Source organism: Papio anubis, chromosome 8 (genome assembly GCF_008728515.1).
Source record: "Papio anubis isolate 15944 chromosome 8, Panubis1.0, whole genome shotgun sequence".
NCBI lineage: Eukaryota > Metazoa > Chordata > Mammalia > Primates > Cercopithecidae > Papio > Papio anubis.
In genome coordinates, this window is record NC_044983.1 from 119,100,302 (window position 1) to 119,172,390 (window position 72,089).

Sequence of the window (72,089 nt, forward strand, 5' to 3'; positions counted from 1 at the left end):
CCGGCTTCACAATTTGAGGAAACTGGGTCATCAGCAACGGCAACGCAAACCCAAGCGACCATCTCCGTTCATTCAGACTGAAGCCGCGAGACGAAGCGCGCGGGCGTGACGCGAGGCGCCCACCCGCGCACCTCCGGGTACCTCATCGTCGCCCCGCCCGCAGCCTGTAGAGGGCGTGGATGGAGGGCGTGGCTAGAGGCCAGTCCGCGACCCGCCCCTCCGGCCGCGCGCCAGCGGACGGAAGTGACGTGTGCCCAGAGCCATTTCCGGCGGGCCGAAACTAGGAAGAAACTTGTAGCTGTTCAAGCGACCCAGCCTCCCCATCGCTGCTGCTGTTGTGTTCTGTTGGCCCGGGCTGCACAGAACGGTCGGGAGCCTAGGCCATGGGGCAGCCTGGGCCTTCTGCAGTGTGAGGCACGGGGCCTTCCGCGGCGCTCCGCTGACAGGCTGCGGGCGGGCAGGCGGGAGGCGTAGTGGGGGTCGCGGTCGCGGCCCCCGCCGCCGGCCCTGGCCGCGGCATCATGAACATAGACGTGGAGTTCCACATCCGGCACAACTACCCCTGGAACAAGTTGCCGGCCAACGTGAGACAGGTACGGCCGGAACCTGGGACTGGGCCCCTGACTGGTTCGGCCCGCCCAGCGGTCACCTGCTTGCCTTGCTCGTGGGGCCCGAGCGGGCTGCTCCCGGCTGACTCCCTCCCTTTACCCCTCCGTGGTCTTGGGGAGACAGACCCTCAGCCCAGGGCGAGGAGGGGACGGCTGTGGGACCACAGGGCCAGGACTGGGCCGTTGCTAAATGGGATAGCATGGTGTCCACAGGACTCGACTGGCGCCTTTGCCTGCAGCCTCCATTCAGCCGGGCACCTACGATAGTGATTTTAAACACGGTCCTTGACCTGCAGAATTTCAGGGTGGTGGAAAAGGGATGGGAAACAAACGAATACGATACAGGGTGATAGCAGCTCATACACACCTCCGTTGTAGTATATGTGAGAGCAAAGGGAGGGAGAAATTATCCTGGGAGAGTTGGAAGGATTTGTAAGGCAGACACTTAAATTGGGCCTTGGAGGACAAATAAGAGTTAAATAAGAGGGAATAAAGATTTTTCCAGTGGGGAGGGAAAGTCATTTTACAAAGTTTGGATGAGTGAAAGAACATGTCTCATGAGTAGCAAGTGACTGTATCACCAGAGTTTGGATTGATATGTTTGGAGTTGAAGTTTTTTGAGTGCGCGGGGTTGGTAGCAGATGAGCCTGGGAAAGTGGTCAGGGCCAGATTTTGAAGGGGCTCGTGTGCGTTGTTTTGTTGGACTTTATCCTCCAGACAAGATGGGTTTATCAGAGATGTTTCAACAAGAGTAACACGAGGTTTTTGAAAGTTAATGCTCGATTTTTTTAGTCTATTTTACTCAGTTGTTTAATAGATATTTGTTGAGCACCTTCTAGGTGCTGTGTGTTGCTCTAGGTGCAGGCAATTTGCAACAGTCAACAAGACAAAGACTGCCTTCATGGAGCTTACATTTTACTAAAGAAAGATAGACGTAAACAAATAAATGAATAAATACGTAACATAGCAGATGGTTTTAAGTCTTACAAAAGTAGTGATATGGGCTACAGATAAGGCACTGCTGCTCTGGTCATAGATTGACCTTCACATTATACGTGGTCGAGAGTGAAATTCAGTTTTCTGTTGGCGCTCGGCAGTGGCATTTTTGGGAAGTTTGGAATGGTGGTGGTGATGGTATATAAAGATTATTTATTTATTTATATTTATTATTATTATTTTTTTGAGACAGAGTCTCCTTCTGTTGCCCAGGCTGCAGTGCAGTGGTGTGATCTCCGCTCACTGCAAACTCTGCATCTCCGGTTCAAGCGATTCTCCTGCCTCAGCCTCCCGAGTAGCTGGTACTACAGGTGCGCGCCACCACGCCCAGCTAATTTTTGTATTTTTAGTGGAGACGGAGTTTCACCATGTTGGCCAGGCTGGTCTCAATATCTTGACCTCATGATCCGCCACGGCCTTCCAAAGTGCTGGGATTACAGGCGTGAGCCACGGTGCCAAGCTGGTATAAGGATTATTGTAGTTTAGTTTACTTTGCTCCCTTCCTCTCTTGGGGGTTTAGTGCCAGGAAGTGAATATTAAGGTTCTGGTCATGCATCATGTGGCCAAGAAAATGCTTTCACTTTAATATAGCAAAAAGCAAGAAAGATAAATTTAAAGAACTTGAATTCTTGGGTGTCAGTGGCTGCCCGTGTGGCTTTTATCTTTAACTGGGAGAACAAAGCTCTAAGCCTGAAGGAATAAATATCTTTTGTTAATCTTGAATAAAGGCTTTAAAGGACACTTTTGTACTTTAGGGTTTTGTGGCAAATCCAAAGACACAAGAAGAACAAACAATTCTTCTTTTCCTTGTTTCTGTTTTTTCTGTACTCTTTTCATCAGAATAAATGTAGCATACTGGAAGGAAGGTGAGTGATGAGGTTATATCCAACATGAATATTTGACTTTAATTAGTATTGGCAAAAGAGTTTCTAAAACGTAGTCATGACTATTTAAAAATAATCACAAGACAGTTAAAATTAGGTCTAAATGTGAAATTAAGTATGTTTTTGTTTTTAAGGTCACTTGAAACAGTGGCTATTTTAGCTTAGGATAAGATTGGCTGTTTGTAGATGTTGCAAAACCCGTCTGTACAAGTTTACTTCCAAGGACCTTCTCTAGCCTAATCACTGTTTCCCTAGGCTGAGCTCCATCTGAGATTACTTTATCAGCCTTCTCTTTGGTCTCTTGCTCTTAGAATAGGACTTTCTTCTGCATTCTTCATGCTATTCTAGGGTTGAGGCTTCTGAAATGCAAACCCAACCTTATTACTGCCTGTCTCCTTTATATTGCTTGTATTAATAGCTTATTTTGATTCTCAGATACTGCTCCTGGGAGGTTTCCCTGACCTAAATCTGTGGTGGTTGCCCCTAGGCTATCTTACCATTGCATTGTATTCCTCACCCATCATAGAGCTTACCCCACTGTGGTGCATTTTCTGGTTACAATACTGGCTTTGCTTTTGTACCTTGGGCACCTCTCACATACTTGGCTTTTAGTAAGTATTTGTGGCTGAGCACCTAAAGCTCAGTCTGTTTAAACTTGGGCAATATTCCTTGTATGGAAAGAATTTGTCTTTTGGCATTATAGATTTTTATAATGCCAAAGTATCTAAACTTTTGGCATTTTAGATACTTTGATGTCGTTTCCAGTAAGTTTTGATGGGTTTACTTTGGAAATGACTCATTTTCCAGTTCTGTAAGCTGGGGACAGGTGATTTAGATTTTTAAAAAATGTATTTTAAGCTAATTCATTTTTATGTGGATGAGAGGACATTTAAAAAAATGTGGTATGGGTCATGATAGACTTTTAAAAAATATAGTAAAAATTGTGGATGGGGCCATTATATCAGGATTTTTCTGTAGTTTACCAATGTCTTGTATTCTTTATTCAAAATAATTAATAGTCCTTTTATTTTAAGGGAAATCTTGTGATAAGATTCTGTATCATCCAAGAAGGGTCAGTTTAAAAAATTTTTTGATAGGGCTCGGGGGTGTACTTGGGGATGTATATGCTGGGATTGGAGTCTGTAGGAGCACAGGTTTCAGAAAATCTTTGTGCTTTTAGCATAATCTGTGATGGGCGCTTTAGAGCTAGTGTCTTATTCTTACATTGCAGTTTCATCTGATGTAGTTCCTTTTATATGCAGCCCAGCTTCATTTGTCAGACCTGGTCAGTATTTCTGCAGGGCTAGATTTGTCTCGGGGTAAGATGACTTTTTTTTTTTCCTTCCTTTTAAAAAGTTACCTTCTCTAGTGGCAACAGTGTTTTAAAATTTGAATGGGGGGAGATGTGGGGTAGGAGTAGGAGGGGAGCCCAAGAATCTCAGAATAAAGCAATTTATATTACATACTTGGCTAGTGAAGAATAAAGCCAACTTTTAATGTGGGTTTTAGAAATTTGTGTTCACTCGTGTATTAATTGATACGTTCAGGATCAGTCATTGCTTAATGCTGAGAGCCAAAGCTTACAAATTTGATAGGTAGTGTATTAAGAGACTTATTTTGAAACAGAAGAGCAAAACCTCCAGTTAGATTTTAGCAAAATTGTGTGCTTGTGTGAGTATGCATGTGCATTTGTGCTCCCTGAGAAAGAGATTTTCATTTAGCAGTAGAGACAGAGAAAACCTTTAAAAGTGTGCTATTTTGAATCCTCTAAATATTGTCAGTACAACGATCCTGGCATTGATGCTACAAAGAAGATGGTAGAGTGGTTTCTCTACAATGAGATCTACTCTTAACCCCTTATAATGTTAAGACAGATGAAAATAAGATAAGCACATACATTCTGGTTCTACTGTGAGTTCTGGCTTAGCCTGTGATAAACTAAGCTAGATGCAGGAAGAAAGCTCACCCTTGAACAACATGGGGTTAGGGGTGCTGCACCCCTGTGCAGTTGAAAATCCATGTATAACTTTTGACTTTCCCAAAACTTTACTACTAATAGCCTATACTGTTGACTGGAAGCCTCAGCCATAACACAGTTGATGAACACATATTTTGTATGTTGTATATATTGTTAATATATGCTCTATTGTAATAAAATACGCTAGAGAAAAGAAAAGGCTGTTATGAAAATCATAATATTTTCTAGTCATTAAGAGGAGATGGCTCATCATGGAGGTCTTCATCCTTGTCTTCACATCAAGTAGGCTGAGGAGGAGGAAATACAGGAAGTATTGGTCTTGCTGTTCAGGGTGGCAGAGGAGGAAGAAAATCCCAGTGTAAGTGGACCTATGCAGTTCAAACCCATGTTGTCCAAGGGCCAACCGCACATAATTGTACAGTTAAAATGTGACACATCGTGTTCCATTTTTCTTAAAATATTACCTACAAATGGGTCCAGTTATGGGTCAGTTTACTTAGATGTGAATTTCATCTGTCTTATTGTGAAGATTGCCTTAAGTGAAAGATGTAGGGACTTTTCTTTGGTTTTGGCTTACCTATGAGTAAGAAATATGACGAACTAAATCCTCTGATCTTTCTGTCATTACTTTTTACTAAGATGTCTAATTTCACTTTATAGCATGTTGGAAAGACCATACCTAGAAATTAGAAGGGTGATAGCAGTCATATATTAAATTAAGTTTATGGTCTCACAATGAATAGTACATATACACGGTGAATAATACACAGTGAATAATAATGTTAACTATAATCAGGCAAACTTGTTTGCTTTCATGAACACTGCAACAAAACACTAAGTGCATAACTAGAAAGACTTTAGCTTATTAAAAATAGATCAGAATTCTGAAATTGTCTGAATGCTTTCTAATGAGGCCAGAGGACGTTGCATTTTTAAGAAACAATCTTATGTACATTTAAATGTAAATTCTCCAGAAATCCTGATCTTTAATAATTATAACCCTCAGTTACAAACAATTAGCAAAGAGGGATGTATCTGTCCTTAGTTGCCATTCTTAAATTTAAATAAATGTAGGGGCAGGAAACCATCTATCTGTCCACTTAACGTAGCAGTCCGGAAGGAAATCTTTGTAAGCAGAACTTAGCTCTGTGTTAACTAAAGTGAAGTTATACTCACCTACTGGTTTTTATTTGATATTAAATACTTAGGATAATTTTAGTAAACTCTTGAAGGCAGACTGAAAATACGTTAAATTTTTGCTCTGAATACCGTAGCAGGAAAGGTAGTATAATAATATTTAAGAAAATATTTTTTATTTAATTCTGGAAATTAGAGATGCCAGGATAAAACTGGGGGTCCTGGTTTTAAAGTGCTATAGGAATAATAGTACTATTGTTCAGTTTGGAAGTTGTTTAAAATCTTTCTGAAATTTCTTCTAGAGTCTTGGAAATTCACAGAGAGAATATGAAAAGCAGGTTGTCCTGTACAGTATCCGCAATCAGTTACGATATAGAAATAACTTAGGTAAGTAGAGGCATGTTTATATTGGGATGGAACTGACCATTGCTTTATCACATTCGTAAATCTTTCTTTTCAATACACATTTTGTAATACTGAAATTATTCCATGTACGGACTTTAAGAAACTCTACACTGATCCATTCCACCTAACAACAATTTGTAATAGCAAGTAGATTTTTCATTCTAATTCTGATAAAAATTATTTTTAGAGTACTGTTTAAAGACTCATTTTATCTATAAAATAATCCTAATTCAAATGTCCTCTTTTTGCCTGAGGCAAGAAAATATGCCATAAAAGAAAAAGTATACTAGTTTTTAGTAATTTTTGACTTTGAGTTGTCTTCATAAATTTTCCAAATAATGTGAAAAACTCTTTCCATAATAATTGGGACACATTTTAAACATAGTTCATTCCATGGTTTTTTTTTCTTCTTTCTAAAAAAAAATTGTTTATCAGATTATTTTGGTTAGTCTATTCTATTGCCCTGGTAGTCTTTCACTCCTGTTTGTTACTCTTATTTTAAGCATAATATTTCTGACATTGTTTTTTTTTTCCTGAACATTTTCCATGAAAGTCAAGGGCTTTTTACATTTAAAAACTAAAAAAACAGCACATAATTTTAAAAAATAGATTTGACTTCATTGAAAACTAGCATTCAGTTTGGCTCTCTTGTAAAGTAATAGAATACAATTCAATAAACCTCTGTTTTGTACCTTTTTGGGGGAGCATGCTGGTAGTTCCCTGCTTGTTTTCTCGTTTGGCAAGAATTATTCTCTACTAATTGCCCTATTATACATTTGACTTCTATACTCTAAAATCTATTTCATGTGATATAATTGTTTCTTTGTTCCAACTTAGAATGTTTTGTTTGTTCTCTTGTAACTTACATACTTTTCTTTTAAATTACTGTTGGTTTGTAAAGTATTTATAGTTAATATATAACTGTAAGAAACCTGAAAAAAAACTGGACAATTTCCCCCTTTTGTGCAGTTAAACATGTCAAGAAAGATGAACGCAGATACTATGAGGAACTGCTAAAGTACAGCCGAGATCATCTCATGCTGTACCCTTACCATCTATCGGATATTATGGTGAAGGGCTTGAGGATAACACCATTTTCATATTATACTGGGATTATGGAGGTGAGTTTATAGTGTGGGTGAGCCATTGGGAATGGGATGGGACTACATGTCTGGGACTTTTTCAGGTGTTCATCAACTCTTCAGCTGTCATCTGCGGTGGACACTTTTTCTGAACTATAAGTGTAAAAAGGACTGTTGGTGGCAAGTTAACTGTTTGAGCCACACTGTACAAGTACTTATGCTTATTGATGTTTTTACATTGGGAAGGTGTCTATTTCTATTCTGGTTCTTGAAGGTGCTGTTGACCCTTTGTGCTGTTGTAGCACTGATCAGTCATTTATATTAGCAGAATCTGTAAATTTTACTGCTTTTTAAAACGTGATTAAGGTTGAAAATGTGGGTGACAGAATTGAACATTAGGCTCTGAGAAAATTAATGTATTTAGGCCGGGTGCAGTGGCTCAAGCCTGTAATCCCAGCACTTTGGGAGGCCAAGGTGGGTGGATTACAAGGTCAGGAGATCAAGACCACCTGGCCAACATGGTGAAACCTCATCTCTACTAAAAGTACAAAAATTAGCCAGCCGTGGTGGTGTGCACCTGTAATCCCAGCTACTTGGGAGGCTGAGGTGGGAGAATCGCTTGAACCTAGGAGATGGAGGTTGCAGTGAGCCGAGATAGCACCACTGCACTCCATCCTGGGCGACAGAGCGAGACTCTGTCTCAAAAAAAAAAAAAAAAGAAAAGAAAATTAATATATTTACATATTCACTAACTGTCTAACAAATAAATGATGACATAGATCCAACATTATATAATACAGGTATCAGAAAAGAGAAATATGTTAGTAGTCTTGGCTGTTAATCTCTTTCTATAATTATTAACACTTAGTTTTTAGCCTTTTTCCAAAGACAGCTTTTAGGCTTGTATTGGATAACTTTAATACTAGTTGTATACTGTTTTCAAGTGAGCTTTATGAAAGATTGGCAATATTTATTTAGTATTCATTTGCTCTTTATTTATGTTTGAGTGCTCCTGTTTGGGGCTCACTAGCCACTTGAAGAGCAGAGAGGAGCCTAGAACTAAAGGAGTTGGGAACCTATGGTAACATGAGGTTAGCCCCGCTTATGATGTGTCCTTTGCTGTTCGCTCCCTTCGCTTATCTACAAAAGCCCCTCCTTTGTGGGCTTCTTCTGCAGTCCCATGCATCCCTTGTTCCTCTTTTGGAGGAAATACCAGAGGAAAGCGAGAGGCCCGATAGCCCAGGTACCTTAGTGAAGAACCAGGGTAGCACAATGAAGGTGGCAGCTAATCAGGAAGTAGAATAGTTACTGCTGTCTCTGTATTTTTCTAGTGTAGTCCACACATTTGCGAGCTAAAATAGGTGGAGTTTTTGTTTCATTTGCCAGCTTTCATTTCAGTTACATCCACATGGTTGCTGCATTCTGGTTTCTGTTCTTACATCATTGGGTATAGTTCCTGGGTTGAAAATGGGCCTTGTGCCCCCAGGAAGCAGTGGGTTTGTTATTGGAAAAACAGATTGGGGTAGAAAAAGCTGGATACGAAGTTTAAGTCTTCTACGAATTGGGACTTATAGGATCAAAGGCCACTAAGTGGTTACAGTCTTTATTGGTAGTGCATGTTGACGGAGCTGTGGCACATTATTTGTTTCTCTCTCATGGTGTGGATCTAGGATCAGGTATGAAATGTGGAGAGGCTGGAACCCTGAGCTCTAGTAGAGGCATTACTTACATAGCTTCCACAGGGCAGAAGTTATGGGGCAGCTGTCTGGGATTCGTAGAGAGCCTCGTAAGAAACCCAGACCTGAAAATCTGCCCTTTAATTACCAGGTTGGGAACATGTGTGGGAAGTGCCACAGGGTGACATGTATGCTCTAGGTAGCCAAACTATGATCTCACTGCTTCCTGTAATAATCATTGTTATTGGCTGTAATAATATTGTAGTCATACACATTTTTATTTAAGGACATTTTAGATTTCAAATTAAAAATTTTTTTCTTTTTAAAAGGATATTATGAACAGTGAGAAAAGTTATGATTCATTGCCCAATTTTACTGCTGCTGACTGTAAGTATTTAATTGTGCTGAAGAAGGTAATGTTTAGATTGTGTCTGTGCATCCTGTCATCTGTTAATATTGTAATGTGTGTTTTTAACCTGAAATATGTGAAAAATGAAAACAGCAACATAATTAGTGGGAATTTTATCAGATGATACCAGACGCATGTATAAGATTTACTCTAAATGTCTAAGAGAGGAATATTTGAGAGGGGTGGAATCAGAAGAATAGGACTAATCTATATATTTCCAGAGAATGAAGTTCTTTCTGATACTTGGGCTGTGTGTGTATTAAATGTGGGAGGAAAACTTGTACACAGTATTTTTGCAGGTCAGTTTTTAGTAACTTGCTGCTGTTTTATTATGCTTACATTGGCAAAGTGTGTATTTTGAATGTGTCATAATTCTGTTGTTTCAGAAGCTTTCGCTGAGAATTACATTTTGACTTCCTAAAATTGGCAGGAGTTCTGCTTTTTAAAAATGTTTTTATTTGTTAGAAGTGTCAGCTTGATTTCATCTCTCCCAAAGTTTAGCTTTTATGTTTTGTTTGAAGACTTCCTTTTAATTTGATATTGATATTTGATTAGTAATTGAAAGATGAACATAAACTCAGGCTTTTCCTACAATCACTTGTGAGTGTATTGAGATTTCAAGATATATTAAATGTTTTTAAAGGAAAGACTTTTTTTCAGGTCTAAGACTTCTTGGCATAGGAAGAAACCAGTATATTGATCTTATGAATCAATGTAGATCATCAAAAGTAAGTTAGTACTTTCCCTTTCTTTTTCATTGTTTTGGCCTCATCACACAGTTTGATTAGTTTTTTTAAGCGGTAGAAATAATGAATTGTTTGTCTGTGACCAAATAAAATGTACTTAACACAGAAACAATACAAAAAGAACTCCTCGGTATTCTCTAGGTTATAGCTTAAATGATTATTTAAAATGTTTAATGCATAAAACATTTACTTTTAAAAATTATTTTTGTTCTCTTAGTCTTTTTATTTGCTCATTCTACTTGTAGAGTTCACTTAATGGGTGAAATAAGTGTTCGCATTTTCAAATGCAGTTTTTACTGCTTGGGTTTCACTTGAGTTTCTGGAAGTAAATCTGGATTTAACAATTAGTGTTTTGAAATAATTTATTTTGAAACAATTTAAGAATGACTTTCTTCATGCAATATGTTAATATCTAGAATAATTAAGATTTTAAAACATGAAGGTTTAAGAAGATACTTATTTAGTCCGTTACAAACAATCTTATGATATGATTGATGAAAGAAGAAAGTGATAATTTTAGATTGCAAATTCTCAAGTGTTTGTACCATTGCAGAAATTCTTCAGAAGGAAAACAGCCCGTGATCTTCTACCAATAAAGCCAGTGGAAATTGCCATAGAGGCGTGGTGGGTGGTGCAGGCTGGATATATCACAGAAGATGACATCAAGGTAGAAATCTTTAAAAGTGAAACATAGAATTTTTGTTTTTTAGTTTATTTTACAATTTTTAATTATAGCTTATACTTTTTAAAAAAGTAACATTATTTTGTTTTCCTGAAGAAAATGAAACTTAAACTTGAATTTTAAAATGATCTTAGTAGACTAGAATATTGGTGAGTTTCAGAGATACTTTTTAATGGTGAGGGAGACCTGACTTGGTTCAAGTACAGTTAGTTATCTGGGGATGTTAATTAGGTGGAAACTTCATGTAAAGTAACATATGATGCCACAGCTACCACTAACAATAATATTGGCTAACACTTTTGAACATCTGCTGTGTGCTAGATGTGCCAGGCTCTATTGCAAGTGCTTTTTATATTGTCTTACTTAATATGTATTATTTGCACCCCCATTTCACAGATAAGGAAAGTGAGCCCAGAACAATTAAGTAACACCTCAAATCTTAGCAGTAGTAAAGGTCCAGGATTTTTTGGCAGTTTGCCATGAAACTTGTACTCTTAATCACCGCGAAGAACTGTTGTACTGAGGCAGTAGGTGCTTTTATGGGGCGATAGTGTCAAGATCAAGAGAGTTGATATTCCCAGTGGTCAGACCACATCTTGGAAGGGATATTGATTTAGAGGAAAGGGGTGGAGTAATGAGGGCACCTAGAGACCAGGTTGTATTTATGTGTAGCTGAAGCAATGTAAATGAGTATGTAGGCTTCTTTTTAGTCTGCATTTAATTTTCTCCAGAGTACGTACTAAATCCAATGAGCGGAAGGCTTAGAAATTTTACTTCAGTCTAAAGTACCTCCTAATGGAGCTCTCAAATAAGCTAGTGAACTTTCCTTTTACTGACAATGTTGGCAGATGGATCTAATTCCAATTCAGTGACAAGGAACAAATATTACTCACCAGCAAATGTTGGTACTTACAGTAAGTTTGTTCTCTACATTCTGTTGGTATGTTGCATATTTTGGCACCTTAATTGATGGCTATGTGCATAGTTTTTTGTTTGAATTATAGAGTGATAAATATGTAGTTCATTGAGCTAATAACATGTAATCACTGGTTTCAACATAAATAAATTTCAGGAGACTTGTAAATTAGTTAATTTGGACAGAACTTAATTAAAAATATTTTGCTTTTCTTAGATATGCACTTTGCCTGAGAAATGCGCTATTGATAAGATCATCGATTCAGGCCCTCAACTCTCTGGATCACTAGATTACAATGTAGTACATAGTAAGTGGTTAGTAGAAATGGTCTTTTGTCAACATAAAAACTTGTTTTAAACCATCAATAATTACTAGCAATTACTTATCAAGTAGGTACAAATAGTGCTATTTTCTAAGGCATGTTATTGTTTGAAATGTGACCTTAGTCTTTTGTTTTCCAGTGTGGCTATAATTAGTCACATACACTAGAAATTTATGCAACTGAATGGTAAGAAAAATTTTGTACTTCTAAGCATATGCAGGAAACCGAGATTTAAAAACTTTAATTCTTTTTCTCTTCTATTTTACTTCTTCCTTCGTCACATAGCATTCATTTGTTAGAATCTTTACAGAAAGCCAGGAATCAGTTTTTTTTAAAAGAAAAATCACTGTTGTGTAGTGTTCCATCTAAAACAAGGTGCTTTTGTTTCTTTAGGTTTATATAACAAAGGATTTATTTATCTGGATGTACCAATATCTGATGACAGTTGTATAGCAGGTAAGTCTGTGCTAACATTTTTCACTGTGTTTTGAATGGATATCAGGTACTAAGCACTGCATATCATCCATTCTAGGATCTTAGATGTTAGGATATTTCAAGAAAAATATTTCTTCTTTGTTACATTTTAACACAGTACGATGGTTTTACTTAAATTCCTTATTCTCATTTTTGTATTTGGTGTACACACTGTACTAAAGTAATAGAAACCCAAGGTAAATTTCTAACAATCCCAAATCAAATCAATATTTTTATAAATTTGTGTTACCTTTTAATCCTTGTTCATTGTGTAGCTGTTTTTACATGTGTTCGGTAATCTCATAGAATTGTATGTTCTCACTTTCCCTTAACGTACTAGTGCATTATTTTTTCATGTTACTGTAGTCTTTTTGTCTATTTCCTTTTCCCTTCTTCCTTTACCTGCTTCTCCGAGTTAAACCAATATTAAGAGCCTTGTATATTTGTCATACACTTTATGGATGTATCAGTTTATTAAACCATTTTGTATTTCTGGTAATTTAGATTATTTCCAGTTTTTTGCCACTACAATACTGATATGTTCAATATCCTTGAACACAGAGTGGTGCTTTTTTTTCTATAGGTTATATTTCTTACCAATTTATAGAAGCACTTACTGTGTTCAGGTTAGATGTTACAAGTATGTCTTGTGGCATATCTTTTAACTATTGTTCTTGTGTTTTATCATACTTAGATGTTGAATATTTGTGTAATCAAATATAAAGTGTCACAAAAATTTCAGAGAATGACCCTAATATTAACAAAGTAGTGGTGATAGGGTTTATTGCAGAAATACTTCTTTATATCGGTGTTGAATCTTGACAAGATATCATGCTGTAGCATGTCCAGACCTTTGGGTTGGCATATGTTTGTGATTCTTTAATAACACATTTTAAACCTTGTGCATATGTGAATTCTTTTTTCTTTTTCTTTTTCTTTTTTTTTTTTTTTTTTTTTTGAGACGGAGTATAACTCTGTTACCCAGGCTGGAGTGCAGTGGCATGATTTTGGCTCATTGCAACCTCTGCCTCCTGGGTTCAAGCGATTCTCCTGCCTCAGTCTCCTGAGTAGCTGGGATTATAGGCACCCACCACCGCACCTGGCTAATTTACTCTACAGGTAAAACCCATAGAGACAGGGTTTCACCATTTTGGCCAGGCCAGTCTTGAACTCCTGACCTCCAGCGATCTGCCCACCTCGGCCTCCCAAAGTGCTGGGATTACAGGTGTGACCCACCATGCCCGGCCTGCATCCTATTTTAAGCTTGGAAAGACTCCTTAAAAAGTAAAGGAAATACTAATTTGGGTTTGTATAGTTGATTCTATAACAAAATACTAGTTTTAAAATGAGAAAGATTTTGACAAGGAAATGATTTCTGAAGACAGAGGTGGTCGTGGTTTCCTGTCACAGTTGGAAAATATGTAAGTATTACTCTAGTGCCTACTCTGATCAGATAAGCTGACGTTGATTCATTTGAGATCCACCTTTTAATAAAAAGATTAGTCTTTGACTAGTTCGTTTCAGTCCAGTTTGACTGTCAGTTTGAACACTGACTCACATTAGAGTAACTTTTAATATTACTTATGGCTAAACTAAATTCATTTGAAGAAAGCAGTCAGAGAAGGGCCAGATGGATGGTGCCCCATTACGTTGATGTGTTCTACCGTACTTCACTTAGTAGCTGCTGGCATTTGGTGGTACACACAGACCCATGGGATGCTAATTGCCAAACTTACCCTTGTCACCATGTTACCTCTTTGGCTATTCCGCACATTAGAATAAACACATAAAAGCAGTTTGACAATGTGGAAGGCATCAAATTCAGTACAAATAATACCTCAAGGTGATTTCAAAAGAGGCATTTCAGATACGTTTCAACGACAAAAGAAACAAGCACTATGGTTGGTGATACAAATATAAATGGAGGTTAGAAATACTTTTAAGGGAGTAATCATGAAAGGCTCTTTTATTAAATAAATTTATTCCATTATTCATCAGATTTTCTAACTGTATTTTGTGTGTCTTTTATAGCTTCCTAATTTCTGTTATGTTTGAATGGAATACCCGTAGAATATAGAAATAGTCTGAAAATCTTGAGAACTTTCGTTGTATATATTTAAATTTGTAGTTTGTTTGGAACTTATTTTCGTATTTGATGTGGAGTAAGGGTTCAACTTATTTTTCTTCTCTTTGAATAACCAATAGTATTTGGACAAATGCTAGCACTGTTTTTTCGATAACTCATTACTGCTGAATGGAGGCATAACTTTTGTTGTATACTAAATTCCACTGTATATTGGATCTAATTTTGGTACCCCTTTTTCTTCTGCTGATACAATATTGTTTTTTGTTTGTTTGTTTTTTCCTCTGAGACTGTGTCCTGCTTTGTCGCCCAAGCTGGAGTGCAGTGGTGCGATCTCGGCTCACTGCAACCTCCGCCTCCCGGGTTCAAGTGATTCTCCAGCCTCACCCTCCCGAGTAGCTGGGACTACAGGTGCCTGCCACTGTGCCCGGCTAATTTTTGTATTTTTTGTAGAAACAGGGTTTCTCCATGTTGGCTAGGTTGGTCTCGAACTCCTCACCTCAGGTGATCTGCCCACCTTGGCCTCCCAAAGTGCTGGGATTAACAGGTGTGAGCCACTGTGCCCAGCTTACAATATTGTTTTGATTATTGTAACTTAGAGTAACTTTTAATATTAGTTATGGCTAAACTTTCCTTGTAAGTCTTTTTTTAGTAACTTTCTTGGCTATTCCAAGACATTTATGTATGTGTGTGTGTGTATGTGTGTGTATATATACATATATATATTATTTATATTATGTATATTATACTTGTGTGCATTTATGGGATACAATGTGATGTTTTGATGTATGTGTATAATGTGACATGATTAAATCAAACTAATTGACATATTCATCACCTCACCTGTCTTTTTTTTTTTTTTTTTTTTTTTTTTGAGACGGAGTCTCACTCTGTCGCCCAGGCTGGAGTACAGTGGCCGGATCTCAGCTCACTGCAAGCTCCGCCTCCCGGGTTTATGCCATTCTCCTGCCTCAGTCTCCCGAGTAGCTGGGACTATAGGCGCCCGCCACCTCGCCCGGCTAGTTTTTTGTATTTTTTAGTAGAGACGGGGTTTCACCGTGTTAGCCACCTGTCATTTTTTTAATGGTGAGACAACTGAAATTTATTCTGAAATACTTAATACATTTTTATTGACTGTAGTCACTGTGGTGTGCAATAAATCTCAAAACTGATTCCATCTGTCTGAAACTTAATATGCTTAACAGCTGCCCATTCCTCTGTCTGAAACTGTACCCTTTTATCAATAACTCCCCATTCCCTCCTTCTCTACTCCCCCAGCCTTAGTCATCTTCCTACTCTGCTTCTGTGAGTTCAACTTTATTAGGTTCCACATATAAGGGAGGTCATGCAGTATTTGCCTTTCTGTGCCTGGCTTATTTCACTTAGCATAATTTCCTCCAGTATTATTCATGTCGTTGCAAATGACAGGATTTCTCTTTTTTTATGGCTGAATAGTATTCCATTGTGTATATATACCACATTTTAATCTATTTGTCTGTCGATGGACACTTAGGTTGTTTCCATGTCTTGGCTGTTGTGACTTATGCTGCAGTGAATGTGGAAATGCACATATCCCTTTGAGACGCTGATTTCAGTTCCTTTGGATATATACTCAGAAGTGGGATTACTGGGTCATACGATAGTTCTATTTTTAGTTTTTTTAGGAACCTTCAAATCATTTTTTTATAATTAATTTATTAATATATTTTTCAGTAGGCAATAATTATGATACAAAATTCTAAATTTACACAGGGGTATTAAAAAGTCTGCCTTCCACTTCTGTGCTTAGCTACCCAATTCTCTTTCAGCAGCCACTGTTAAGTTTCTTCTGTTTCCTTCTAGAAGTATCATATATGTATATATTCTTTTTTGTGTGTGGTTGTATTTTTACACAGATGGTGTACTCTAGACTTTTAAAAGAAATTTAATATGAATTAGAGACTATTTCAGATTTCTTCATGTAGAGTCACCTTACTCTTTTTGCTTAGATATAAATTTTGACCTAGGAAAATTTCTAATCGCATAGTGCCTTGGTTTCTTTATCTCTCCAAATGGGGTAACTGGCCAAGCACAGTGACTCACACCTGTAATCCCAGTACTTTGGGAAGCCAAGGCATGGGATCGCTTGAGCCCCGGAGTTGGAGACCAGCCTGGGCAATATAAAGGGACTCCTTCTCTACAAAAATAAAAATAAAAATAATTAGTCATGCATGCTGGCTTGTGACTGTAGTGCCAGCTACTTGGGGGATTGGGGCAAGAGGATTGCTTGAGCCTGGGAGATTAAAGCTGTTGTAAGCCACGATCCCCCCACTGCACTCCAGCCTGGGTGACAGAGTGAGACCCTGTCTCAATAAATAAATAAATAAGCAAATGAATGAATGAATAAATACATTTAGAAATAGGGGTAATTATACTACCGTATAACTCATGGAGTTAGGAGGATTAAATGAAAATGTATATATAAAGTACTTGGTAATAGCCTAGCACTTAGTAAGCATTCAATAAATGCTATTATTATTTACATAGCTGATAGTGTAGGGAAATAATTAATGTTGTCAAATATGGGATTTCTAAAATATTTCTAAAAAGAAACCATTGATCATTAAAAGTACCTAGATGACTAGAAATATAGGTAGTGCTAAATTAGAAAATGACATGAGCCAGATCTGTAAAGTGAATAACCTATCCTCCAATGTATGCACATTGTAGTTTTTCAGTGTCTTAATTTTGACCATTTGAATTTTGTCTTATTTTTCACTGTTAGGAATAATTTAAGTTTTCGGTTACAATTAGATGATATTAGGGCCAGGGGACATAAGGATACCCAAATGCTACTATGGCCAAGACATTCCTCCTTCTCAGGATATTTTCAGGGTAAATGTATCCACAGGGGAGAATGGCAAAGGAAAGCATAGAGCTTGTTTTTTATTGGCTGGGCAGAGCACTTTGGTAAATCAGATTAGAACATTTGGACCAAAGAGATAGAAGTGAGTATGAATGAACATTCGAGTGGAGAGTGATGGTTGGGCTGCCCACTGTGCTCGAGGGGATCTTGACCCTGTTCCCACTGAGGCCCACTGGGAAGGATACCAGAATAGAAAGCCCCAAAGAACAAGGTAGCCCAGTGACTCCTGGTAAACGTGACGGTCATGCAGATGAATTTCCCTTTTTCGGGTGGAGGAGGGATGATGGGCAGACAGAGCCAATACTTTGCATCCACCTGGTTTTCGTATAGCATAGCAACTCTTTCTTGGAGTCATTTGCTTTTCAGCTTTGGCCCACTCACCCCTGCTGCCTATGAGGCATCAAAAACAATGTATTAGAAACCCTTTGCAGGCTCCCCCTTTCTGAAGCAGCCCCTGTTCCCTTGCCCTTCTACCAAGTCCATGTCATCCAGCGTTTCTGAGTTACCTGTCTCAGTAACTCTGAGAGTTTCGTGGTGAATTAAATGAACTCTGTGGATTTTGTGTCTACCTTCAGAGTCTTCTCTGTGTAGGTATTGTTGTAGAGTTTCAGAAAACTGCTGTGGAGTGGATAAATAAATCAAAAGCTGCATTCAGTCCTTAAGTTAGAGGTTTCTTTTTTTAATTAGATATGTAAATTATACTTTCTTGTTTTATAAAATTGTATCACTGAGAAAAATCTCTTCTGTTTTAGTTCCACCTCTTGAAGGTTTTGTAATGAATCGAGTGCAAGGTGATTATTTTGAAACTCTACTCTATAAGATCTTTGTTTCAATAGATGAGCACACAAATGTTGCAGAGGTAAGTTTGACGACATCTCATGAAAATATAATCTCAAGATTGTAAGTTTGTGTAAAGCAAGTAAAATTATTTAATATGGTAATATGTTTTTAAAATCTCCAGGTGGGGAGATTATACCATTATTACACTTAAATGTCATTATTCTTATGTTAATTCTTATAAATGTATATTAAAATTTAAGTTAATAATTTATAATTTGGTTAACTTTCTATATGACTTTTTATACTTAAGTATTGTAGACTATATTGATCTATCCAGGAATTTTATTTTAAATGAGACAAAATTAAAGAGTAAGGAATCTTAAATTGTTATGGTCACTGCCTGGATTTGTACTATAAGGATCTTAGAGATAGGGAAAGAAGAAAGTTCTGAATTCAAAATTTATTCAGGTCTTCTAATTCATAATTTTAAAATTTTGCTAATTATGATTATATTGGTCTATTACAACTGTGTAATGTGCTGTTGATTCTAATAATGTAAAAATAAATTTTAATTTTATCTTCCAGCTTGCAAATGTCCTTGAGATTGATTTATCCCTGGTTAAGGTATATTATTTTTGTGCTGATTTATTTGTGATGTGATAACTGAGTGGATTTTACTAGTAGATTTTTATCTTGATAAGCTACTGAGAAACGAAGGCATTGAGATTGTTGTTAGCTGTCTGAGAGAGTGTGCACAGTAAAGGGGCACTTGTAAAGAGCAGGATAAGGGGCCCTGAATTGGGATTCAAACACATGGACTGAAAAGAGAGCACTCATGCAAGCAGCAGCCCAAACAGTATCTTGTAGTGAGGTCCATTAAAGCAACAACTCCTGCTTCATTAGGGGTAGATGTAGGGAGGGCAAGGCCAGAGAGGTGGAAACATTTCCTCCTATACATTTAGGAAGACCTTAAGGGAGGAGCAGGTCTACTGAAAATAGTTTCTAGTTACGGGCTGAAAATGTTTGAGAATCACTATTAGTCTATTACACTATTTTTTTCTCTACAAATATTCTGATGTCTAGTTTATTTTAAATGCTAATTAGTTTCCTTTGTATTCCTTTCAGAATGCTGTTTCAATGTATTGCCGATTGGGCTTTGCCCATAAGAAGGGACAAGTAATAAATTTGGATCAACTTCATTCATCATGGAAGAATGTTCCATCCGTAAACAGATTAAAGTAACTTATTTATTCAGTATGAGATATTAGAGTTTCCTTTTGAAAAGACATTTAATTTTACATACAGAAATTTGTTTATTTGTTTATTTATTTATTGAGAGAAAGTCTCGCTCTTGTCGCCCAGGCTGGAGTGCGATGGCGCGATCTTGGCTTACTGCAACTTGCACCTTCCCGTTTCATGCGATTTTTTTTTTTTTTTTTTTGAGACGGAGTCTCCCTCTGTGCCCAGGCTGGAGTGCAGTGGCCGGATCTCAGCTCACTGCAAGCTCCACCTCCGGGGTTTACGCCATTGTCCTGACTCAGCCTCCCGAGTAGCTGGGACTACAGGTACCCGCCACCTCGCCCGGCTAGTTTTTTGTATTTTTTAGTAGAGACGGGGTTTCACCGTGTTAGCCAGGATGGTCTCGATCTCCTGACCTCGTGATCCGCCCATCTCGGCCTCCCAAAGTGCTGGGATTACAGGTTTGAGCCACCGCGCCCGGCCTCAAGCGATATTCATGCCTCAGCCTCCTGAGTAGTTGGGACTATAGGCGTGCACCACCATGCCCATGTGATTTTTGTATTTCTGGTAGAGGTGGGGTTTCACCATGTTGGCCAGGCTGGTCTCGAACTCCTGGCCCCAACAGATCCACCGGCCTTGGCCTCCCAAAGTGTTGGGATTACAGGTGTGAGCCGCTGCGCCTGGCCCAGAAATTTTATTTATTCAACCTGTCAGTTGAGGTGAGCCCTATATATTAGTGATTTTTGATCTTGTGTGTATTATGGATCTTTTTTGGAATCTTATGAAAACTAAGAAGCCTTTTCCCAGAAAAAAAACAAATACATATTTTACATAAAATCTTGAAGGGTTCTTGAATTTTTTGAAGCCTATCTGTGGATCTTAGTTAGGAACACTTGTATGTAGGCAGAGCATTTTTGGGCTGTGTCTTAATTTTGGGCTTGAATATGAGACTGGATTTTGATGGATTGTTCATCATTTAAGTCTTCAGTAGATATTTTAATGTAAGGTCATTTATATGATTTTTAAAAACCAAATGCATTCTCCATTAATAGGAGTACCTTAGATCCACAGAAGATGCTCTTGTCATGGGATGGAGGGGAAAGTAGGAGTCCTGTACAAGAAGCTTCATCGGCAACTGACACCGATACAAATAGTCAAGAAGATCCAGGTTAGCAGTAACTCAGTTTAACATAGAGCCTGTCTGTAGGTACGGCACATGTCCGGGCATGTATTCTTATAGTTGTCTTCTAGTTTTGTTTTAGATTTTATTCAATACACAGTCTTCGAGTGTTTCACTGTGTTTTGGGCACTGTGCTAAGTCCTGGGTGTCTACAATTGACAAGAATATGGTACCTTTCTTCTAAGCATTAAATCTAAGGAGAGAGAAGAGAGTGTGACCAAACAAATTACAACAACACGGGCACCAATTGTGATGCTTGTAGGGTGCAAAGAGGAAGAGACCCTTAATTGGCTAGAGAGGTTTGGGAAGCCTTCACAGAGAAGATATTATTTGAGCTAAGAATGAAGAAGAGCCTGCCAGCTGGTCAGGGAAGGAAAGCCATTTCAGCCCGAGGGAATAGTGAGGCTAAGCCCAAAGGGAAACAGCATAGTGGACAAGGCCTAGGGTTAAATGCTTTTTAATATTCTTTGCACTTCAAAATAGGTATGGCTGGAACCTTTTATGACTATGCTAGTGCCTTTTTAAAATTACGTACTTTCTGGTTATGAAATAAAGCTGAAATTAAATACTTTCACTCCAAATGGTAAGCAAAGAGTAATTTCCATTTACTTGATTTTAAATTACGGTGTTTTTCAGCTGACACAGCCAGTGTAAGCAGCCTGAGTCTGTCTACAGGACACACGAAGCGCATCGCATTCCTGTTTGACTCCACTCTTACTGCCTTCTTAATGATGGGAAATCTTTCACCAGTAAGCCCAATTCTTGTTTAAATATGAAGGTGTTTAAAGTAAATATTAGATATAAAATAATTTAATGCTTTTATATCTTTTTTAAAGTACTACATTTATTCCTGAAGCACAACTGACTTAGAGGAGTATGATAACTTTCGGGAGGGTCCTTTTGTAATTGGAAGAATTAGCCCCTCACCCCACTGATCGTTAAGTTTAAATATATTTGAAAGGATAATATAAATATTATATATTATGATTAGCATAAAAATGGAGAGGTAAAGCTTTAATATTTTGTTTCTTTTTTTCAGAACTTGAAAAGTCATGCAGTCACAATGTTTGAAGTAGGCAAACTCTCAGATGAGTCTCTGGACAGCTTTCTCATAGAACTAGAGAAGGTAAATCTAGGTTGCATGTTAGGGGATGTTAGGGCATTTGGAATCTTGCTTGACAGAATGCCAGTTATGCAGTCTATTGATTTGAATGGGCTTTTGGTGTATTCTTGCTCGTTCCTACCTCATTCCCCAACTTAGTACTCTGACAGTCATTTAGACTTAAACATACTGAGTGGGTGAATTGATTTTGTGATTTTTAAAGTGATATGTCTACCTCATCTAATTCTTAACATAATTTGATATAATGAAGAAATGGGGTATGGAAATTTTAGTCTGTAATTTTTTAAATTGAATTTTTTCTAAAATAGCTTTTCAATTTTTTTTCTGGTATGACTCTCTAAGATCACCTCTTAAGCAGTTTGATTTGAAGTTTTTGTTCCATTTACCTTGAATCTGGAACAATGTCCCTGGGTATCATATTTATGTCCGCTCTCACTATCCCTTTTAGCATCTTGAAGACTTCAGCCATATTTGCTCTTAACCACCTTTTTCCCCGTGAGTACAGCCCTAGTTTTCCTTAGCTCTAAATAAATCTGATTGCCCTTTATTGGTGTTTTTCATTCTTTGGATATTTTATTCTGTCCTCTTTGTATTCAGATAGTTTGTGTGCCTAATCTGTTCCTTGACTAATAATTTTGGTGCCTTTTGTGCTTTAGTGATGAACTTTGTATATTAAATGTGCTGTTTAGAGAATTTGTGATGATTCTGTAACTCCTTTATATCTTACAAAAAAAAAACACAGTAACATTTTTCACTGCTCCTCCTCTGTAGGATTTTTACTTTTATAAGTGTAGAAATATGTGTGAGATAATCCTTTCCTATTAATTGGTCTCTTTTACTTTTACCTTTATACTGCCATTTATTTCTTCATGCTTCTTTATTTGTTAATCCCATTTCTTATTGTATATTATCTTTTACTAATAAATTTCTTACTATGTTACTGCACATTTCAAGTCCTGGTTTCCTGATTTTTATCTTTTTTTCACCTCAGCTAGTCTTTTATCAAATGTAGCAAATTGTAAGATCACTTCTGCTCTTATACTCACTCATAAATTTATGTTCTTTTTCATCACAAAGTCATTCTTGAGAAAGCCTTTCAGTCTGAGGCTTAGTTTTTAAAGTGGATTCTTGGCTATTTTTTAAGTAGTCTGATCTTGATTAAGATTGATTTTTTTAAATTTATGCAAATCTAATTTAGTTATTTTCCCATTGATAGACCTATTATTCCATTTTCTGTGTTGTTTCTGGGATATATGTGTCTCTACATATTAAAAGGTGACTTACTCAGAAAAGCATGCATTGAACTATAAGGCCAGCAAAGGCAGGGGTTTTGTCCATTACTCTATCCTTATCTCCTAGGGAGGTCATCGTCCATAGGAGGCACTAAGTAAATCTTTGTTGAGTGAATTTAAGCTGTGTGTTCAGCAATGGTGAACAGCTTTGTTGAATCACAGACTCCAGTGTCCCTAGTAACTGGTAATGCAGAATTGTGAACACAGTGATGAGAATTATAGGTAAAACTGGTGACCTTGGATTGGGGTACTTTCCTAGATGGAGTAGAATATGGGTTTTAGAGTTGTTCAAGCACTCTATTTGAATCCTACGTGGAACATGTAACATATAATGCTATAACTTAGCATTATTCAATTGCTAAAATTGTTAGTCTTAATTGAAGTAATTTCTATCCTCATAGATGCAGTAAAATTGGGAACTCAACCAAAACTGAGGTTAATAACTTGTTTCAGTATTGCCTGGGCAAATTTTTGATATACTACTTTTGAATAATGTCTTATATCTCTATTATATGATTATTAGAGTTAATGGCATAAAAGTGGTATTTTTGTTGCAGAATCTGTTTTCTCTTGGTTTAGGTTCAGAGCACTGGTGAAGGAGAAGCACAGAGATATTTTGATCATGCGCTTACTCTGAGAAACACAATACTGTTTCTGCGTCATAACAAAGACCTAGTTGCGCAAACTGCACAGCCAGACCAACCCAATTATGGTATGATAAATATATTTAATTTTGAAGACATGATCATATGAAACCTTTTTCTAAGAAATTAAACAGATCATGCTCACTTACATAATCATCACTTATATATCTTGTATAGATAACATATTGAATTTAAAACTAGAGACCTGTTTTGTGAATTTCTTGCGTGTTAACTATTTCTTAACCTTATTTTAGTTTTTCTTTTCTCATGTGCCACTAACATTTGTAGTATTTAAATCTGTTCAATACCTACAAAAGTGTTAGAATGTTAATTTATGTAAGTAGCTGGATGGAATTTAGAACAGGCATCAGCTCTGAGGGGTGAACAAGGGCACACATTTAGTTAATGTAGGAAGCATAAAATTTCAAGAATGAAAGATTCCATCATAGTGAAAAGAATAAAGAGGAGCCTTCTGCTCAAATGCTACTACAATACTTACCAAAAGATTTTACTTTTAAAAAGGAAATAGATAATTCTTTTTAAAGAGTAAAAGAAGTAGTGGCAATTTTAAGGTGTTGATGAACTTTAATGGAGCTGTTGCCTTACTGGGCACTCTCGGTTTTGTGATAGTTGGGGGTTCCCAAGCTTTACTTGAATTGATGGTGTCAGAATTTCCACCCAGATGGGGATTTGGATTCAGTCGGTTTTGAGATGTGGCGTGTCCCCCAGGAATTTGTGTTTTTGAAAGATGATTCCAGTGCTCAGCTAGGCTTGGGCACCACCGCATGAGCACTTGGCCCAAGTTCTTAGGAGTTCACAAGAGTTGTTGTGTCTTGGGGCTTCATGGGTCCTCAATACCACTGTAACATTTAATTTTGCTTAGTTTCATTTACCTAAAGGCTATTTTTCTAGCCAAGAACATCAGTTTCTTAATCATCTCCATTTTCATTTATTCTCTCACTAGCATCTGGCTTTCTTTTCAGCTCAGTTTTTAATATTGAGGGAGGATTCAGCTGTTACTTCACAAGCTGTCACATAGTTTTTGATTTACTACTTTTGAATAATGTCTTATATCTCTTATATGATTATTAGAGTGAATGGCATAAAAGTGGTATTTTTGTTGCAAAGTCTATTTTCTCTTGGTTTAGGTTCAGAGCACTGCTGAAGGAGAAGCACATGCTGGGTAGTTTACTTGAGTGAGGCTAGACTCACTTAGTACCAAGTGATACACTTCTGCAGCCTTAATATGCCTTATCTGAAGAATTACAAATTGTTGCATCCTGGGGCTCTTTTTGAGATCATTCATAAATAGTTTAAACTGAGAATATTAAATCACCAAATGCCAAGAGTCTGAAGCACTTACGAGTAGGCATTTGTTGGTGGATAACCATTTTTGTGTTAATAAATACTAAATAATGTGATGAAGCAGTGGTGAGTGGCACAGTCTTGAAGATGTCTTTGGATATAAAACTCCTGGAATTTCTGGGACTTTTTAGTGCTTTATGGAGGTAATGCGTTAGATGATTTGAAATATTCTGTTAAAGCTGTCTTGAAATACATTGTCCTTTCCTGCCTGTCCCAGAATCTGAGAATGTTAGAGAGTACTGGTGAGCCGTGAAGTGTAACTCCTATTATAGATAAAGAAATTGGAGTTTATATTAGCTAAATCTTCTGCTTGTTTTTAGTCATCAAAGCCCATATTATTAGTAAATGGAAGAGCCAGGAATGGAAGACTTGAATCCATGTCTGTTGAATTTTTTTCCATTGCCCTGTCCCTTGTATTACCTTCTCTTGAACGCTAAGCTTTGTATTGATTTACTCATAAACATTTGTTGCTTGGTAATCTGGGCTAAACTTTTTCCCCATGAATAGTCAGTGTACCATGAAGTAAGTTAAATGGTAAATCTAAACCTATTCTCTATGAAAATAGTCCCGTGCAATCCTAACCTTTAAGGTGAGTTTAATGTTAGACTGCTCCTGACACTAGTTGGAGATTTAATTGCTTAGAATAATTGCTGGGTCTCCAAAGTTAAATTTGATGAATGCCTCCCCTTAAGACCAAACCTGCAATTATTTATGAAATTTCATTTTTGCTACTAGCACTTCTTAGCTGAGCTCCTCATCTGAATTGCAGAACATGGAAACTGATTGGCATGACTGTTTCTCAGTTTTTCTCATGATGGTGTACATTAGTACCATTCTCAATGCATAGTTCCATATAGAGGTTATCTTAGGGCATTAAGGCTTCACGCTTGCCCTGTTGAGAAATGTTGCTTTCTGCAGGTACTAGGCTTGATAACTGAACCTTACTCTTTTTTTAGAAAAGAAATTCTCTGCCGGGCGTGGTGGTTCATGCCTGTAATACCAGCACTTCGGGAGCTCGAGGTGGGCAGATCACTTGAGGTTAGGAGTTTGAGACCAGACTGACCAACATGGTGAAACCCCTCTTTACTAAAGATACAAAAATTAGCCAAGTGTGGTGGCAGCCACCTGTAATCCCAGCTATTCGGGAGGCTGAGGCAGGAGAATTGCTTGAACCTGGGAGGCTGAGGTTGCAGTGAGCTGAGATGGCGCCACTGCACTCCAGCCTGGGCAACAGACTGAGACTCCGTCTCAGAAGAAAAAAAGAAATCCTCTAGTGTTGGTGTTTTAAGCATCTTGTTTGAGTAAAAAGAATTTTATTTTTATGTTACTAATAATTTATACTTTGAGTATATCATGTAATACTTGTTATCCATTATAAAACAAAAGCGTTGTGATATTATACAAGCAAACTCTGTTATACATGGAACTAGTTTCTTAGTCCTAAGAGTCCTTAATCCTTTGATTTCAAATAGCATGGGGCACTGCTTGTACATAAAAGTGATGTTTGGTCTATTTTTTTCTCATTTTATAAGCATGATTTTCCCCCCAGGTATCTTTGTCTTTAAAAAGACATTGTTTAACTGTGATTAGTATAAGTCAGACATAAAAACCACTGTTTATAATTTGGCAGCCTAGTACTGTGGAAATGTTTAGGAATTAAACGACGTTTGTAGGAAAGCAATCACAGTTGTAAAGCTATTAGAAATGTGTTCTAACCACCATGAAATCTTTGGACTTCTTACTTTCCCTGTTTTAGTATATATTAAGTATTATCTATACTTGACATTGATAATGTTGAATTTTGCCTGAAGGTTAAGACATCCCCTCACCCTTCTGTGTTTTGGGAAGGGGCTTAGTGCAAGGACACACTTTTTCTCCATATGACTTAAATGAGATTCAAAGGTGAATTCTCCGCTCCTTTCTGTTCACCTGTGACAAGGTCAGAAACAGATCCTCCACATTCCCTTGCTTTGCCTCATAAGCAGTGGGCCGAACTGCCTGTTCTGAATTATCAATCAGAACAAAATGCTTGTTAGCCAAAGCTTGTTTAAGCTTCTGTCCTTCTAGCTCCGTGAACTTTGTCTCACCCTCAACCTGAGCAAGGTGTATCCCTTGCTTTAGGACCCCTCCCAGAAAATATGCTGACCTTATGGTTAAACATTCTGTGATCTGCTATCCAGTACCTCACCCTGTCATCCCCCTTCCTCACACCCAGTGCTTTCCATCTACCCTTCATTGGTGATGTTAATTTTGATCACCCAGTTAATGGATTGTCTGATTTTTCCACTGTATAGTCAACTATTTTTTTTCCCTCACAACTGATAAGCAATCTGTGGGAAGATACTTTGAGGCCCTGCAGATATCCCACTCCTCATCAGTGTTTCCTCCTAGATTTAGAATCCATTGGTGGTTCTTGCCTGAACCATTCTGTATTTCGATGGTTGGAGATTGGTAATTTTTCCCCCACTTTAGCACTTCTGCCGTATTTAACAGTTGTGACCAGGCATTCTCTCGTATTCTCTGTATGAATTTAGGAATTCTTATTTTTTTAGTAGTCTGTGATTAGTCATTGTTGCCTCTCAATTATTTTTGTGCCCCAGTTTTCTCAGATTTTGCCGTGAGAATTTCCTTTGAGCTTGCTCCTGTCTCCTTTCTCCTTATGACATGCCTCCAGTTTTCTCCCCTAAGCAATTCTTTACTTTCTGGCCAAGCAATAAGATCTTATTGTGTGTTTATTCTGCCTCAGTCCTGGAATCAGCCGTTTTTCCTAGAAGCCTAATTTCTTTTACTGGGGATTGCTATTAGAGACCAAGATACTGGTGTTAGTTGTGCTCATTGCTTCTAGGCATTTTCAGGAGGCCATTATGTATATATATATATCTGTATTTTTAGATATATTCTTGCTTGAAGGAGGAGATAGCTACCTTGATCTTCGGAAGTTTCTTTTAACGTTAAATATCTCTTTTTAGAGAGCAATAGGATTTGGTATTTTTCAAAAGGATTAAGAATAAGAATGCTGAAAATCTGTTGTATGTTGAGTGAGTTCATGCTTTATGGACCGGAAATCTAGGATACACGTTTCCAAATGAGGAGCTCTTGCCCCTATACTAAAATGAGGACTTGGCCATGATTCTCTTTGTAGAGATCGGAAACTGGAGGAGAGAAGCACATAGCTTCTCCTGGGACTTAGGCTTTCGTAATACAGTTGACAAGTGAACAACATGGCTATGAATTGCACACATCCACTTATGGGCTGATTTTTATGAGTAAACGTATTAGAACATTTTTTGGAAATTTGTGATGATTTGAAAAAACTTGCAGGCAAACCAGATGTCGAAGAAGTTAAGGAAAAGTTAGATGTGTCATGTATGTATAAAATACATCTAGATACTAGTCTATTTTGTCATTTATTACCATAAAATATATACAGATCCATTATAAAACATTCAAACATATCAGAACTTAATGCACACATTTACAGATTGCACAGCGACATTGCAGTTGAGAGAAATGTAAATAAATGGAAACATATAGTATTAAGCCATAACTGCATAAAATTACCTGTAGTACATATTATACTACTGTAATAATTTTGTAGGTATCTCTTGTTGCTCTTGTGATGAGCTCAAGTGTTGTATCTACTTGAGTACCTGCTTAAAATACTCTGTGACACTGATTATCTTTGGGTGAGCAATGTGTCTTTACGTTAAATTGCCCATTACAGTTAAAAGTGATCTCTCGTGGTTCTCTCATATTTTTCATTGATTTAGTGCAGTACCATAAACCTTGAATAACACTAGGGGAGCCATACAGAGAGCCACTAGTGATGCTGGAAATTCTCCCAAGAAGCAGAGAAAAGTCGTAACATTACAAGAAAAAGTTGAATTGCATGGTATGTACTGCAGATTGAGCTCTGCAGCTGCAGTTGCCCATCATTTCAGGATAGGTAAATCAGTGTAAAAGACGATTGTTAAATAAGAGAAGGAAATTTATGAAGCTGTTTGTACCTCTATGCCAACAGGCATGAAAACATTGCACTTTTTGCAAAATACTTTCTTTTTCTCATATTGAAAATGCAGCTTTTATGTCAGTGCAGGATTGCTATAAGAAGGGCATACCTATAGACTCTAATATGATTCAAGAAAAAGCAAAGTCATTATGACAAAGCAAATGAAAGATAATTAATATTCTCTTAAGCTGGAGAATTTAATGCTAGCAAAGGATGGTTTAATAATTTCAAGAGGTTTGGCTTAAAAACTGTTAAGATAGCAGGAGAAGAAATTTCTGTTGACCGAGAGGCAGCAGATGAGTTCCCAGATGCTAGTATGTTTTGATGTGTGTCCCCACCCAAATCTCATGTCTAATTGTAATCCCCAGTGTTGGAGGTGGGGCTTGGTGGGAGGTTATTGGATCATGGGGGCAGTTTCTCATGGTTTAACACCCCCTCCTCTCCCCCGCCCACCAAAGCTGTCATCACAATAGTGAGTTCTCACGAGATCTGGTTGTTTAAAAGTGTGTGCACCCTCCCCATCTCTCTCTTCCTCCTGCTCTGGCCATGTTAAGATGTGCCTGCTTCCCTTTCACCTTCTGCCATGATTATCAGCTTCCTAAGGCCTCCTCAGAAGCAGAGGCCATTCCGCTTCCTGTACAGCCTGCTGAACTATGAACCAATTAAACCTATTTTCTTCATAAATTACCCAGTCTGAGGTATTTCTTTATAGCAATGCAAGAACGGAGTAATACAGATACCATTAAGAAAATCATTGAGGAGAAGGGATATCTGCCTGAAGAGGTCTTTAATGCATGCAAAAGTGTCCTGTTCTGGAAGAAAATGGCATAAAGGACATTTATTAATAAGGAAGAGAAATGAGCACCAGGATTTAAGGCAGGAAGGGACAGGCTGACTACTGTTTTGTGCAAATGTAGTCAGGTTTCTGGTCAGGACTGCCCTTATCTATAAAGCTGCTGAGCCTTGAAGGGAAAAGATAGATGCCAGCTGCCAGTCTTTTGGCTGTACAGCAGAAGGGCCTGGGCAATAAGAACCCTTTCTCTGGACTAGTTCCTTTGATGTTTTGTCCCTGAAATCAGGAAGTACCTTGCCAGTAAGGGACTGCCTTTAAAGTTCTTTTGGTACTGGACAGTGGTCCTGGTGAACCCACGCAGAACCCGCATGAGTTCAACACTGAAGACATTGAAGTGATCTACTTGCCCCAAACACAGTGTCTCTGATCTTTAAGGCTCTTTACCCACAGTACTCTATAGAAAGGATTGTCTGCACTATGGAAGAGAACTCTAATAGAACCTCATGAAAGTCTGGAAGAATTACACCCCTGAAGATGCCATCATTGTTTTAGAAAAAGCTGTGAAAGCCATCAAGCCTAAAATAATAAATTTCTGCTGGAGAAAACTGTCTAGATGTTGTACCTGACTTCACAGGGTTTCCAACAGAGCTAATCTAGGAAATAATGAAAGAGATTTTGGATATGGCTAAAAGGTGGGGAGTGAAGGACTTTTTTTTTTTTTTTTGGAGTTGGAGTCTCGCTCTGTTATCCAGGTTGGAGTGCAGTGGCACAATCTTGGCTCACTGCGACCTCTGCCTTCCGGGTCAACCTATTCCCCTGCCTCAGCCTCCCGAGTAGCTGGGACGACGGGTATGTGCTACCACACCCTGCTAATTTTTTGTATTTTAGTAAAGATAGGGTTTCACCATGCTGACCAGGATGGTCTCGATCTCCTGACCTCATGATGCGCCTGCCTCGGCCTCCCAGAGTGCTGGGATTACAGGCATGAGTCACTGCGCCCAGCCTGAAGCGTTTTAAGATACCGGTCTTGGCTGGGCATGGTGGCTCATGCCTGTAATCCCAACATTTTGGGAGGCCGAGGCGGGCAGATGGTGAGGTCAGGAGATAGAGACCATCCTGGCCAACATAGTAAAACCCTGTCTTTACTAAAAATACAAAAATTACCTGGGCGTGGTGGTGGTGCCTGTAGTCCCAGCTACTTGGGAGACTGAGGCAGGAGAATCACTTGAACCTGGGAGGCAGAGGTTGCAGTGAGCTGAAATGGTGCCACTGCACTCCAGCCTGGCGTCAGAGGGACTCCGTCTCAAAAAAAAAAAAAAAAAAAAAAAAAAAAGATATGGGTCTTGAAATTCAAGAGCTAATAGGTAGGCACCTTGATGGAGATGGGTGCTTCCAAATGAGTGCCAGACAGTGAGGAAACATAGAAAAAGCAGTGCCAGAAAACAAATCGACATTATAGCGTCTGGCAGGGTTCTGATTATTCAAGACTGCTTTTGACTTCTGTGCACTCTTCTATGATACAGACACTGAAACTAAAGCAGATAGCAGAAGAAGAATTGGTACTGTATAGAGACATTTTTAGATACATTAAGAAACAAGAAGGTTAGAGGGAACTTACAGTGTGTTTCCGTAAAGTTACGCCGAGCATGCCTGCGTCTCCTGCCTCCCCTTCCAGCTCTTCTGCCTCTGTCACCTCGGAGACAACAAGCCCAGCCCTTCCTCTTCTTCCTCCTCTTCAACCTATTTACTGTGAAGACGAGGATAAAGACCTTTATGATGATCCACTTCCACTTAATAGTAATATATTTTTTCTTCTTTATGATTTTTTTCTAGCTTCATTGTAAGAATATAGCATATAGTACATATAATATATAAAATATGTATTAATCAACTGTTCATGTTATTAGTAAGGCTTCCAGTCAGCAGTAGGCTATTAGTAGTTAAGTCATTGGGAAGCCTGAAGTTATATACAGATTTTTGACTGTGCCAGGGGTCAGCATCTGTAACTCCTCTGTTCGAGGGTCAGTGGTGTGCCGCTGTTGTAAAACAAGTACATCTTGTTGCAGTAAAAAGTAACCTGAAGTAGATGATTGTCTAGACCAAAGAATAAAACGTTTTAGCTTTGCATCTTAAAGTATCTTGGTGGTCTCCTAGGAAATTTGGTACTTCTTAACAGAGTTACTCTACCTTAAAAAGAAAATTTAAAATCTTAAGTCAGTTATCAATATTGCATCTTCAATATTTTTGTTTCACACTGTCAGTCTTTTATTCTCTGTGTGTGCTTGATCATAACTCAGGTTTTCCTCTGGATCTCTTACGCTGTGAAAGCCTTCTTGGTCTGGACCCTGCAACTTGCAGCAGAGTTCTAAACAAGAATTACACGCTGCTTGTTTCCATGGCTCCCCTCACCAATGAAATCCGGCCTGTCAGCAGCTGCACGCCTCAGGTAAAGACCTACTTGGAGGATCCACTTGGTAGTGTCATGGGTCCCGTCAGTTTTGTTTTCTTCTCTATCTGCAGATACCAACTATTAATAATCACTGAATCATAGAAAGCAATTTTGTATTTTATGCCTTTGTAAGATGATATGTTCAATTTGTGGAGTGTAATTGGTATATTTTATGTATGTATCACCTAGTGACTTGTGACACATTAGATTAAAATTGATTCATTTACAGAATATTTTAAAGAGAATGTTTTAGGATGCTCCAAAAAGGAAGCTGGCATCATTTTGAGGGATCAGATAAATTTAATTAGGAAAAGTTAAATGTCTTCGAAGTGGGGCTGTGATTCTGAATAAGCTGAAAAGAAAAGATGGTGCTTGAAAGCTAGAACTCTGGTTAACTGTATAATTTATATGTGAAAATTCCTTCTGGACTTTTACTTAAGAAAAAAAAAAATATATGTATCAGTTGCATTCATTTGTATACTTAACAAGGAAGTTGTGGCCTGTGCCATTTTCAGAGTGGAGATTATATTGCTGTTCTTCAGTGCTGCATCTTACCTGGTTTCCTAGATAATGCAGGGTTCAATGATGTAGCAGAAAGGAAGGGATTCTTGTACACAGTTAATTTGCCTATGTTCTAGCTGCCTCAGTGAGGATCCTGTCTTCACACCAATTTTGTCTTTAATATTCAACAAGAGATTTGCATCTAACCTTTTTAAAATATTTCTTTGTGCACACCCCCCAACCTCCTCCTATTCTTTAATACAACCTCCAGACATGGTAGGAATCCATGAACTGCTGAATAAATGGTAAAATGGATGGAAGGGTAGGTGATTCCTTTTGTGAAAATTGTATGTGATTAATGATAATAATAGCTAACACTTTAATATCAAGTTTATTATATTCCAGGTACTATTTTTAAGCTTTTTCAACAACCTTACAACATCCTCTTGAGGTAGATTCTTTATTGCTATTTTATAGATTGAGCAAAATGAGGCACAGAGAGCTTAAGTAATCTTCTTAAGGTGATACGGCTGGATGGATAAAACCAAGATTCCAAACTAGGCAGTCTTCTCCAGAGTCCGTTCTCTTAATTGAAGTGACAAGACATACTTTCTTAATTCCAGTATAAAATTGAAACTATTTTAATGAAACATTTAAAATTTATTTTCATGAGGATAATTACAGTTAACATTTATGTGAAGGAATTTGCTGTTTGTAAGACTATTCTCGGTCATTATGTAACACTTTATTATAACTTTATCTTAACTGTTCTATGATTGTAGCATATTGGACCAGCTATCCCAGAAGTCAGCTCTGTCTGGTTTAAACTGTACATTTATCATATCACTGGACAAGGACCACCATCCCTTTTATTGTCCAAAGGTACAAGACTTCGAAAACTGCCAGATATATTTCAGGTATGTGTGTGAGGTTTGGATGGTTTTTTTGTGTGTGTGTGTGAGCAGTACACTAGGTAACTTCTTAATATTTTCCTTATTTCTGAATGCCATTTTACCTGTTAATTTCTTTTCAATAGAGTTATGATCGATTGCTAATAACATCTTGGGGTCATGATCCTGGAGTAGTTCCTACCTCAAATGTGCTTACAATGTTGAATGATGCTTTAACACATTCTGCAGTTTTAATTCAGGTACATTTATCTTATTTGAAATAATCCATTTTGAGTTTTTATTATAAAGATGATAATTTTTCTAGCTTTCTATATTGAGTTGTAATAAAATGTTAGTCATTTGAAATTTATAAAGTTGAATGTAAAAAATCAGAGATGTGGATTTTAGTCCTGGCCCTTTGGCAGTGTGGGAGTGGCAGAAATAACATGAACTTTGAGGTTAGACCCAAGTTTGCATTGCAGCCTATCTTCTGCTAGCTGTGTGACAACAATTTTTTTTTTTTAATAATAGCTTTACAGTAGTTTCCCCATCTGTGGAGGATATGTTCCAGGACCCCCAGGGGATGCCTGAAACCACCAATAGTAACCCTATATATAGTATGTGTTTTCCTATACATGCATACCTATGATAAAGTTTCATTTATAAATCAGACACAGTAAGAGATTAACAATTACTAATAAGAAAATAGCATACTGTAATACAAGTTTTATGAATGTGGTCTCTCTCAAAATATCTTGTTATACTATACTCAACTATTTTCAGACCTTGGTTGACCACAGATAATAACTAAAACCATGGAAAGCAAAACCTCAGATAAAAGGGGACTACTGTATTGAATATATAATTCACATACTGCACAACTCACCAATTTAAATTGTGCAGTTTAGTGGGTTTTAGTGTGTTCACAGATATGTACAGCCATCACCACACTCAATTTTAGCACATTTCATTACCTTAAAAAGAAACCCTGCATCCTTTCGTGATCACTCTTCTATTTTCTCCCCGCTACTCCCCTCCTTCCCCCTAGTCTTAACACTAATCTACTTGTTGTCTCTACAGATTTTCCTAATCTGGGCATTTATATGCATGGAATCATATATAACATGTGGTCTTTTGTGACTGGCTTCCTTCATTTAACATAATGTTTTCAAGGTTCATCGTGTTGTTGTATCAATACTTCATTCCTTTTTATGGCCAAATAATGTTCCATTGTATGGATATGCCACGTTTTGTTTATTCCTCCATCAGTTGATGGACATGTGGGTTGTTTTCACCTTTTGGCCATTATGAAGAATGCTGTCATAAACATTTGTGTACAAGTTTTTCTGTGGACATACGTTTTCATTTCTCTTGGCTATATATATATAGGGATGGAATTACTGGGTCATATGGTAATTCTATGTTTAAGCATTTAAGGAGCTGCCAGACTGTCTTGCAAAGTGGCTGCATCATTTTACATTCCCACAGACACTTGATATTATGTGGCTTTTGGATGATAACCACCCTAGGGGGTGTAGAGTGGTATCTCATTATAGTTTTGATTTACATTTTCCCTATGGCTACTGATGTTGAGCCTCTGTGTGTGCTTATTGGGCTGTGTGGCATTTTTGTGATAAACCTTACAGTTTATTTCCCACCTATAACATGGAGATGCCAATATCTATTGTATAATAACAAACACTTATAATAATAGCCGCTAATGGTAAGGTAGGCAGTTTATGCTCATAGAATGAAATGAAAATGTACTTATCAAATGTGTAACACACTTTCTGGCACATAATAGGTTATCTGTAAAGATTTTGTCAGTTCATCCATCTTAACAATTGAATGTGCTTATTTTGTGCTAATTAATGTGAATATGCAAATAAGACAGGGCCCACCATCTTCAAGGAATTTAAGGATGGTGGGAAAAGGCGCATAAGCACTCAGTTTCAGTTTATCGAATAGAATTACATATAGTGGAAGACTTAAAAAGAAGTATCCAGTCCAGCCTTGGGGCAAGGAGAAGGGCTTAGGGGAGGTTCCTTAGAGAAAAGTGAGACCCAGGCTGAATACGAGAGGAGGGGTCAGGATGATTAAATCTCTGGGCAAGGATTTTTTTTTTTTTTTTTTAATTTGCTGCTATTTTTCTAGTGCCCAGCACAGTGCTCAGGTCATTAGTAGTTGTCCAGTTAGTGTTTGTGGAATAAATAAATAAGAATATGAAGTGACATAGCATGCCAGGGCCAATAGCTGTTCGGTGTTTTTGAGGTGTGAATTGGAGTGTGAGGGAGTTGTGGTCAGAGATGAGTCTGAAGAAGTAGGTGGGCCCTGCAGTGCCACGTGCCTTGAGTGTTCTGCTGTGGAGCTGAGACGTTGACCTGTAGATTCATGGTAGCAATTACAGGGGGGTAACTGGGATTAACATGGTCAAATGTGTTTCAGGAATCAACCTTGGGATGATATTGAGAATGGAAGGGAGTGGGGAGACACCTGCAACAAGAAGACCAGTTAGGACTGTGTGTAGTAGTTTAGATAAGAGATAAAGATAGCCTGGATCAAGGACATGGTAATAAGAATTGAAAGGAAAAATGGATTTAAGAACTACTACAAATATACAATTAATAGAATTGATCAGATATCTGAGAAAGAGATGGGAAGAGGGAAGAAAGATTCTGAGGTATTTGGCTTGTGAAGGTAGAAGGGTGGTGATACCACTACTCTAGGGAACACAGGAGGTGGTGATACCACTGCTCTAGGGAACACGGGAGGAGGTGATATCGCGGGAGGTGGTGATACCACTACTCTAGGGAACACGGGAGGAGGTGATATCGTGGGAGGTGGTGATACCACTACTCTAGGGAACACGGGAGGAGGTGATATCACGGGAGGTGGTGATACCATGATACCACTACTCTAGGGAACACGGGAGGAAGTGATATCACGGGAGGTGGTGATACCACTACTCTAGGGAACACGGGAGGAGGTGATATCGTGGGAGGTGGTGATACCACTACTCTAGGGAACACGGGAGGAGGAGCACATTTATGGGGCAGTTGATGCATTGTGTTTATGTGGTGCCTGTGGTAATTGGAAATATTCTGAAATTCAAATGAGAGGTTAGACAAGAGTGATTAAGTGTGTCAGCATCAGCTGGTAGATGGTAGTTGAAACCATGAGAGGATGAAATTAGCCAGGGAAAATATGTAGTATGGGGTAGTCATGGGAGATAGCATCGTAGAATGGGCTAGACATGGACTTCAGTCAGACTGCCTAAACTCAGATCTTGGTTCCATCATTTGCTAGTAATCTTGGGCAAGTTAAATACCTTTTGTGTCTTTACCTATAAACTGGAGATAAAGTTCCTATCTTTTTAAGGTTTTTGAAAAGAATGACTTGAGCACTGTGTTTAGCACATGGGAAGATCTCAGAAAATGTTACTGTGTTGGTAGTGGCAGTAGAAGTAGAGTAAAGGAACAATGGGTGATTCTATGAGCTTCAGTTTTCCTTACCTTTAAAATGAAGAGTGGCTGGGTGCAGTGGCTCACACCTGTAATTCCAGCACTTCGGAAGGCTGAGGTGAATTGCTTGAGTCCAAAAGTTGGAGACCAACTTGGTTAACATAGTGAAACCCTGTCTTAATTTATGGTAACAAATCTTTTTTTGAATAAAGTAAAATGAGAGTGGTGGTTGCCAAGGTCATTTCTGTAGGTGGTACTCTGTAGGTCAAGCTAAATTAGGTGTTTTTTTTTTTTTTTTTTTTGGGTGGGGGCTAATGCAAAATATGGATAGAAAAGCAACCAAATCAGCAGACAGTACCTGTTTTTATTTATTTATTTTTTTGAGACACGGTCTCACTTTGTCACCTAGGCTGAAGTCAGTGGCATGATCACAGCTCACTGCAGCCTTGACTTCCCCAGGCTCAAGAGATCCTCCTGCCTTAGCCTCTGTAACAGCTGGGACTGCAATCTCACGCCACCATGCCTGGCTAATTTTTTATAGAGACAGGGTTTCACCATGTTGCCCAGGCTGGTCTCGAGCTCCTGGGCTCAAGTGATCCACCTGCCTTGACCTCCAGAAGTGCTGGGCTTACAGGTGTGAGCCACCACACCAGGCTGACAGTACTGTTTTTAAAGTGTGTATTAAGGACTTTTGCTTTTGCTAAAGAAAAATGCCTTTTTAATTAAATTTGATGGAAATAAATTTACCTTATTAGAATTTTAAACGTGTTACAAATTAAGATTTTTAGTTAAAACCATAATTTATTGCAGCCATCTGGTTTAGGGAATCAAAGAGAGCTCTGAGAAATATATTTAAATTGTTATATGAAACAACGGAAAGAGTATGCTTTCCTTCAGATATATTAGGGTTTTTTGAACTTGAATAGTGTATGGGTCTCTCTTAAAGGGAAACATTTATAGATCCTCAGTATTAAATTTCTATTATAACAGTTCTAAATACATGTAGACATTAAGTTCAATTCTTCATGCTTGTTGTTTTTACACAACTACAAATTCAAATCAAATTTTGGAATTAAATATAAGCAAAGCTTTAAAACAAAACTCAAATGAACAATATTAATTGAATGTGATACGTGAAACTGAATTACCATTTGCAACATGAGAGTAAAGTGGGTAGACTCAGATTTTTTAAATTTAATTTTTGAACGAATAGTACATTCACATGATTCAAAAATAAAATATTATTAAAAGGTATAGAGCCTAGGTGCAGTGGCTCACACCTGTAATCCCAGTACTTTGGGAGGCTGAGACAGGTGGATCACCTGAAGTCAAGAGTTTGAGATCAGCCTGGTCAACATGAACAAACCCAGTCTCTACTAAAAATACAAAAAAAAAGTTAGCCGGGTGTGGTGGCGGGTGCCTGTAATCTTAGCTACTCAGGAGGCTGAGGCAGGATAATTGCTTGAACCTGGGAGGTGGAGGTTGCAGTGAGCCAAAATTGTGCCATTGCACTCCAGCCTGGGTAGCAGAGCAAGACTCTATCTTAAAAAAACAAACAAACAAAAATGTATATAGAGAAAAGTATTACTCCCCTGCTAACCCTGTCTACCAAGTTTCCACTCCCCATCTCTCTTCCAAATCAGATAATTTCATCTGTTCATTTCTCCTGTATCCTTCCAGAGTGTCTTTATGCATATGCAAGTATCTGCACACAGATATGCTCCTTACCTTTTCCATTTAGCAACTGGAGATCTTTCCATTGCAGGTCATAGCTTTCTTATGCACCTCCACTGAAGTTATGTCTCCTAATTTAATTAACCAGTCCCCTGTTGGTGGACATTTTGGTTGGTTCCAATTATATGTAATTACAATATTGTAGCAAGTAATTCTGAATATATTTTATTTCAGGGCAGGTTTTTGAGTTTTGCACTCTTAACCTGTGGTATGCTATGTGATTATGGGGATTCTTCTGCCACTTTTCCTTCTCAGAACTCTAGCTAACCTTTGTGTGAATAAACTTGGCCTCATTCACTCTTCATTTGGCTAACACCCGATTTACCTGTTAAATTAGCCTCCTTTTTTTGCATTGGCCTATACATTCAATTTGAGAAACATTGTGTTATAGGTTATTACACACGTAAGATTATCACTGCTTGCTGTAGAAAAATAGAAAATTGTTGAAAGAATTTTGATGAGGTATTAATATGGAATATACTATTATGTGACACAATCTTACTTACTTTTGAATATCAGTGATTGGAAGTGAAGGTTTCTTGTATACCTTTTGACTTCTGTTTATGTTTAGGGGCATGGTTTGCATGGGATAGGAGAAACTGTCCATGTCCCATTTCCATTTGATGAAACAGAACTACAAGGAGGTACCTTTTGAATTGTATCTATTGACTTTTTTTTTTTTTTTTTTTTTTTTTTTAATTATTACTCATGTCAACAGTTTGGTGGAAAACATGGCAGGGAATCTTAAAATTTTTAGGTTCTAGGTTCTTTGCTATTAAAGAGTGTTGGCAAAAGGTAGTTTTTTGTCGTGTGCTTTGCCATCCACAAAGAACTGTTAGAATAAGACCCATTTAGGATTTTTGAAAGACTACTAGTCTGTCTTGGGAATAAAGAGAGTAAGTGGGTATCTGCCTAGACGGAAGACTTTTCTCTATTTCTCCTTTTATCATTCACACAACTGGCTAATACTTCATAAAGTCTAAGGGAAAAAAAAATTGTTTACCTGGAGATGCAGATAGTGACAACAGGATCTAAAAATTTATAAAATCTCAAAAACTGCTTAGTAGATCCTTTGCCATGGGGGATTATTGTGTGAATTATACAAAAGAGGTTTCTTTATATTTGAATATAGAGCATTTTTCTTTTTTGTAAGTTCACATATTTATGAGAACTTGAGTTAAGATATAAATAATTTAGGCATGTGATTTCAAGTACATTGTTAGCTTTAGTTTCAGTAAGAATAACAACTTTATATACTTCTTTATTGGAATCAATTATGATGTATTAAAGTGTAAAAGTAGTTCTAAGAGTTGTTTAATAAAGTATGTTTAAGCTGTTGGCGTTGTGTTATTAGAAACTGTTCACTAATGTGATGTCCATTCTGTTTGTAGAGTTCACTCATGTCAATATGGGTGTTCATAAAGCATTGCAGATACTAAGGAACAGAGTGGACTTACAGCATCTCTGTGGATATGTCACCATGTTGAATGCTTCCAGCCAACTTGCAAATAGAAAACTCAGTGATGCTTCTGATGAGAGAGGTTAGCCAATAGTTGGATTCTTTGAATTAAGATAATTGGTTTTGAGTTTAACCCAGTGTTATATGAAAAGCTGCAGACCTTTGTGGGGATGCTGAGTTATTGAATACTCAATATTCTTTCACTGAAGCATGAGGAAACATTTTAGAACATCATTTGGACAAATATCAGTTGTTCAAATGAAGAAAATAGGATTGGGGTACAGAATGGTTTGGGGTTTTTGGGCGCTTTACTGTCATATCTGTGTTTATAAGGCTTTGCATTAAGTTAGCTTTATAGGGTGATGGTTTCAAAACTCTAGTCTCTTTATACAAATGTTTCCAAAATTGACTTAATAGTTTTTCCCTTTCAACTTTTTCTGTCAAAAGGCACCATTGTCTTAATTATCTAGGTCTAAAATCTTACTTTTGTCTCATTCTTTCCTTTTTTCCACTATGTTCAGTTAGTTTCCAAGTTCTGTGGATTAGGCTTTAGATAAGTCTGTCATGTCCATTTCTTCCCCTTTCTCTTCATTTTAAATTCTCTGTGACTGCTCTTCTTGTCTGGGTCTTGAAGTTTAAACCTTAAACGTTTGCTGTTGCAACCGTTCCCTGCTTAGCCTTTCTGGCCTCTCCTTTCTATCTCCAATCTGTCCTACATATTGACAATAGCTAATTTTTCTTAGATACCACTTACTTTTTTTTTTTTTTTTAATTTGAAAATCCATTTTCAAGTCACCTTCTCATGCTTACTGGTTGTTTCTGCTCTGGCATAATATTGGCATATAAGTGGTTCTGTTGCCATGGTGCCAGTTCTTGTCCATTGACTTTGGGAGATCTTTCATTATCTCCCATTGATTGACAGTATTTCATGAGCCTCTTAGTTTGAAATTCTGAGGAAATGTGATGGATTACTTGCCATCCAGTAGATTGGATTGGCTCCCATCGAGATAGGTACTTACCCCTATCTCACTTGTCTTTGGCCAAATAGTTGACTGCCAAATATTATAGGGGCATTTTCTAGAGAAGAGGGCTATTAATTAAGCAGTCATTTCAAAGTATGTCTACTACAGCTGTCCTTTTTTATGTCATTCATTCCACAAACATTTATGGAATACCTGCTTAGGTGCTGGAGCAATTTAATAAGACCAGGCCAGGTATGGCCAGGTACAGGCTCACGCCTGTAATCCCAGTCCTCTGGGAGGGCCAAAGCAGGAGTATTGCTTGAGTCTAGGAGTTTGAGACCAGCCCGAGCAATATAGCAAGACCCTGCCTCTACAAACACACACAAAAAAAGAAATAAAAAAGACAATGTTGTTCCAAGGATTAAAACCCTGGAGAGGAGATGCATGAGTCAGTATACAGTGTGGTGTTATTGACTATGATGGGGTCTGCATAAAGCGCTAACACAGCACAGAGGAGGCCTCTTAGAGAAGGTGAAGTTTGAGTTTTGAAAATTGAAGAGTTAGGTAGACAAAAGATAATGTGTTTTTAGAGGATGGCAGCCTTTCAGGCAGAGGGAATTAGGAAACAGTAGTTCATTGTGGCCAAAAGAAAGAATTTGTTGGACAGTAGTAGAAGATCAGAGTAGAGAAATAGGTAAGGTCTGAGGGGTCTTGGAGAATCTTCTGTGCTAAAGATAATGAGTCAGAAAAGAACTTTGAAGAGTAATAACATAATCAGGCTGTGTATTTCCACAGGGGTGCAAATGGCTTCAGTAACTTGTGTCCTTCTTTTGAATTTGGTTTCTTTAGGCTGGGGTTTCTCAACCTCAGCACTATGTGCAGTTTGAGCTGGATAATTTTTTGTGGAGGATTGTCCTGTATATGGTCAGATGTTTAGTGTTCATTGAATAGCATCCGTGTCTTCATTCATGTCCCTTGGGGATCAAAATTGCTCCCCTGTTTAAAACCACTTCTTTAAGCCAAGGATTATGCATTTTCTTTCTGTCATCATTACTATTGTCTGAAGTCTTTTCCATGTTAGGACTGATTTATTGGCAGCTTCTGCTAACTGCTAGAATCCTAATAGTGTGTGTGTACTTTAATTATAAGGAGAACCTGATTTGGCTTCTGGCTCAGATGTAAATGGGAGTACAGAGTCATTTGAAATGGTCATTGAGGAAGCAACTATAGAGTCAACAACAAAGCAAACCTCTGGTATGGTGCTAAAACTTTTTGCAATTTTATTAGACTAATTTCTGAGGTTTAACTTTTATGTTAAGATATTTGCATGCCATTTGTCTGTTCTTATTATTCATAATAGACTTTTATGTTTTTTTTTTTTTTTTTTTTGAGACGGAGTCTCGCTCTGTCGCCCGGGCTGGAGTGCAGTGGCCGGATCTCAGCTCACTGCAAGCTCCGCCTCCCGGGTTCCCGCCATTCTCCTGCCTCAGCCTCCCGAGTAGCTGGGACTACAGGCGCCCGCCACCTCGCCCAGCTAATTTTTTTTTATTTTTTAGTAGAGACGGGGTTTCACCGTGTTAGCCAGGATGGTCTCGATCTCCTGACCTCGTGATCCGCCCGTCTCGGCCTCCCAAAGTGCTGGGATTACAGGCTTGAGCCACCGCGCCCGGCCTATAATAGACTTTTAAATAAGAGTTTTCTAGGAAGCCTTTTTACATCCTTAGAAAAATAATTCAAGTATTATAAAATTATGACTTGAAAATAACTTATTAATAACCTTATTCCTGTGGTAAATGTTTTGATTCATTCTCTCATCTTACAAATGTCTTGCAATACTCTTTTTTTGGGCAAATGACTACTTTGAACATTGGATGAAAGCTGTGTACCTTCTCAGACACGTTTATACCCAAAATATGCCTGTCCTGTTTAGAGATTAACTGGCCCCCTCCAATTTCTTCCTCCCCTGTCAAGCCCACTGGTGGATATCAGTGGCACAGGAGTAATCTATGAACCTCAGGTTAAGAAACCCTTGTCAGTTATATATAATATATATAAGTAGATATATATGATAAAGTAAATTTATGTATCCTTTCTTAGGTGCCACAACGGAAGCAGATTGGGTTCCTCTTGAGCTGTGCTTTGGAATTCCACTGTTCAGTTCTGAATTAAACCAGAAAGTTTGTAGGAAAATTGCTACACATGGCCTTTGCAGAAAAGAGAGGTGAGGGTTTATATTCACTGTCATATTTTCATATCGATTTTTAAGTTGTCAGGGAATAGTCACTATATCTTACTTTCTTTTATTCCACACATGAACACAGTAATTGTTCTGTATATATTTGTTGATTGAATAGAGATCGCTAGTTTAAGGGTTTTGCTGTATTTTTCAAAATTAAATTTCACTAGATCAGAAATTAGTCACAGGCAAACATTTTGGGCACACGTTTTGATTATATTTATTTAGTAATCTAGGTGAGGTGAGGGTGTGGTGGAATGGGCATGCCAATATGGAGTATGAACCTAGGTTTTAAAAAATGTATGTCTGCAGAAAATGTCTGCATTTGTCTCACTCCTAACATACACACACTCATGTTATATTCTGTTAATAGTGATTGGTTTTTGTGGTGGAATTATGGTAACTTTACAAAATTTGCTTCACTTTCTACATTTTCTAAAATGAGTATGTATTCTTCCTTAAAGATGACATGTAGGTTTTATCTTACGTGCCAGCACAGATCCGTTGTGAGTAGCTGCTAAGAGGCAATGTTGTAAAAGTTCTGAGGCAAACTGGGTTAGCAGGAAAGAATATAATTGAATCTAATTGTCACGATAGGTGGCTTGGAGAGGTGAAATCCACAAGTCAAGATCTTCTTGACTTATTTCAGAAAGTGAAGTTGGACAATAATTCATTTAAGTGGCGTAATGTAGCTTTTACCAGAAAATGAAGAATACTCAGTTGACAATTTCAACATCTATTCTCTGAAAACAAAATAATATACATAAATAAAAAATGGAAATACTATAGAACTTTAAAGATTACCACTATAATTTTTACTGACTTACATATTTGAAAAAAGGTGGGTTGGTATGTGTTTAATCTGTTATCAGGTTATCTTTTGCAATTACTTTGGTTGTTTGAAGGTTATGTCGTAGTTGTCATTCCTCAGAGTGCCTAAGTCTTCATTTGAAAAGTTTTCTTTCATTTAGTAGTTAGGTTTACTAATAGTTGAATTTTTTTGAAACGATAACTTTGATTTTAGTTGCATTATGTATTTTATTTCAAATGGACTTTTTTTTTTTTGGGTCGGAGTGTCGCTGTCACCCAGGCTGGAGCGCAGTGGTGCAATCTCGGCTCACTGCAACCTCCGCCTCCCAGGTTCAAGCAATTCTGCTGCCTCAGCCTCCTGAGTAGCTGGGATTACAGGCGTGCACCCCCACACCCGGCTAATTTTTATATTTTTTTTAGTAGAGACGGGGTTTCACCATGTTGGTCAGGCTGGTCTCGAACTCCTGACCTCGTGATTCACCCACCTCGACCTCCCAGAGTGCTGGGATTAAAGGCATGAGCCACTGTGCCCGGCTCAAAATGGACTTTTGATGCATGACTACTCCCTATTGTTAAAACAAACAAAAATTTCATTGATAAGAAACATTGAAATTGTTTTTTAAAATGTTTTGTGATTGGCCCCGATGTATAGATGCATTTAAATTGCTAAAAATTAAACTCTTATGAGAAACTCATTCTTGCCTTTATGTTTAAACTTTTTCTTGTCTTTTTTTTTCCAGCCTTCAAAACCTCTTACATTCCAGTAGAAAACTCTCTCTGCAAGTCCTTAACTTTGTTCACTCATTCCAGGTAACAAAAACCAAAAAGTCCAAATGGTACTTGTACAGAGCTTTAAGTATGCACAACACTTATGTTTGTTTTTGATCACCACAGCAGCAAGATATGAAATAAACATTAATTTTATTGTACAAATGAAGACATTGAGATTCAAGAAGTTAATCTACTTGCACATTTCACTGGCCAGGTCTTTGGAGACCAAAGCTTGATCTGTTTGTTCTGTGCTGGTGCTTTATTCAACAGAAATGTGTTAAGTGTCTGTTATGGGCCGTGTACCGTGCTAGGTGCCAGTTTTTGGTTATAGTGCACTTCCCAATAACTAAAGCGATTCTCCGCTGCCAGGATGGGCTGTCTGTTGTGGCAGCAAAGGCCAATGCTCTGGACTTTTTGTCTTCCCCCGGCCCCAAGGAAAGAAAGAATATTCTAGATTTGATTTATAGGTAAACTTTTAGAATAGAATGTTTCTATTCAGAATATCTAATTCAACATTATGAAATCAATATTTTGGAGTTTTACTTCATTCATTCAGTTGCTAAATGCTTGACCCTGACCTATGCCAGACTCTTTGCTGAGTGCTGTGGAAACAGTGATGTGTAAAATACTAATGGAACTTAGAGTGTTGTGGAAGACAGTAATCAGATAAATATTAAGATACGTAAGTTCTAAAAGATTTTAATAAGTACTTTGAAGGAGCCAACTAAGATGAAATCTGCAGGTAGAACTAATTTCAGTAGGTGCAGGATAATATATAAGCTGAATGCAAAAAGTTGGAAAAGAATATTCCGGCAGAACTTAGGTCTGTATGTCCTGTGTCTGGGAAATGTCCAGTGAACAATGAAACAAATGAAGGCCAGTGTGGCAGAAACCTCATGAAAGAGGGGTAGAAGCAAGAGGTGAAGTTGAAGAAGAGGGCCAGGGCACGGTGTGCAGGGCCTTCTGGCATATGTTAGAGAACTTGTATTTTACACTGAGTGCAAAGAGAAGTGATTGAAGACTTTTAAACAGGGGAGAGATGTTATTTCTGATGGACTATTTTATAAAAATAGGCAAAAATGGAAATTTTATAAGGATGCAATAAATTGAAAAATTTCAAAATTCTGTCAATACTGGGCTGTCTGTTGTGGCAGTGAAGGCCTTGGCCATAGTGAATTAATAAAGTAAACTAATTTGGATATATTTTGGAGATAGGTTGATAAAACTTGATGATGAATTAAATGTGAGGAAAAGATGAGGGCTGTGAAGGGAAGGAAGGGGAGGGATCATGAATGATTCTTGTGTTTCTTGATTAGCTGGGTATGTGAATAGAGAAGACTGGGGAGGAAGAGGTGAGGGAAAATTTGAGAGTTCAATGATGGGCATGCTAAGTATAGAGTGCATGGGGAAGCATCTGAAACGAAATGTCAGATAGGTGGATGTTTGAGCCTGGAGTCCTAGGGAGAGATCTGTGCAGAGTATATGAATCTGAGAAGCGTGGAGTAGATGGATTATTCTGGTGCTTAGTGTCTTGTAAGGTTTTTTTGTTTGTTTGTTTTATTTTTTCCCCAAGATGACGTCTGACAGTGTTACCCAGGCTAGAGTGCAGTGGCACGATCTCGGCTCACTGCAACCTTTGCTTCCTGGGTTCAAGCCATTCTCCTGCCTCAGCCTCTCGAGTAACTGGTATCACAGGCATCTGCCACCACGCCCAGCTATTGTTTTTGTATTTTTAGTAGGAAGGGGTTCACTATGTTGGCCAGGCTGGTCTTGAACTCCTGACCTCAAGTGATTCACCCGCCTCAGCCTCCCAAAGTGCTGGGATTACAGGCACACAAGCCACTGCACCTGGCCTTTGTAAGTTTTTTTTTTTTTTTTTAAAGATTTTTCTCCTGTTAGGTAATACTTTGGGGTAGGTCAGGTCTTCTAAAAATGAACTTTTGCTTTTTCCACAGTCTCATAGCCTCTTATTTCTATTTAAAAAGACTTACTACGGTTTTACTTTGCTAGTCATTTTTGCACATATTCATACCCATCATTGATTGCTTTGGGCTCACAGTGTAGATCTTTGCATCTCCTGGACTGCTTTGCAATCCATTAACACTTCTCAGGTAATCAAGGTCTCTCTCATGAGTTAAGTGGTTTTGGTAAAGTATTAAATATCATTTCTCTTGTTTCTTGATCTTTTAGGAAGGTGCTTCAACACTGGATATTCACACAGAGCCCGGTTTTTCAAGTTTGCTTTCACAGTCATCGTATGCTGACATGGGTGTTCCACTTCCTGCGAAAAACTTAATATTTAAAGATGGTGTCTTATCAGAATGGAGTGGACGGTCACCTTCCTCACTTCTTATTGCTAATCTCCATTTGCAATAATTTGGTTACACCATTTGTTGCTCACACTTTCTGCCTTTTTTCTTTCTAACGTTAGCTTTATAGTGTCAGCCACTAAAAAGCATCCTGCTGCTGCAGTGCAATTCTTGCTTAACTAATATTAAAAAGTTTGGGGGACATATTCATGTTTTCTGAAGTTTTGCTCATTATTGCACATCTTATTGCAACAAAGTGCTTTTTAGCAGCCAGCACTATGTTTTTTACCTTGAGACAATCTGCATTTCTTTTATAAAACTAAGTATATTCTTTATAGGCTTTATGATGACTGTTATGTTTATAAGCAGTCACTATGAAAATTGCAATGGTAATTTTATATGTTAGTTTATCAAACATAAATCTTGTTTAATTTTATATTTTGTTACCTATACATTGGGGGATCAAGGGAAGAGATGGAACTCTTCCTCTGAAAAGGCTTCTTAGTACTTAAAGTAGTAAAACTATAAAACAATAAACATCCAGTATTGAGAGATGATATGATAGGGCATTATGAATTCCTGTGGGTGTCTGTAAATTATGTATGTCAGTTGGACATTGTAGAAGGTATGTAAATCAGCATAGTTAGGTATAACTTCACCTTGATTTTTAAGGTCTTAACTCAGATTATGACTATTCATTGACATCTCATGAGACGCTTTAGAAAACTTTCTATTTTTAAACACCATTTATATGTGGGCTTCTGTTGTCACTGACTTTGGGCTTTATATTTTCATAGAGTCTTTATGGAAAAAATAGAGTTTATTTTCCACTCTTGTAGCTATAGCTGCTGCACATTTTCACCCTGATTTATTTTTTCGTTTCTTAGCTTCGATGTTTTCAAACCAAGGATTGTGATTTTAGGTTAGAATGACATATTGGAAGCATTAAGACTATGTCTTTGGATCAGAATGCTTTAGTGATAAACCTACTTTGAAGACATACTCTTAAGCAATCTGGATCTTAAATTTATGTGAGTACTTTTTTAGAAAATGATAAAGAAAAATGGAATTATTTCAAAGTGTTTCTTGAGTCACTGATTCTTTTAGCATCTCAAATGTTAGTTAGAATAATTGGAATCACTTTTTAGACTTTTCAAGTTACCTTCCTTGGGAAGTTTGTGCAGTGTTATAGTTTAGTTTAGCTCCTCTTATAGGGTAATGGTTTGCTAGTTTAAAACTGTAACCAAACGAACTGGTCAGACAACATATATCTAAAACACTTAAAATGTTAGGAAGTTTGGGAATGTTATAACCTAAACATTTTTGCTGATAACTTTTTGTTATTTATAGATATTTGTGTATTTAACATACTTACTTCTGGAAATATATGCCTTTCCTAAAACTTAACCATGCATTCAATACCATGGCCTATCTATAGAATTGAATATTTTGGACCATGTTATCTGTGGCACAGTCAGTGCTGTGTTTGAGGTAAATGCAGTAACGGTTTTTCTACTTTGTCTTATAGAAGGTAGAAACCATGTGTATGTTATGTTTGTCTATAAAAGAAAAAATACTAATATTAAATAATTTCTTATGACTCTGAGTCACTCACTTATTTTTCCAATAATTGATATTGTACATTCCTAGTGCCATTAGGTATGTATGTATGTAACCTTTACAGTTTTTCAGCTGAAAGTTGTAAGTATTTTTTTTTTTTGATCAGGGCTCTTTAATCTCATTTTAATTTCCTTTGTTTGAATGAACTGTAGTTATTTTATTTATTCCTATATTAACCATCTAAACCAACTGTAATGACATGTACACTAATAAACAATTGAACATTTGTAGTTGTTGGCAGTGAACCCAGTTGTTTGTGAATTTAAAGCTTAAAATATGGGAGTGTTTTGCTGCTATATTTCCTTTGAGAGATAAAGGAGGAAGAAATAGAACCTAATAGTGATCATGAATTTTAGGGAAAGTACTGAAAAACCATGGGGTCCCCTCTGGTTTCTTGTGTTGAATGAGGCAAGAGCAGTCATCTGATTCCGAGCTGAAGACCTCTCGTACTCTTAAGGAGGGAGAGTGCATTTTTAGAGCTTTTAGCAAAATGTGAAAAACTGAAGTTTGCGCTTTGCTTTGTGAATTTGGCTTTGTTTTACTTATACATTAACTCATGTAATCTCTTAAATCTTACAAGTGTTGATCCATTTCAACAAAAAGGTAAATTGAAAATGCAGATTTTGTTATTTACCAAAGAAATTTCATGAAAAATTTATATCCAATTATTTAAATAGTTAATTTCATTTGACTTTTTATCACGTTCCTTCCTTTCTTTCCCCACTTCTTTAATGTAATTCAAACCCTGGCAAACATTCTTTAGAAACCAAGAGAAAAAAAAGAACAAATATAAAAAAAGACATATAATTTAATATGGTACAATTTCACGTCTAAAATGGGTTTGAAGAAATGCAACTTTATATCATTAAAAAATATCTGATTTCCTTTTATTTCTTTTTTAAATTGTGTAATCAGATGATTTTATATTTTTTGCGGGGGGACGGAATCTTGGTTTCTTTTACTTGATGTTTTCAGTTTTCTCTGCCATTCATGTTTCTTTTTTGTGTTCAGTGTTTCAAATACAATTTGTATTTAAGGATTTTAAAATACCAAACTGTAACTTGAGTACAGTGGATCATTTTCTGTTAGGATGTTAATATTATACAATGAAATCTATAAAGTGTTGTCAATTTGATTATTGACACATATAACATGTTTACAAATAAACTGTGGTGTTGATCAAGTTACTATGAAAATGTGTTTAATTTTCTGAAAGTTCCTGTCTTAATTTTAAATACAACCATGGTTTGGTGCTGTGGCTTTCCTGTACTTAAAAAAACCCAAAACAAACAACCCACAAAAAACTTAATTATTTTGTAGTAATTTCAGATTTACAGAAAGTGGTAAAGATAGATGTTCCCTGTACCCGTCACTGAGCTTCGCCTAATGTGGACACCTTCTGTAAACTGTGGCAGGTCTGTGAAAACTCAGAAATTAACACTGGTACTAGTATTTTTCTAAACTGTATACTTGATTTGGCTTTTACTAGTTTTCCCGCTGATGTCTTTTTGTTGTCAAGACCCAGTCCAGGATACCACATCGCATGAATTTAGTCATCAGTGCCTCATTAATCTTCTCCAATATATGCAACAGTTTCTCAGTCTTTCATGACCTTGACGTTAGAAACGGTACTGGTCAGTTATTTTGTAAGATGTCCTTCAGTGCGGGTTTGTCTGATGTTTCCGTGTGATCAGATTGAGGCTATGTTTTATCAGAAAGGATACTACAAAGGTGATGTGCCCTTCCCACCAGTACAACATATCATAGGGTACATGATGTCAATATCACTGGTGATGTTTCTTTATTGGGTAAGATGGTGTTTACTAGGTTTTTCCACTGTAAGATCCTCCCATTTCTATTGCTGAGCCTGTGTATTGCGGCTATGGAGAATACCTGGAGAGGCAGCACCATTTGCCGGTCACTGATTCAAAGCATATACCGTATAATAGCTCTAAGATAGATCCCCAGATATACACATGTGTGAGACTTGGAGCTGAGAGAGCTATAAGTTGTTATTGCTGGTGAGTTATAAGTTGGTTCAAGCTCTATAGAAAACAGTTTGGCACAATCTTGTAAAGTTGAGCATTTGCATATCATGAGGTCCAGCAGTTCTAATCCTAAGAAAGTCTTAAGAGGCAAGTAGCAGCATCATGTGTAATTGTAGCAAAACGTTGGAAACAATCCAAAAGTCAATAGAAAGGAGACCGGGTATGATGGCATGCACCTGTAGTCCCAGCTACTCAGGAGGCTGAAGATAGAACTCCTTTGTGCCCAGGAGTTTGAGGTTACCCTGGGCAATATAGCGAGACCTCAGCTCTAAAAAATCAATTAAAAATTTAGAACATAAAATAGAAGAATGAACAAATGATTGTGTTACATTTATATGTAGATATTTAGATACACTTCAGAAGTGAAAACATTGAAGCTATACCTGTGTTCTTTTTAAATTATAACTTCAATTTAATGGATGGTTACAGTATTTTCTAGTTTCTGGTGCTTCCAGCTGTTATGATCTGCAGGTGTTACATGGGTCCAGGCAATGTCTGTAATAACAGTATAATGCGGGATATTTGTGCTGTTCCTAGGCTAAGGGAGACATCAAGGAGGAAGCCTTTGACTTCCTTTTCCAGGCATTCTAAGTACAGCTACAAAATTCTGGGATCCGGGGAGGGAAATGAAGTCTCCGCAGTCTGTACCCAAGCCTACATGTCAGTAAGGAGCACTCCCAGCACAGCTGGGAGCACTAGAAACTAGAAAATACTGTAACCATCCATTAAATGGATGTTATAATTTAAATTTAACATGTTATATTTTAATTATATATATATTTTAAACATTATATACATATGTATATATATAAAACATGTTACAATTTAAAAAGAACACAGGTATAGCTTCAGTGTTTTCACTTTCCAGTCCTGTGCCTCACTCCATTTCAGCCTCCCTGGTTCAGCTTTCCCTTAGTATCCTAGCTGGATGAGGAAGAGGTGGGATTTAGGGAATTAAATGCTCTTAATAATGAACTCTTATTTTCTGCTAAATTCCTCTTCCTCTGCTCTGCAAAGCCATCTTCCAGTTCCAGGTATCTGCTTTCCGTCTTCATGTCCTGTGGTTTGGGTTACAAACCCCTCGTAGTTTTATCAGTGATTGTTTCTGTTTATCATTCTCCTTGTGGTTTTAGTGGGTGGTTGCCAAGAGGAGAAGAGCAGAAAGTTCTTAAACATTTTCAAAGCAGAAATCCTCCCAGCCTCATTATGTTTTTATTTCCTTTTATTAAGGAACAAATGAAGGGAGAATAGTGAAGCTTCATGCATCCATCACGCAGTTTCCACAGTGATTCATGTTTAGCCCCTCATTTCATATATACAAAACAGAGACTACTTATATGTGTATCTATGTTTGTGTATAAACATACACACAAACAATACTATTTCCCCAACCACTAGATGATTTTAAGGCAAAATTTGGATACCACATAGTTTATTCTATAAACAATTCAGAATCATTTAAAACTCTGAATTTCTGGAAGCAGTAGTCTCCCAGGACATAAAAGCACAAGTATCCCCACCAAACCATTACTAAGCATGTAACATTGGAATTAGTAGCTGATGAAATTAGGCAAAAGAATAAAATAAGAGGTAGTCACATTTAAAAGGTTGGGGAAAAATTACAATTTTATGCAAAAGTTATCTGAAACATTAGAAACAGAGACTTCAGTAAGTAGCTTTCTTATCTGTAATCCACAACCAGTTATATTGTTGATATAATGAAAGAAAAGAGCTACCTTAATAGCAAAAATTATGTATTTAAAGAAAGAAAAAGATCTTAATAGTAAGAACAAAAATCTCAATAAATATGTACCCATGCATAAATATAAAATAAAGTGAAATACTGGATGTCTTAGTTTGTTCAGTTTAGTTCAGGTAGACAAAAGTCCACAGTTGCTTAGAAGCAACAAACATTTCTCTCTCACAGTTCTGGAGGCTAGGAAGTCCCTGGTCAAGGCTCTGGCAGAGTCAGGGTCTGGTGAGGGTCCTCTTTCCCAGTTCATAGATGGCCATCTCCTCAATGTGTCCTCACGCGGTGGAAGGGTCAAATGAGCTCCCTCAAGCCTCTTTCGTAAGAGCACCAATCTCACTCATTAGAGCTCTGCCCTCATGACCTAATCACCTTCTGAAGGCCCCACCTCGTAATACCATCAAGTTGAGGGTTATGATTTCAATGTATGAATTTTGGGGGGGCACATTCAGATCACAGCACCTGACAAGAAGCTTAGTGAGAAATTTGCAAGATATCCTTGAGGAACACTTTAAAGCACTCCTGAAGGACAAAAAAGAAAACCTGAATGTATAGAAAATCATAACTGTTCTTGGAGAGGCAGCCTCAATATTGTCAAGTTATCAATGCCCCCTAAATATATTACGAATTAAGCACAATTTCCTTCAGAATACCAGTGGGTGGTTTTTTGTTTGTTTATTTTTGTCTTTCAACTTTGGAACTTGGCAAAGTGATTCTAAAGCTCAACCTGGAAGAAGAAACAGTGGAGACTTAAAAGAGAAATCTAAAAATATCTATCCCAGTAGGTGTAAGCCTAAAGTGATTAAACGGTATGGTACTAATTCAGATACAGACAGATTATTCAGATACAGGCAGAAAACTAAAAAACAGAACTAAATACACAAGAACCCGAATGTGGCATTTCAGATTAGTATCCAGGAATGTCTGGATCATTTAGTAACTGAGTTGGGGATAACTGGCAGATATTTGGAGAAAATATAGGGGGAATTCTGCCTCAATCCTTACACCAAAAACTTCAGAGGGATCAAGGTTTAAATATTTTAAAATGTTAACATAAAAGTGGAAACAGGTGTTTTTTTTTTTTCCATACATTTGGCATACAAAAAGACTTGTTAAAGGATGACACCAACCCCAGAAGATTTAAAAAGAAAACTGGTAATGACTACTAAATAAAAATGAAATCTCCTGCCTGCCAGAACTCTATAAATTGAGTCAGAAGAAAATCTTCAACCTGAGATAAAATATTTTCTGGATACGACATGGACTAATTTTCTTCCTGTCACAGGTCGAGTTCTCCAGGAAGCAGATGTTGAGACACAGTTAAGAGTGCGGGAGGTTTGCTGGGGAGTAGCACCTGGGAAGGGAGAGGGAAGGAGCAGAGTCTGCATGGAGAGCCGTGGGACCAGGATGTGGACCTCCCACACCAATAAACTTCCTACTAGGACGGCCTGTGAGGGCAGTCCTGTCCTGGACACTCAGGGCTCCCTAAGGAAAGCACAGGCTTGCCACCTTCCCTGTTTCCTCGGGGGACAGCAGTTCCACTCTCAGAGGAAGCCACTGGCACTGGGGTGGTGGATGTGCTGGATGGAGCCTCGGGAATCAGAGGGTTGGCATGCCTGTGGGATGGCATGCCTGTGGGCTGTCTCTACCTTCCACTTGGCCATCTCTGCCTTCTGCTTGGACGTAGAGTGCCCATCTCATTCCTACTCTCTTTGGATCCTTTTTCCTCTGGCTCAGTCACTGGCTGGGAACTACCCTGAGAAGACTGGCCCAGGCTGGAAAGCTGAGGCCAATCCTGAAGGAATGAACAGTGGGAGGTTGCCAGATAACCACCCTTGTTGCTGCTGGATGGTGAATCTGGTCTTGAATAGAGTAAGTACTGAGAGATTTCATGGACACTAGCGTTGTTATCTCTGGGGAGGGTGTTTGATTCAGTTGGGAGGGCAAAGGATGTGGCTTTAATTTTATCAGATCACTTCGGTTTGGGTACCTTTTCCAACAATTAATTGTTATATATATGTATATACACATACATAATTATGAAAATTCGTTTGAAACACAGCTGTGATGGCCATTAGGACTAGTTGCCAACTATTTCCAGTTGTTGCCCTTCCTGAGCCATGGCAGGAGGTCCAGTCTTGTGTAGTTAGATGTGGCCAAGTAACTCCTGTGGTCATTGGTGAGTAGAAGTAATGGTGTCATTTCTGCACAAAATATTTAATTACCAATATGAGATCCTCTAGAACTCTCCTCTCCCTCTAGGGACGTGACTGGCAACATTTAAGATGATGGGTGCCTCATCAGCCTGGGTGCCCTGTGACTGCAGTGAGCAGACTTCCCTTCCACCCCACCTTTGGCCTGGGACAGACATGAATGTGTAGTGAACCTACAGTGGTGTAGTAAAAAAAGAATATCCGGCTGGGCGTGGTGGCTCACGCCTGTAATCTCAACACTTTGGGAGGCCAAAGTGGGTGGATCACCTGAGGCCATGAGTTCGAGACCACCCTGGCCAACGTGGTGAAACCCTGTCTCTACTAAAAATACAAAATTACTGAGAATGATGGTTTCCAGCTTCATCCGTGTCCCTGCAAAGGACATGAACTCATTCTTTTTCATGACTGTATAGTATACCATGTTGTATACATGCCACATTTTCTTTATCCAGCAAACTAACACAAGAACAGAAACCCAAACACCGCATGTTCAACTCATAAGTGGGAGTTGAACAATGAGGACACATGGACACAGGGAGGGGAACATCACACACCAGGACCTGTTGGAGGGTAGGTGACTCGGGGAGGGAGAGCATTAGGAGAAATACCTAATGTGGGTGACAGGTTGATGGGTACAGCAAACCACCGTGGCATGTGTATACCTATGTAACAAAACTGCATGTTCTGCACATGTACCCCAGAACTTAAAGTATAATTTTAAAAAATTCCAAAATTAGCTGGATGTGGTGGCACATGCCTGTAATCCCAGCTACTTGGGAGGCTGAGGCAGGGGAATCGCTGTAACCCAGGAGGCAGAGGTTGCAGTGAGCCGGGATTGCACCATTGCACTGCAGCCTGGGCAACAGGAGCAAAACTCAGAAAAAAAAAAGAGAGAGAGAGGAAGGAAAGAAAGAGGAAGGAAGGAAGGAAGGGAGGAAGGAAGGAAGGAAGGAAGGAAAGAAGGGAGGGAGGGAGGGAGGGAGGAAGGAAGGAAGGAAGGAAGGAAGGAAGGAAGGAAGGAAGGAAGGTCCAGAGTTATCTGAAAGGGTTACTGAATTATTCCTCCCTTTTCCAAATACATATTTGTTATGAAGTCAGGTATTCTTCATATATGTCAATCAAAATCACATATCCCAACAGATGAAATGCAGAAGTGGATGAGAATCCCCCGTCTTCTAGTAAACCAAACATTAAAGAGATTTGCAAAGATGTAGAACAACGCTGTTCTTCTCGTGAAGTTACTTTTGCTTTGGAAAATATGGTTATTTTTCATAAAATATGTTGTTTAGGTAACGTGATGTAATGGGTTTATTGTAATTTTTAACTAAATTAAATATTTTAACACATTTTCTCAGTTTTAATTTCTAGTGCAGTAAATAACAATGGTTATAACTCACTCAAACAGAAGCTCTTTGGGATAATCAATAATTCGGAAGCTGGTAAAGGAATCCTGAGACCAAAATGTTTGAGAACTGCTTACCTTCAATTCTGGCTGTTTCAGCAATTAGGATTGTGCAAATACTTAAAAACTGCCATCAGCCATGGCCTATACAATTTAAGTTTTTTATTTTTAGAAAGCTTGTTAAGTTATAGAGTTCTTTTGACTGTGAAATAATTAGCATTCAGTATAGACAAATTGCAAAATGAAAAAAAAGGAAGAAAATATCAACCATAATTTTGCTACTCAGAGATAAACATTTTGGTACATTTCTATGCAGCACTTTTCACCCAGTGATCCCTACCCACACACAAACACAGAAATGCACAGGCACATGTCAACACCTGAAACAATTTAGAATACTCTATGTGAAGCTTGATCTCGGGCCTTTTCCACTTTACAGAAATAAAGTTAGAATTTAGTCAGGAAAATTAAGTTAGTTTTTAAAAATGTATCAAGTATTTTGTACTTTAAATGTTGGCAAATTTTTTTTTTATTAATATACCTTGTATTCTATGAGCTCCAGCCAAGTAAATTGTCTTAAAAGATCTTGAAGATTAGTGGCATCCTAATCCCAACAGAATAAAATAAAAGTTGTTCTATTTTAAAATAAAGTCTATGAATGAGTCACTCATTTTCTTAATACAAAAGTCTCCAGATTAAAGTATAATGAACTTTGGTCTGGATAAATCTTACGAGGCTCATTGTTTAGGCCTAAATCATCAAATGTGTGATTTTTCTTAGTGTCTGAGAAAAGGGACAAAGCTCTGTAAATTCTAAGTCTCTTTAAAGTGTTTTGTTGTTTTTGTCTGTTTTACCTAAGAGATAAACCAATGCACAGTTTTAGTTTTCCAAAAGGGCATCCACTTAATTCTAGGCAGAAATTTGAAATAGAAATGTATCTTTACATTATTGCTGCTCTCTGTTCTTCAAGCAACACCGTTGATTTACAATGGTGTTGTTAATCAACCAAGAGAAGTACCAAGACAGCACAATTACCCAATTAAACTTTTTAAAAAAATTTTATCTCTTATCGCTGGTTTAAAACATGTCACCGTCCAACTCCCTGGCCTGGTGGGGTGAGGACTCTGGCAAGGTGCCAATGTTTCTGTCGACAGCTTAGGATCTGGGGGTCATAGCAGCTTGGAAAGCCCTCATCTCTGTCCCTCCTTCCGTTTGCAGCCTTTTCTCTTCCAGTGGGTGGCAGTATTTCACTTTTTCTTTTCTTTTTTTTTTTTTGAGACAGTCTCACTCTGTTTCCAGGCTGGAGTGCAGTGGCGTGATCTCAGCTCACTGCAACCTCCACTTCCCGGATTCAAGCAATTCTCCTGCCTCAGCCTCCTGAGTAGCTGGGACTACAGGTGCCTGCCACCATGCCTGGCTAATTTTTTATATTTTTAATAGAGATGGGGTGTCACCGTGTTAGCCAGGATGGTCTCGATCTCCTGACCTTGTGATCTGCCCGCCTCGGCCTTCCAAAGTGCTGGGATTTACAGGTATGAACCCAGCCAGTATTTCACTTTTTAACCCTCATTTCTATCAGGGACTTCTCAATTTGCATGAGCCTAGCATAGATTTTTCTTAAGCAGAATTCATTTATATTCCCACTCCCTTCGCCTCCCTACCACTCCTTCCCTAGTCTTGTTAACCCATTGATGAGTTCACCTGGAAACTTGGAGAACATCAGGACTTAACAGGACAGGTTGATGGTGAACACACTTCCAGGGGAAAGTGCCCTATCCCAGGAGTATCTGTGTGTAGGATACCATGGGAACATTCTCGGAAAGTGACTTGAATGGATTTGGGTGGCATGATTAAGGTGGGCCATTTTGTTGGTCTACTCAGCATCCTCTGCCTCTTCTTTCTACCTGATTTATTCTGAAAATTATTTCTAATTTCAGATGGATGGAAGGTGTAGAGTCTTCCTTCTCCCTCGAATCCCCACAACTCTGCACAGCGTAACCCAGAGGAGTCTCTATTTTATTCACTTCCTTTCCAAAGGGATTGCCAGGCACCCACTCACTCAGAGTCTTGGCATTCCCTCTTCTCCCTGTCTAGAATACTCCCTCCCAGCTGATGCCATGATTGTTTCCTCACTTTGGGTCTTTACAAAATAAAATGTTGCAGTATTGGGGTAGAGTCATGTAACCCACCAGCCTGCCTCCACCTCCAGTTCATGCCCATCTGGAACCTCAGAATGTGACCTTATTTGGAAATAGGGTTTTTGCAGATGTCATTAGTTAAGACTGGAGTCGAGTGAGCTCTACATCCAATGACTGTGTTCTTATAGGAAAAGGAGAGGACTCGCAGGGACACAGGGAAGAAGGCTGTATACGACAGAGGCAGAGAGTGGAGTTGTGCTGCCAAGAGCCAAGGAACGCCAGGGATTTATGGGAACCTCGGAAGCTGCGAGAAAGGCTGATATGGTTAGGTGTTGCGTCCCCAGCCAAATCTCATCTTGAATTATAATCCCCATTACCCCTACGTGTCAAGGGAGAGACCAGGTGGAGGTAATTGAATTATGGGGGCAGTTTCCCCCATGCTGTTCTCGTGATAGTTAGTGAGTTCTCATGAGATCTGATAGTCTCATAAGAAGCTCTTCCCCCTTCATTTGGCACGTCTCCTTCTTGCTGCCTTGTGAAGAAGGTGTCTTGCTTCCCATGCCATGCTCGTAAGTTTTCTGAGGCCTCCTCAGCCATGCAGAACTGTGAGTCTGTTAAATCTCTTGTTTATAAATTACCGAGTCTTGGGCAGTTCTTTTTAGCAGTATGAAAATGGACTAACACAGAGGCATAGAGCAAATGGACTCTCCCCAGAGCCTCCAGAGGGAACCGACCCTGTTGACACCTTGATTTTAGTCTTTCGGCTTTCTGAACTCTTAGAGGACCAATTTCTGTTTGTGGCTCTTGGTTCCAGCAGCCCTAGGAAACTAGACAGCCGCTGACTGAAACCTCCCCTTGCAACTGCCCTGCCACTCCTGCTTAGCACTTGTCCCCGCCTGGCATGGCATGTGTTTCACGTCTGTGTCTTGCTGATTGTTAGCCTCCCCGCTTAGAATGTAAGCTCCAGAAGGTCAGCAGTTTCAATCGCTTTTCTCTCTGCTGCATCTTCACCATCTAGAACAGTATGTGGAAGTGGATGAATGAGTGATTTCAGTTGCTAATTTATTCCCTTTCCTTGAGAATACATGGAGTCCCTTTTTATGGGATTATTGGAATCTGCAGAAACCATCTTAGCACTCTGTCACTCAAACAGTAGTGATTTAAACTAAATAAGGCACTTGTTAAACCAGGGATATAATGTGCACCAGTAGAGATCTCCCTTTGCTTCCAGTGACATTGGCTGACTGCCAAGCTTTTATCCCTTCTTGCCAGTGTTTGATGGTCTCAGTCTCCAAAATGCAGCCAGGAAAGAAAACTCAGAGGCTGGTTCTTTGGCGGTCAAACCATAGATCCTGACCCTTTGGGTCCTACCAGCTTCTTTATTTAAGTTGCTCTTTCTTGTGACTTCCGCAGAACTGGATGGCAGTCACTAAAAATGGCCCTAGTCACTTATTCTTTGGAGAAGCACACGATACACAATTGCTTTGCCAAATGCCAACAATCTAGAAAAGGGCAGTCATTTCAGCTATGGTCTGGGCTTCAGGGAGCCATAAGGGCTCGGCATTGAAACAATAACTGGCATCTCAAACAAGCCCAATAGGGATGGCTGGTACCAGCGGAGGGAGGCCTGTGCCAGCCACCAGTGAGAAAAGCCAGCAGTAATGAGGACAGTCTCATTAACAAATGGCAGCGACCTACTCCAAAGGCCAGCTATGTCCAGTAGGGCAGCCATGAAGGCTGCGTGTGACAGGTAGAAAGGGGACTGGGAGAGAACTCCGGCTGACACAGGGCACGTTGAGTGTCTTAGGATCACTGATTGGGGACCGTCCCTCAAAACTTACAGGTGAGGGGCTGGAGGCCCAGAGAGTGAATGTGAAGCCAAGCAGAGCAGGGTCAGGGAAGGGAGAGAAGAGGAGGGGAGAGGGGAGAAGGAAGAGGAGGAGAGAGTGCATCGTGACATCCTGGCCATGATTTTTGTTACCAGTTCTTGTCCCTGAGGTCACTGGACTTGCCCTCCTGGTTCCTGCAGCTCTTCTCCAATTCTCTGAGATAATCCAGCATCCTTCTGATGAAGCCCCATTTTGACTTAAGCTTTTGAATTGAGTGGAAATCTCCGGGAACTGAGAGGGTCCTGGTGAATACTCTAGCAGTGTGGAGAGAAAAGGAAAAGAGAAAACACACTCTCCTAGGCTACCAGCATCCTGCCCCTAGCACCACCCTAGTTCAGCAGACGTTCCTTTGAACCCAGATGCGTTTCATCAGAATCCTTCTTAATACAGTGCTCCAGACGTTGGAATCAGCAATAACGGAAACATGTTTGTCATCCCTGAGGTAGAGTCCATACTTAGGTTACCAAATTAATCCTTGAAACAACCCTATGAAGGTGACGCCCTCATTCCAATAAAGAGAAAACTGTTGCCAAAGTGGGTCAGTGGCTCAGCTGGTACATGCTTAAAACTAGTCCATGTGATCACTAAACCCAAGCTGTTGCCACTAGGCCCCATGAAGTCATGTGGAGCAGCCGGGAGCCAGGGCTTCAGTGAGACTTCAGAGCCACAACCAGAGTGGAACTCTACTTCCGCCTCAGTGAATGTGGTTATTCTGAAGAAAGTAGCTCTACAATCCAACTGTTAAAAAATCCCAGTCTGATGATGGTTGAGAAAGACAATCTGAGATTGGTCCACAAAAAGCTGTACGGTGGGTATATCTGTCGTAGAAACCTTGGCCACAAATGCAATCTGCCTGTTTGCAATATCTTTGTAGAAAGAAGGTTACTAAAGAATTCTCAATTCCCTAGAGGTACATGGTGAGATACCTGTGAGATGTGTATATCCCTGGCATTATTTATCTCATATATCTTTAACTACATTTGGTTACTTTTATTGTTAAAATTAAGGTGTTCTTTTTCATTTTGCCTTGAAACAGAACTACCTTGTAAGATTTAAACAGATGATTGAATTTTGCTTGGAAAATGCAAGCATGTCAAATAAATGTATTCTGAGCAGCCAATGTTGCTTTTTAAAATAGTAGTGAAAATTCAATCAAATGAATAGCTACAAAGTATAAATGACCTAAAATGACTTTGTATGACTTTGTATGGTTTGGTGGACGCGGGAGAAGTCAATTTTTTTTAAAGACTTATGCAACATATCCCTAATGGGCTGCTTTTAGAAAATAAGATGCATTAAAATCAGAGTTTGAGTGATGGTTAGACATTTGCGGCAATACATTAATGATTGTCACATCAGTCTAAGAACAAATGTGCGAGTCATTTAGTTAGGCCAATTTACATGTGGTGTGGCATGAAGGACCCAAATAATAGAATCTTCTTTATTCTGTATTTCTTTTGTCTCTAGAGGGTTAATTGACAATGAAAAGGAGAGAGCTGGGGAGAGAAGGAGAGAAAGGGAGAGTGGAGTCACGGGCAGTGGAGTAAAATTGTGGCTGGGTTCAAATTGTGGCTCCACCAAGTGGTAGTCATTAGGGCTGCCCACTAAGAGTTCTCCTCTTCTGGCACATGGTGGACTCTACTTCCCATCTCCTTGCAGTTAGACCTGGTCATGTGACTTGCTTTGGCCAATGAGATGTTAGTGAAAGTGATGATGTCATTTCCAGGGAGAAGTCTCTTAAAAGCCAGTACACAATTTGCTCATTCCCTTCATCTGTCACTCCCACAGATGAGGCTGCAATGGCAGAGGATCTATCAACCTGGGTCCCTGGTGAGGATGCTGTGGAGCAGAGCCCCCTGGCAACTTGCGATGAATGGAGGGTAGCATGAGTGAGAAAACTTTGTTGTTTTAATCACTGAGTGATATGGTTTGGCTGTGTCCCTTCCCAAATCTCATCTTGAATTCTCACATGTGGGAGGGATCTGGTGGGAGGTAATTGAATCATATTGACAGGTCTTTCCCTTGCTGTTCTCATGAGAGTGAATAAGTCTCACAAGATATGATGGCTTAGTAAGGTGGAATTTCCCTGCACCATCTCTCTTTTTTCTTTGTCTGCCACTATCCATGTAAGATGTGACTTGCTCCTCCTTGTCTTCCACCATGATTGTGAGGCCTTTCCAGCCATGTGGAACTGTAAGTCCATTAAACCTCTTTTTCTTCCGAGTCTTGGGTATGTCTTTGTCTGCAGTGTGAAACAGACTAATACATTGAGATTTTGAAAGTGTTTGTTACCAGTGCATACTCTAGGCTACCCTGAGCAACCCTCCATGTGACCTTGGGTAAAGTGCTCAACCTCTCATTTCTCAGTTTCTTCTTTTGGCAAATGGAGATCCTGACTCCTCTAAATTATTTTTAGAATTAAATGAAAAAATACATGGAACAAGTGTGCCTCGCATACAGCAAGTGCTCAATAAACATTAGCTGTTACTATTTTATATGTGGATACGTAGAAAGAATACTTCTCTATGTATTAAAAGCCTCCTTTCATATAATTGTGTAGGTATTTGTGTTGATGCATTAATATCTGTCTTTAGCCTGAGTCATGATGGAAGCTGAAAAGGATGTTGGGGGTGGGGGAAGACCTTTTCGCCTCTCGCTTGCTTTTTTGAGGTAGCTACTTGTTGAGGGTGGATGTGTCAACAGTGTGGCACAGAATAGAGGATGGCACAGTCAGTACCCAGCTTATAAGCCCGTGGCCCCACACCACTCATGCTTTTAAGTGGCCAGATTTTCCCACCCTCACCTTCCACTTACTGGGGCTGTCTGCATCTGTTGCCATGGAAATGTATTGAAGTTGATGCTATGTATCCATTTGGATTTTTAATCTCCAAAAAACAGAAATAAGTTTGGCTAAATTAAACAGTAAGAGGACTTAGAAAAAGCAAAACAAAAGAAAAATCCAAACATTGCAAAACTCACTGAGACCCCAGACAGGGCAGAGCCAGGCTTGAAGGCTACACAGTCAAGGACTCCATCCTAAATCATGCTTTAGACCTGGCCTGGAGAACTCATCAGTTCTAGGCATGGACACTTCAGATTGACCCACAAATGCCATGAATGCTGCTGGTAGAACCTCTGCCATGGTTGCTTCTGGAACTTAGTGCAGCTCCTGCCTGTCACTACCCTCACCAAATGGAGTTCATGTGGTCTCTGCTTTTTCCTGTCACCAGTTCCTATAGAGAAAGGGACTCTGCCTCAGATGGTAGTGAATTACCTCCTTTCCTTTCAAATTCCTAAACCAAATTTACAAGGTCCCTACCTTGCTGGGGGCCAGATCTAGCCCTTGGGATTCTACCACCTGCAAATTCCTTCAAATGTGTCCTGCAGACACTCTGAATGCACTGTGGTTTCCTGAGTGCATCATGATCCCTTGTTTCTGTCTCTTTTCACATATTGTTTGAACTCTCACCCTCCCTTCAGCTTCTGCATCTGTTATCACACAGATGCAGTGTGCTTGTCACCTGGCTTACTCCTCCAGGCAGTCCTCCAGATTGTGCAGGTCCGAGGCAGGAGCTCTACCTTTGTGGTCTCATAATACTTACCATACTGTAATGCATTTGCCTTTTTCCTTGTCTATTCTTACCAGAATGAGTTCCTTCAGGGCAGGCTATGTGTTTTGTTCCCCTTTGTGCCCCAAGTCCTACCACAGTGCCTGGTGCAGGCTAAGACTCAAGAAATAGTTGAGGAATAAATGAACAATGTTGAGGAAATCAAAAGAGTGCAGGCTTCCTCTTTATTTCATGCTCCTGGGAAAAGCCATCTGCCCGCTTGACTGCTTCTAGCAGGAGCACAATGGGATAGTCTGGAGAGAGAAGCCTCATTTGTCCCCCTGATGTCCCTATCACAAGTCTGAGACACCTTCGCACCTCAGAGCTTTTCTTTCATCACTGGGTTTGGTGCGTGATGACTCTTGTCATAATCAAAAGTCTTCCTAGAAACTGTTATTTTAGCTCACATTGCCTCTTGGTGTAACATGGTCTTCATATTAGTTTTGTGGGGCTGCTGTACCAAGTTAGCACAAACTGGTGACTAAAAACAACAGAAACTGATTCTCTCACAGCTCAGTGGGCTAGAAGTCCATGATCAAGGTGGTGGCAAATTCGGTTTCAGATGAGGACTCTCTTCCTGGCTTGGAGACGGCTACCTTCTTGCTGTGTCTTCACTTGACATTTCCTTTTGCAGTGGTGGGGGTGAGGGAGATGTCTCTAGTGTCCCCTCCTTTTCTTACAAGGACACCAATCCTGTCAAATTAATGCCCTACCCTTGTCACATCATTTATCCTTAATTACCACTTGTGATGGTTAATATTGAGTGTCAACTTGATTGGATTGAAAGATGCAAAGTATTGTTCCTGGGTGTATCTGTGAGGGTGTTGCCAATGGATGGGCACAGTCTAAACAGCTGCCAGTGCAGCCAGAATAAAAGCAGACAGATGAATGTGAAGAGACAAGACTGGCCTAGCCACCCAGCCTACATCTTTCTCCTGTGCTGGGATGTTTCCTGCCCTCAAACATCAGACTCCAAGTTCTTCAGTTTTGGGACTTGGACCAGCCTCCTTGCTCCTTGACTTGCAGACGGCCTATTGTGGGACCTCACCTTGTGATCACGTGAGTCAATACTCCTTAATAAACTCTGCGTTCTGTATACATTTAGCCTATTAGTTCTGTCCCTCTAGAGAACTCTAATACACCTCCCTAAGAATCCTTTTTCCAAATATAGTTGCATTGGGGTTTAGGACTTCAACATATAAATTTTGGGGTACCCAGAGCCTATAACTTGCTTTAACAAATATTTCCGCAAAATGGGGAAAAAAAGCGAGATCCATTATGTGAAAGTCAGACACTAAATAAAGATATTCTCATTACTGGGTGCATTTGCCATCACCCAATTTATTTTTTTCGGGAAGACTATACCTATACCCAAGCAACAATCAACACTTAGTCCATTTCTTTTTCATTCCAAGAGTTAGTGAATCGCTGCCTGTATAATTCACATTTTGTTAACTATAAGATAAACTAAACCTGGTTTTATTATTGAGGTATTGAGGTGATATTCACATAACATAAAACTAACCATTTTCAGTGGCATTTTGTACATTCACAACGTTGTGCAACGATCACTTTTGTCTAGTTCCAAAACATTTTAATCACCACCCCAAAAGACCCCATTCCCATTAAACTCTCACACCTTCTCTTCCCTCCCCTAACCTGTGGCCACCACTACTTTCTGTCTGTATAGGTTTTCCCATTTTGGATATTTCGTATAAATGGAATAATATAATATGTGGCCTTTTGTGTCTGACTTGTTTCAGTTAATGTATTGTTTTCAAGGCTGACCTACAGTTACAAGTATATTTGTTTTATTATTATTATTATTATACTTTTAAGTTCTAGGAGTATATGTGCATAATGGGTAATTTGAGCAGATACGTATACTTGTGCCATGTTGGTAAGGCACCCATCAACCTGCCAGTACCCATCAACCTACTTCATTTATTTTAGGTATAACTCCCAATGCCATCCTCCCCTCCCTCTCCCCCACAGTAGGCCCCAGTGTGATGTTCCCTTCCCGAGTCCAAGTGGATCTCATTTTGTTCAGTTCCTACCAAGGGGAGTGAGGAACATGCGTGCTCTTGGTTTTCTGTTCTGTGTGATAGCTTCTGCTAAGAATGATGGTTTCCAGCTGCATCCATGTCCCAAGCAAAGGACATAAACTCTGATCCTTTTATGGCTGCATAGTATTCCATGGTGTATATGTGCCATACTTTCTGAAATCCAGTCTATTGATGGACATTTAGTTGATTCCAAGTCTTTATGATGAATAGTGTGTGCCAATAAATATACGGTGCATGTGGTCTTTATAGTAGTAATGACGAGACCCCTTTTGGGTATATACCTAGCAATGGATGGCTACTAAGTAAGCAGGCATCTAGTTCTAGATCCTTAGAGGAACTATACTGTTTTCCCATAATGGTTGAACTAGTTTACAATCCTACCACAGTAAAAAAGTGTTCCTTATCTCTACATCCTCCAGCACCTGTTGTTTCCTTAATTCTTTTAAATGATTTCAAGTATTCTGAACTGTGAGGATGGTGCATCCTACTTCGGGTTTCGATTCGTACTCTCTGATGGCTAAGTGATGATGAGTGCATTTTTTTCATGTGTCTGCTGGCCAGCTGAATGTCTCTTTGAGAAATGTCTATTCACATCCTTTCGGTCACTTTTGATGGGGCTGTTTTTTCTCTTGTAAATTTGTTTGAGTTCCTTTGTAGGTTCTGGATAATAGCCCTTCTTTGTCAGATGAGTAGATTGCAAAAATTCTCCCAATTTGTAGGCTGCCTGTTCACTCTGATGGTACTCTTTTGCTGTGCAGAAGCTCTTTAGTTTAATGAGATCCCCATTTTATTAATTTTGGTTTCTTTGCTGCCGCTTGAGCTGGTGGGTTTTAGGATATGAAGTCTCTTGCCTATGCCTATGTCCCCAGAATGGTACTTACTCTTAGGGTTTCTAGGGTTTCCTTTGGTGGTATTAGGTCTACATTTTAAGTCTCCTAATCCATCTTGAATTAATTTTCGGGATATAAGGAGCCAGGGAAAGGATCCAGTTCTAGCTTTACTATGGCTAGCCAATTTTCTCTCTCAGTACTATTTATTAAATAGGGAATCTCATTCTTGTTTCCTCCTAGCTTTACAAAGATCAGATGGCTGTAGATGTGTGGTATTATTTCTGAGGGACTCTTGTCTCTGGTTCCTACTTGGTCTTACATTCCCTTGTTTTGGGTACTTCCAAAGTACTCATGCTTTTGGTTTTGGTTACTGTAGCCTTGTAGGTATAGCTCTGAAGTCAGGTGTTGGGGATGCCTCCAGCCTTTGTTCCTTTGACTTACGTATTGTCTTGTAGATGTGCGGGGCCTTTTGGTTCCCATATGAATCTGAAGCAGTTTTTCCAATTCTGTGAAGAAACTCATTGGTAGCTTCTGAGATGGGATGGCATTGAATCTATAAATAATCCTTTGGGTGCATACCATTTCTATGATATTGATTCTTCCCATCCATGAGCATGCTATGTTCTTCCATTTGTTTGTGTCCTCTTTATTTCACTTTGAGCAGTGGTTTGTAGTTCTTGAAGAGGTCCTTTACATCCCTTTGTAAGTTGGATTCTAGGTGCATTTGATTCTCTTTGAAGTACCTGTGAATGGAAGTTCATTCAAGGATTTGTAGCCTGTGTTTGTCTGTTACTGGTGTAGGTGAATGCTGTGATTTTTGTACATTAATTTTGTATCCTGAGACTCTATTGAAGTTTCTTATCAGCTTAAGGAGATTTTGTACTGAGATAATGGGGTTTCTAAATATAAGCAATCATGTCATCTGCAAGAGGGTAATTTGACTCTCTTTCTTCCTAACTGAATAATCTCTAATTCCCTTTCTACCCATTGCCCTAGCCAGAACTTCCCAACACTATGCTGAATAGGAATGGTGACAGAGAGGGCATCCCTGTCTTGTGCCAGTTTCTGTATGGAATCTTTCCACCCTGCCCATTCAGTATGATATTACTGTGGCTCTATATAAATAGCCTCATTATTTTGAAGCACGCTCCATCACTACCCTAATTTATTGAGCGCTTTTAGCATGAAGGGCTGCTTGAATCTCCATCAAAAGCCTTTCACCCATTGAGATAATCATGTGGTTCTTGTTCCTTTGGTTCTGTTTTATGCTGATTGCGTTTATTGACGGCAATGCTGGAACTAGCCTTGCATCCTAGGACAGCTTCCACTTGATCGCGGGTGGATAAGCTTTGATGTGCTGCTGAATCCGCTCTGCCAGTATTTTATTGAGATTTTGCATCATGTTCACCAGATATTAGCCTTAAAATTCTCTTCTTTCTTTTGCTGTGTCTCTGCTGTATTTTGTGCATTGTGGATTGATGTTGGCTCCTATAAAATGAGTTAGAGCATTCTTTTCATTGATTGGAATAGTTTCGTAGCTGAAATGGTACTAGCCCTCCTTGTACCTCTGTGCAGTCTTCAACTGTGGAATCCATCTGGTCCTGACTCTTTTGGTTGGTAGGCTATTAATTATTGCCCCACTCTTAGAGCTCCATGGCTTTGGTCTATTCAGGGATTCAAACTTCTTTCCTGGTTTTAGTCTTAAGAGGAAGTGTGTCCAGTGGAAATTATCCGTACTCTTCTAGGATTTTCTAGTTTATTTCCATGGAGTGTTTGTAGGCATTCTCTGATGGTAGTTTGTATTTCTGTGGGGTCGGGTGGTGATATCCCTTTTATCATTTTTGTATTTACCTATTTGATCTGTTCCCTTCTTTCTTTCTTTTTATTAGTCTTATGAAGTGGCCTTGCTGTTTTGTTGACTTTTCTAAAAACCAACTCCTGATCTACCTTGATTTTGAGGGTTTTTGTGTCTCTATCTCCTCTTAGTTCTGCTCTGATCTTAGTTATTTCTTGCCTTCTCTGCTAGTTTCTCAATGTGTTTTGTTCTTGCTTCCTCTCTAGTTCTTTTTGACCAGATGTTAGATATTAATTTTTAGTATCCTTTTCCTGCTTCTCTATGGGCATTTAGAAAGAAGTAAATTTCCCTCTACACACTGCTTTTTAAATGTGTCCTAGAGATTCTGTATGTTGTATCTTTGTTCCTCATTGGTTCTAAAGTAGGGATCTTTATTTCCTGGCTCTCTATTTCTGCTATGTACCCAGAAGCCATTCAGAGCAGGCTGTTCACTCCCATGTAGTTGAGCTGTAATTTTGATTTGAGGCTCTCTTAGTCCTGAGTTCCAGCTCTGATTTCGTGCACTGTGGTCTGAGAGAGACAGTTTGTTATAATTTCTGTTCTTGTACATTTGCTGAGGAGGCTTACTCCACTATGTGGCCAATTTTGGAATAAGTGCTGCATGTGGGTATTGAGGGAAGAATGTATATCTCCATTGATTCTAAAGGGAGAGTTCTATAGATGTCTATTAGGTCTGCTTGCATTGCAGCATATTTGAGTACTTCACTGCTTTTTTGTGAAATTATATTCTATTATATGGATGTAGCACATTTTGATTATTCATCTGTTGATAGACTCATGGATTGTTTCTGTCATTTGGTTATTGTAAATACTGCCATAATTTTTAACTTTCTCTCTTCAAGGCAAATTCCAGTTTAAACCTTGCTGCCACTGTGTAGTGGACATTCGGTTTCCTACTTGAGTGAATTTACTTTAGGGGATCCTTGGGCAGTACAGTTTATCCCTGACTAAACATCCTCATCATTTCCTCATCGTAGAACTGGCACCACGTCTCCAGGCAGGGGCTTGTTCTGTTAAGTCAGGCCGATCCCCTTCCCTGCTCGCATACCCTAAAGAAAATTCATTTTGCTAAAAGCCAACATTCCTTTACCATTCTGAATTGCCCAGGTTTTACCATAAAGAAAATAGAAAACATAGCAATAAACAATCTTGTTCTTAGTAAATGCTTCTTGTTTATTGCTTTGGGTAGAAAGGCAATGATATTTTATGAGGAAAGCAGATTTCTTTCTCGTTTTGGAAAGAGTTGCTCCATGTTTTCTATTTTCAGATACTAGGAATATTAGCTTCCAGCTTTCATTAACTGGGTGCTTATGCCTCCATCTCTGGTAATTAGAAACCTCAGTAAAATGTACTAGTCCTATGTTGTATCCTAGTAAATGGAAAAAAGTGAGTATGGATACAAATTTAACCCAAATATCTGTAGGATTGTGAAAATAATCGCGGGTAACTTGGAATATACAGAGAAGCATCAAGAAGAGAAAAGAAATCACACAGAAACCCACAACACAGGAATGAACACTATGTGCTAATGAGGATGTGAATCTGCTGTGGGCAGCAGATCCTGGGGGTAGCCTCTGAGCCCCTATCCATGCTACAGATTCCAGACACAGACAGTCTGCTGAGGCCAGCGCTTTTCCCCTTTTGAAGAAAGCATTTCGGCTACTCTATGAGTCAGCTGGGTGTATAGAACTTTACGAGAGCGACTAACAGCAATAAGACGGATAGAAGCTTTGAAGTCTAAGCCAAAGGCAGTTCATACTTTGCAGCCTTTTAAAAATGTCTTCATCTTTGCTTCTAAAACTGCTGTGAACACCAGAGCAATGGGAAGGAGCCAAGTTCAAGCTTCACAGTGCTAGAATGCATCAAATAACCCTGGGCAACAGGATTCTTTCTCACTTTCTTGGGAGTTCTTACTTAAATGGTAGTTTTTCACTTGATAATATAGCATCTTTCTCCTGCTTATAAAAATAAGGCTTTAAGAAAACAAGAAAAAGGAGATTTTTTTGATATGCGAATCAGAATGTTCTGAAACCTACAATTACAGCTATTCTCCAGCTTGAATGAACGACTTCAATCAATCAACCAGTCAATCATGTTGCCAATCATTTAGGTTCTCCTTGAACAGAAGACATTTTGTGTGTGTGTGTAAAAGAAGGGTTAGTGATGATGGGTAAGGAATCATTAGGTCTCTACTTTTTGGCAGCCTCCCCTCGTTTCTTCACCTTGCTTCCAATTCCCATCATTAATCCAAGGGTCAAGAAATTTGGCAGAGCTTCAAGAAGGCACGTTTATCCCAGGTCCAACCAAGTAGCAGGGCTATCCATTTTCCATTACACATTTAGTAAGCACATGTGTGAAAGGATGTTCAACATTGTTAGCCGTTACTAAGACAGTGAAGTCCACAATGAGATAGCACTCCACACTTACTAGAATGACAAGAATAAATAGTGACAACACCAAATGCTGGCAAGGGTGCAAGAAAATGATCATGCATGCAATGCTGATGGGAATTTATTTTTATTTTATTTTATTTTATATTTTATTTTTGAGACGGAGTCTCACTGTGTTGCCCAGGCTGGAGTGAAGTGGCATGATCTCGGCTTATAGCAACCTCTGCTTCCCGGGTTCAAGTGATTCTTGTCCCTCAGCCTCCCGAGTAGCTGGGATTACAGATGGCTCATTTTTGTATTTTTAGTTGAGACAGGGTTTCGTCATGTTGGCTAGGCTGGTCTCAAACTCCTAGCGTCATGTGATCTGCCCGCCTTGGCCTCCCAAAATTCTGGGATTACAGGCATGAGCCACCATGTCCGGCTGCTGGTGGGAATTTAAAGTGGTACAGCTGCTCTGGAAAAGAGTATGGCGGTGTCTTCCAACACTAAAGACACGCTTACCACATGATCCAGCAATTGCAATCTTGAGCATTTGTCCCAGAGAAATGAACGTCATGCCCACATAAAACCTTGTACGTTATTGTTTGTAGTAGCTTTATTCTTTATTCATCCAGAATGCCCCATTCTGGAAACAACTCAAATGTCCTTTAGTGGGTCAATAGTTAAACTGCCATATCCGTATCGTGGAATACTACACTGCTCCATTTATAGATAATATTCTCGAGGTGACAAAATTTTAAAAATGGAGAACAGATTAGTGGTTTTTAGGGGTTACAAGGGGGAAGAAGGATAGAGGGAGACGGAGGTTGTAAAAGGGTAGGGTGAGTGGTGAAGGCTTGAACTAGAGTAGTGGCCATGGGAACGAAGAGGAGGATGTGGCTGGAGAGGAGTTGGTGGGTAATATTTCTTGGGTGCTCAGGATGAGAGAAAGGTGAATTGGCCATATGCCCCGACCCTAATATAGCATCTC

At 38.8% G+C, this 72,089-nt stretch overlaps 1 protein-coding gene and 1 long non-coding RNA gene across 6 annotated transcripts; one reads left to right on the forward strand and one right to left on the reverse strand.

The window, feature by feature from the left end:
• The first annotated feature begins 256 nt into the window (after positions 1–256).
• FAM91A1 (family with sequence similarity 91 member A1) lies at positions 257–50,126 on the forward strand. Of its 4 annotated transcripts, none has more exons than XM_017962284.2 (24): positions 257–593; positions 5,906–5,990; positions 6,978–7,129; positions 9,096–9,153; positions 9,836–9,903; positions 10,475–10,588; positions 11,736–11,833; positions 12,235–12,297; positions 18,056–18,162; positions 18,669–18,707; positions 19,209–19,321; positions 20,375–20,490; positions 21,139–21,251; positions 21,542–21,628; positions 23,497–23,629; positions 32,026–32,174; positions 33,461–33,595; positions 33,715–33,828; positions 39,335–39,407; positions 40,155–40,304; positions 42,334–42,438; positions 43,282–43,405; positions 44,971–45,040; positions 47,192–50,126. In XM_017962284.2, exons 9-24 carry the CDS (start codon positions 18,079–18,081, stop codon positions 47,375–47,377), a joined length of 1,791 nt encoding a protein of 596 aa, XP_017817773.1. In that variant the 5' UTR covers positions 257–593; positions 5,906–5,990; positions 6,978–7,129; positions 9,096–9,153; positions 9,836–9,903; positions 10,475–10,588; positions 11,736–11,833; positions 12,235–12,297; positions 18,056–18,078; the 3' UTR covers positions 47,378–50,126. The 4 variants fall into 4 exon arrangements, with proteins under 4 accessions (XP_017817773.1, XP_003903186.1, XP_031525590.1 ...); XM_003903137.4 differs by having other exon boundaries at positions 259–593; positions 11,736–11,826; XM_031669730.1 differs by lacking the exon at positions 257–593 and adding an exon at positions 1,891–1,915 and having other exon boundaries at positions 11,736–11,826.
• Positions 4,665–6,782, reverse strand: LOC103887093. Of its 2 annotated transcripts, none has more exons than XR_651036.4 (3): positions 6,701–6,782; positions 5,044–5,145; positions 4,665–4,753 (listed from the first exon to the last, which is right to left on the reverse strand). It is a non-coding gene; the product is annotated as an uncharacterized LOC103887093 (long non-coding RNA). The 2 variants fall into 2 exon arrangements; XR_651037.4 differs by having other exon boundaries at positions 4,704–4,788.
• Positions 50,127–72,089: the final 21,963 nt, after the last annotated feature.

What these genes read in the sequence shown, in the direction of transcription:
- FAM91A1 (XM_003903137.4), top strand. Translation starts at nt 522, where the DNA reads ATGAACATAGACGTGGAGTTCCACATCCGGCACAACTACCCCTGGAAC. An exon ending in ACGATATAGAAATAACTTAG is followed by an intron (nt 5,991 to 6,977) that starts GTAAGTAGAGGC and finishes CCTTTTGTGCAG; the next exon opens with TTAAACATGTCAAGAAAGAT. An exon ending in AGCACACAAATGTTGCAGAG is followed by an intron (nt 18,163 to 18,668) that starts GTAAGTTTGACG and finishes TTTATCTTCCAG; the next exon opens with CTTGCAAATGTCCTTGAGAT.